This window comes from Pistacia vera, unplaced genomic scaffold, assembly GCF_008641045.1.
Source record: "Pistacia vera cultivar Batoury unplaced genomic scaffold, PisVer_v2 Contig160, whole genome shotgun sequence".
Classification (NCBI taxonomy): domain Eukaryota; kingdom Viridiplantae; phylum Streptophyta; class Magnoliopsida; order Sapindales; family Anacardiaceae; genus Pistacia; species Pistacia vera.
The window spans coordinates 1,320,563-1,392,180 of record NW_022195685.1 but is presented as its reverse complement, the minus strand read 5'-3'; the positions used below and the strand labels follow the sequence as shown (position 1 = coordinate 1,392,180).

General features: G+C 37.3%; 4 protein-coding genes and 2 long non-coding RNA genes across 8 annotated transcripts; 1 reads left to right on the top strand and 5 right to left on the bottom strand.

Annotated features, from left to right (window-relative positions):
* Window positions 1-11,951: 11,951 nt before the first annotated feature.
* Window positions 11,952-14,081, top strand: LOC116125208 (NADH-cytochrome b5 reductase-like protein). The gene is made up of 5 exons (XM_031410946.1): window positions 11,952-12,214; window positions 12,685-12,727; window positions 12,871-12,946; window positions 13,806-13,865; window positions 14,020-14,081. The coding sequence occupies exons 1-5, from the start codon at window positions 12,044-12,046 to the stop codon at window positions 14,072-14,074; spliced, it is 405 nt and encodes a 134-aa protein (XP_031266806.1). The 5' UTR covers window positions 11,952-12,043; the 3' UTR covers window positions 14,075-14,081.
* Window positions 14,082-20,180: 6,099 nt separating this feature from the next.
* LOC116125110 (NAC domain-containing protein 86-like) lies at window positions 20,181-22,191 on the bottom strand. The gene is made up of 6 exons (XM_031410829.1): window positions 22,009-22,191; window positions 21,658-21,923; window positions 20,861-20,995; window positions 20,691-20,768; window positions 20,535-20,585; window positions 20,181-20,420 (listed from the first exon to the last, which is right to left on the bottom strand). Exons 1-6 carry the CDS (start codon window positions 22,151-22,153, stop codon window positions 20,181-20,183), a joined length of 915 nt encoding a protein of 304 aa, XP_031266689.1. The 5' UTR covers window positions 22,154-22,191.
* An 8,090-nt stretch (window positions 22,192-30,281) lies between these two features.
* On the bottom strand, window positions 30,282-38,635 carry LOC116125187 (protein NTM1-like 9). 2 transcript variants are annotated; one of them, XM_031410927.1, is made up of 4 exons: window positions 38,430-38,635; window positions 31,528-31,563; window positions 31,177-31,442; window positions 30,282-30,514 (listed from the first exon to the last, which is right to left on the bottom strand). In XM_031410927.1, exons 1-4 carry the CDS (start codon window positions 38,536-38,538, stop codon window positions 30,371-30,373), a joined length of 555 nt encoding a protein of 184 aa, XP_031266787.1. In that variant the 5' UTR covers window positions 38,539-38,635; the 3' UTR covers window positions 30,282-30,370. The 2 variants fall into 2 exon arrangements, with proteins under 2 accessions (XP_031266787.1, XP_031266786.1); XM_031410926.1 differs by lacking the exon at window positions 31,528-31,563 and having other exon boundaries at window positions 38,394-38,635.
* A 5,172-nt stretch (window positions 38,636-43,807) lies between these two features.
* On the bottom strand, window positions 43,808-45,747 carry LOC116125203 (NAC domain-containing protein 96-like). 2 transcript variants are annotated; one of them, XM_031410942.1, is made up of 7 exons: window positions 45,550-45,747; window positions 45,190-45,470; window positions 44,885-45,019; window positions 44,707-44,784; window positions 44,522-44,599; window positions 44,332-44,409; window positions 43,808-44,241 (listed from the first exon to the last, which is right to left on the bottom strand). In XM_031410942.1, exons 1-7 carry the CDS (start codon window positions 45,692-45,694, stop codon window positions 44,017-44,019), a joined length of 1,020 nt encoding a protein of 339 aa, XP_031266802.1. In that variant the 5' UTR covers window positions 45,695-45,747; the 3' UTR covers window positions 43,808-44,016. The 2 variants fall into 2 exon arrangements, with proteins under 2 accessions (XP_031266802.1, XP_031266803.1); XM_031410943.1 differs by having other exon boundaries at window positions 43,808-44,238.
* Window positions 45,748-49,798: 4,051 nt separating this feature from the next.
* Window positions 49,799-50,750, bottom strand: LOC116125075. The gene is made up of 4 exons (XR_004127286.1): window positions 50,707-50,750; window positions 50,526-50,603; window positions 50,355-50,432; window positions 49,799-49,916 (listed from the first exon to the last, which is right to left on the bottom strand). It is a non-coding gene; the product is annotated as an uncharacterized LOC116125075 (long non-coding RNA).
* A 14,672-nt stretch (window positions 50,751-65,422) lies between these two features.
* On the bottom strand, window positions 65,423-65,815 carry LOC116125126. The gene is made up of 3 exons (XR_004127288.1): window positions 65,758-65,815; window positions 65,621-65,664; window positions 65,423-65,528 (listed from the first exon to the last, which is right to left on the bottom strand). It is a non-coding gene; the product is annotated as an uncharacterized LOC116125126 (long non-coding RNA).
* Window positions 65,816-71,618: the final 5,803 nt, after the last annotated feature.

Here is a 71,618-nt window from a genome sequence, read left to right as displayed (position 1 = left end):
TGACTCATCGTGGAAGTGAATTTATCCATCATCACCGTGTTCATCCTCACATACACAAGTGTGTCTAGCATTTCATGTGACAACCTATTCCTTTTTTTTGTTTGAGCAGCTTCAAAGGCACTCCAATTTCTCTCACATAATGAAGCGTTACAAGGTTGACTCAAAATTGGAATGGCATACTTCTTGAGCACAAGAAGATCATCCCCATTGTAATCTCACCATATTCCTGCAAATGACATAAAAAGTTTTCTTGAATATAAATAGAGAAGCAATGTACAAAAAAAGATATTGAAATTTTTTAAAACACTTACGAGGATGACTTGTTTGTAACATCGTTTTTGCCGTTGCAGTAAATAAGGTAGCTGGCCTACTACAATACAACTTAACCTCTCTCATAAATGGATGTTTTTCTTCTATTAGAAGCAGGTTTTCATGAATGAAATTGATATCATCTTTCATCTCCCTATCCTCTCTAAAATTTTGTAAGAAAAAGTAAGATGGATTGAGAAAAGCAGTTGCAGCATGTATAGGATGAATGATGTTGTTGACCCGACGATTCTCAAACAATTCCCAAATTCTCCCATACTTGCTTGCCTCACTATTACATCTTTCTTTGATTGCAACTTCTGCCCTCATCATTGCTTCATATAAGTAACCAGCAGTAGATCCATCACCATCAACCAAACGAAGCACTTGAACCAATGACTCAATAGTTTTTATAACCTCCCTTCCTCTAGCCAAAAAATCACTCTGAACAATTTCAGTGACCCTTTTATCTGATTCAGTCTTACAATAATCAAAACCCCTCCATTCAGATGAAGCAACAAAAAGTCAAAGTTCATTCTTCAAATCCAACACAGATCGAAGCATTAAAAAATTTGAAGCAAATCTTGTGGCACAAGGTTGTCTCAATTGTCTATCTTTAGTGAACTCTTTCATTGCTGCATGAAGAACTGTGTACCGTGTCATGAACATAACTATTATTCTTGCTTCATCTATGGCAACTTTTACCCAATTAACTTCTTCATATATGTCTTTCAAAAGAAGCTGAATTCCATAAGCAGCACACCTCGTCTTATACATTCGAGGATACAATCTAATGAGCATGTCAACAGCAAATGTGAAATTGCTACTATTATCAATTATGAATTGCACAGCATGTTCTTGTCCAATTGATTCAATCACAGAAACAACAATTTCTTTCAGATAAATTGACAGGCTATTTGCAAGTGTACGAAATCGCGCAAGTAATAAAGCTCGAGTAAACGAGTGTTGAATCATAAGAGAACTACCTACCAAGTACCAAACTAATTTATTTTATTGCTATTTGATGAAACAGAATTTTAATAATGAATTTAATGAAAAAGATAACAAACTAAAAATTAAACAAAGGCATAATTTTATTAATACTATGGTAAACAAATCACTATGACTAAACCTAGGGCACAGATTTCACACCAATTTAATCCTATGCATGGACAATTATTGCTAACCTAATTAAGCTTATTCTAAAGGCCAAACTCCCTAATATTCCACTAACTTTCTCTCAAACAATTAGCTGATTAACCCTTATGCAACAACCCAAAATATCTCTAAGTTGGATTTAGAAGCTAAGAGATCATTAAGTTCTATGGAATTTACCAGAGCCTCACAGATCGCGGTAACCTATCTCTAGCGTTCGCTCAATCTATGGTTTTATTACCTTAGACAAATCAGGTTTCATCTCTCGATCTCAACCCAACCCATGATATCATTCAACTCTCGGATCCTTGAAAATTGAAAGCATTACACACAATAATAAAACTTATAATTAATGCTCAATAAGAATTAACAACAATAAATTCAACACATATTCATAAATTGGGCTACATCTTTAGCCATAGAAAAGAGATTTAGTTCATAATTACAGTAATGAAAACAACCATTGTATTGAATGACATGAGTTCAAGAAAGAAAATTATAAACACTTCCCTAATTTGTGAACGAGAATCACAAGAACTCTGATCTCCAAAGTAGTAGCCGTCCTTTCTCCTCTTTCTAATCTCCCTTAAAACTACTTAAAGACCCTTATTTATAGTACTAGGGTTTGGAGGTTACTTAGTAAAGAATTAAATGCCTTCACCCATTCAGATTCAGACTAGGAGAATGTAATAACTTAAACAGGCCCGTGACCCATTGCTGCGGCGATAAGAACCATCGCTATGGTGATCGTTCTTTCTGTCCAATGAGTCTATGATCTTAAGAATTTGGTAAAGTCATCAACACAAACTTTGTAGCTCTCTGAATAAGCTTTCTAACGCCACAAGAATCGTCAAATTCCGATTACCACAGCTCAAGTTATGATCAAAATATTGAAGTATACTCATCTTGAAGGATTTCCAGATTTTACGTTGTAGTTTCGACGCGTCACAACTTTCTTGTTTCAACTCCGATTCTTGTACCGTTTGTTCCTACTCGTCACAAATTCCATCGACATCATTCTTTTTCCTTCAAATATCGGTTTGAACCTGAGAATACTCAAAATACACCTGTGATCCCGTAAAAGGTATTTATGAAATAATAAATTCAAATTCCAACAATTAAATACATTTTTCCACAAATAATCCAATTAAATCACTAATAAAATGTATACTTTCAAGCTCTTATCATAAATCCCAGTTATATATACCACAAAATTAATGAAAGACCGGTGCCTTATATCAGTCCATATATCAAACATTATAGAGCAACCAAATCCAGATGTATCCCAAGAACGCTTCACCATAGCAACATACTCATCAATACCTTTTCTAGATTCTGGAATTAACTTAGTTAAAGAGTTGAATAAGATGAAAGCTTGTATGCTACACCATATTCAGCCACAGCCTTAACAAATTCTCCAAAAGCACCAGCTTGAACAACATTAAAAGCGATATTGTTCACCACAAAACACTTAGCAAGCATTTTATCAACAAACTTTGTCTTTTTTCTTATTCATTTCTAGTAAAGATGCTCGATTTTGACGTCTTTGGCTACCCTTAGAAAGTGGTGAAAATGGTGAATCTATTTCCTCTTCATGATCATTAGAGTTTAAAGCAGTAGAAGAACCGACTGAACTTTTTAATTTTTTGTTACTTCCACTTCCAGACATAGCTAAGAATGCACGTGCTTGTGTCTCATGATTGACTTTACTACAAATCTCAACATCATGGCCAGTAATTCCCGACAAGTGTGCTTTAATTCTGTAAGCCCCACCACTAAATACTTTTTGACAAAATTTACATTTCCATTTATTCCCTTGGAGCTCCTCAACATGCTCCCAAATTTTATCTTTTTTTCGTAACATATTGGTTTGAGTCTGTATTTACAAGAACATAAAAGAGAGCATCATCAAATACAAAAGGAAAAAAGATTGATAAAAATTAATATTAAGTAGTAGCTTCTTTTCACATTTAATTTCTTCTTTTTAATCATCACTTTTTCTTACATTCATTTAAAAGCAAACTAGGCAATCAAATACAAATACAATCAAATACAAATATGTTATTTCAAACAATGGAAATGAGAATGACTTTATTCTTTTCCTCATTCTTTCCACATTTTGTTTTCTTACATTAAGATATTCGATGACTAGTTTAGACTTTAGAGTTTCAGCCGTGACTCTTAGTTTAACTACCAACTCAAGTCTTCCCAATAGGATCACTAGAGTGAATCAAATTGTTTTTTAGTGTCTATTCATAGGCTTTTGCAACTCAATAGTGATAAAAAGGATTCAATGTATACCAAGTCTTCCAATATGTGGCATTGGTAGTTGCTCAATACAGTTATCCCACATTAGTTAAGTTCTTTTATGATATGACTATTTATTCTATACAAAGGCTCTTTACCTATAGGCTTATTTTCTTCTGCAGAAGTCTAATTAAATATCATAGCCAAATTCTAAATATTTGAAACACCAATTGCTAAATTGTATCACTGTTCATGAGAGTTAATGATTCCAAATTCCATTATTGAAGCTGTTTATGCTGGAGTTCCAATGCTTACTTTTCCAATATTTGTTGATCAAGTTCCAAATAGTAAGCAAATTGTAGGCGATTGGAAGATTGGAGACAGAGTAAAGAAACTAGTCGGGAGTGAAAGTTTGGTGACAAGAGAAGAAATTTCAAAGCTAGTACCAAGGTTTATGGATTTGGATAGTGTTGAGAGGAAGGTGTTAAGCAAAAGGGCTAGAAAACTTCAAGAAATTTGTCAAGGAGCAATTGCAGAAGGTGGATCATCTATTACTAATATTGAAGCTTTTCTTAAGGATATTTCACAAAGTCACTCTGAATAAAGCAATGAAACTAATGTATTTCTATTTTCCACTCAATCAGCTCTGATGATTTGACGCAGATAAACGAAGTCGATTGTAATTTCTGTTCATTGTACTAGCATCTTGTGTGAGCATATATTAAATTGTCTTCTTGTTTGGTATCCAATTAATTTATGCCGAATAGTGCTGAACTATATGCAAACATAATGGCCTTGGAATTAAGTGGAATATTTTATCTTCTTTATTTATCAGTTCTTCTGTATGTTGTTAAGACCTGAATTAGCAGTGCGGCTAGTCCCATCCAATGCGTTAACTTAAATTTTTGGGTAGAAAATTTTGTTCAAACCCAAGTACCCAATTGCTTACAAGTAGTAAACAACCAAATACAGAAACTTAACAATCTTAAGAGCATTACCAACAAACGTAAAGACCACAGTAACAAATACAAATATAACTCTCACAAGCATTTCATCAAACATGTTTCAAACAAATCCATCAATCCACCAGCCCCTCCTACTACTACTACTCACACCAACACAAACACAAGCAATCAACCAATGAGATTCAAAGAGAAGAGAAGAAGTGTCAAATGTGTAACTTGAAGTCCCGAACTTGAAGTTGAAGCCTGGAAGAAGAGAACAAGAGATGAAGACCCAAGAGATGAAGAAAAGCTGAAAACGTTGAAGAACCGAGGAAGAAAAACTAAATAAGAACTGATGAAGAAGAAGAACTGAAGAAGAACCGAAGAAGAGAAGAGATTTTGTTTTAATTTTGAGTCAAACCCCACTAAAACGACGTCGTTTTGGGATGAGCAATTTTTGTTTTTTTTTTGCAATAATTCGCGAATTTTACGGGTATTCATATTATACACGTATAATTCAGCATAATTTATAAAATACGTAAAAACGCGTTTTATATGCGAATTATACGACTGGTCGTACAATTTGTGTATGAAACGCGTTTTTACTAACTAGGCATGGTTGTACTCTAGATTCCGTAATTCTTGATTCCAGTCAACTGTTTGGCAACCAAAACTGAGCCTGAAGTATCAGAAGGATGAACGTAGAGTGGCGACTTTGCATCAACCAGAGGTACAATTGAATCTTCATTTTGAGTAGACATTTTGCTGAGCTGAAATAGTAATCGTCTCGAGCTAAAGAAAGGAGAAAATCAAAGAATTAAAGTGATTACAAGCTGATTTCGAGCTGCTACCAGTTTGATTAGAACAATGAACAAATTTTGATACCATGTTGATTTTAGAGAACGTAGAAGAAAAGTAAAATTGTAGTAAATGAACTGATTAACTTTACTAAATACAAAGAATTGTTTATATACAAACTGCACAATTTAGTTAACTTCTAACTATAGTTAATAACCACACTTAACTAACTAACTGACTAACTATAGCTAACTAACTACTTAATTGACTAACTAATTAAGTTTAAGTTGCTTAACTGCTTAAGCTCAAGTTGAGCTTATACAGTAGCATACAGTAGCAGTAGCTAGACATACAATATACACTTAACAAGAGGCTAATCTTGACGCTGAGAGACTGAAATTTTAAACAAGGCAACGACTTTGTAAGAGCATTTGCAAGTTGATCATCAATGGAGATGTGAGCCATGCGAAGAGAACTTGTCTGGACCTAATCCCGAATAAAATGAAAGTCCATTGCAACATGCTTCATCCTTGAGTGGAACACGATATTAGAACACAACTAAGTAGCTCCAATATTATCACAATAGATGATAAGAGCATGAGATAGACCAACACCAAGATCAATCAAGAGATAACAAGCCCACTTGAGTTCAACCGTAATAGCGGCAACAGAGCAATATTTAGCTTCTATAGAAGAACAAGCAACGATATTTTGTTTTTTTTTGAACTCAAAGAGATAAGATTACGACCAAGATAAACAATGTATGCACTAGTAGAGGAGAAATCATCCGGATTTCCAGCCCATTCTGCATCGGAGAAGGCATGAAGAGAGAATGGAGAATCACAATAAATAATAACACCCTCATCTAAGGCACTAACAAGAAGAGAGTATAAAATATTGATTATATATTTGATTTAAAAGTTTGGTCAATATATACATGAGTGTTGTACTCTTTTACTAAAACAGAGATGCCTAAACACAAGGAAGAGATAAAAGAACTTTTGAATATTAAACTAATTAAAGGAGATAATCAAAGTTTGTTGAAACTATTGCAGTTGAATCACTTGAGTTTAGGGAGAAAGAGATGACACCATCTGATGAAGATTCTCTAACAGGCCCTGACAAGACGGTGCTCCCATTGGAGACACCAATCTTGGAGCGTAATTTTTGAAAGGTGATAAACGGTAAGGGCTTAGTCAAGGCATCAGTAAGTTGGTCTTTGGATGAGATGTGAGACACTATGAAAGACCATTGAGCCACATGGTCACGAACAAAATGGTAGTTGATAGAGATGTGCTTCATTCGTGAGTGAAAGATAGGATTGACGGATAGATAGGTTGCACCAATGTTATCTCAAAAAATCTACGGAGGCAATAGACAAATGTAACTCAGTAAGTAAATTTTTTAGCCAAAGCACCTCAGTAGCACAGGATGCAAGTGTTGGAGTTGTCGACTACTTCAGCAGTGTTGGGTTGGGCTTAGGAATAAGAATCCTTGTAAAACTAGGTTTAATCTCTTAAATCTAGTATATAAACATACTTTTCTCTTGTTATGAGTTAGAGAGCAATTCATTCATTGTAAACGAGAGAGGTGAGGCATATTGCAATAATATTGACTCAGCTGGACGTAGCCCACATTGGGTGAACCAGGGTAAATCGCGCGTATTATTTTCTTTGTTTACTGTTTGTTTTGTTTTACTATTATTATTTTGTTCCTGTTATTGTCTCTATTTCATTCAGCAAGAGCCCGATATTCTACTTCTGTTGAGGAATGGGCAACAATTTTTTGTTTCTTGAAATGCCAGGAAATTGCATTACCACCGAGATAGACAATGTATGCAAAAGTGGATGTGCGATCATCACGATTGCCCGCCCAATCAGCGTTTGTAAAAGTCGTAACACAAAGCTTTTGATGACGTTTAAGAAATAGACCATGATATATGGTAGCTTTCAAGTAGCGTAAAATCTGTTTGACTGTCGACCAGTGAATCTCAGTTGGAGAGTGCATGGATTGTGCCAGTTTGTTGACTGTGTAAGATATGTTAGGCCGAGTGAGGGACAAATATTGGAGGGCACCAAGAACTTGCTGAAACTGGGTTGCATCGGTGGACAAAGAATCGTCATGTAGCTGAAGAGACTGAGTGGAAGACATAGGCGTATTGCATTCTTTTGCTCCATACATTTTTGTCCATTCCAATAAGTCTCTTATATATTTGTGCTGGGTTAAAAGAAGCCCAAAATTGGTTGGCAGAACTTCAATATCAAGAAAATAGTAAAGATCACCAATGTCTTTGACAGAAAAGCGAGATGCCAATGCTTTCAAAAAACATGTGAGAGTCGGGTTGTCATTGCCGGTGACAATCAAATCATCTACATAAACCAAAAAATAGAGAATAATACCTATGATGATAGATGAAAAGCGAAGTGTCACTACGTGAATTAGTAAACCCATAAGAGATTTAAAAACCTTTGAGCTCATTATACCATGCCCTTGGAGCCTGTTTAAGATCGTACATGGCCTTCCGTAATTTGCAAACAAAGTGTGGATGGTGTTTATCAATAAAGTCTGGCAGTTGTTGCATAAAGACTTCTTCAGACAATGTTCCATGAAGAAAAGCATTGTTAACATCCAATTGATGTAAATTCCAGTCATTGGACAAGGTGAGAGACAATATCAACCGAATAATCGTGGATTTAACAACCGGACTAAAAGTGTCATGAAAATCAATACCATGACGTTGGTGATACCCCTTGGCGATGAGATAGGCTTTGTACTTGGAGATGGATCCATTGGGGTCTCGTTGCAGCCAACTATATTTTGAGAAGGAGAATGAGGGACAAGTTCCTGTGTTCCATTGCGAAGCAGTGTCATAAGCTCATCAGACATGGCGTGATGCCATTCAACAAATTTAATGGCCTGGGTAACACAAGTGGGTTCAACAGAGGCGGGAAGAGGATGGTTTGTAGTTTTATGATAGAGACATTTGGGTTTGAAAATGTTATTTTTGGAGCGAGTAGTCATGGAATGAGAGAAAGTTTGTGGAAGGGTGGTAGATTTTTGTGGCATAGGATGGGCTGGAAGTTGTGATGAGGAATCGACAAGAGGAATATCTGCAACAAGAGAACTAGAACCAGGAAGTGAGGGAGAAACAATATTTAGAGGAGAGGAATTATGAGTGGAAGTACCTGACTCAGCAGAAAGAGGCGGCAAAGATATGATGAGAGGCTGCCGCAAAATGTGCAAAGGAGCTGCCATGGTGGTCTCTACTGGTGAGTGTTGCGCAACAGGAGGCAAGGATGTAGTTGGTGGAGAAGAAGAAGGTAAAGACAAGTGCCAATCATAAAGAGATGAAAAATCAGCGAAAGCGGAATGTGAAAAAAGAAATTCAGTTTCAACAAATCTAACATGACAAGAGGTGTAAATTTAATTTTTTTTGTGGTAATATCTAAACAAAAATATGCACTTTGATTAAGAGAGTAACTAAGAAAAATACATGGAGAAGATTTGGGCTCAAGTTTATTGGAATTGTACGGTTTTAACCAAGGAAAGCAAAGACACCCAAACACTTTCAATTTATTGTAATTTGGTTTCCGGTTAAATAATTTTTTATAAGGGGAAGCAAAATCTGTTAAAGGAGTGGGAAGCCGATTAATCAAATAAATCGTAGTTTGAAAAGCATAGGACCAATATTTTGGAGGGAGTTTTGCTTGATGAAGAAGGGTTAGACCAGTGTCGACAATATACTTATGACATCTTTCAGCAGTGCCATTGTGTTGTGGTGTGTGAGGTGGTGTTTTAAGATGTTGTATTCCCATTGTGATTAGAAAATCTTTTAGAGTAGTATATTCTCCACCACCATCCGAGTAGACAGAGATGATATGACGCTTAAAAAAGTTTTCAACCACAACTTTATATTGGCGAAAAATGGAACACATCATATTTGAGACGCAAGGGATATAGCCAAACATATTTAGTGAAATGATCCACAAAAATAACATAATGATAAAAACCAGTAACAGATTGAACAAGAAAGGGTCCCTAGACATCAGTGTAACTTAAATCAAGAGGCCCTCGACTTGCTAAAGTATATTCGCCAAACGGTAGACGTTGGCTTTTATTGCACAAACAAGACTGACACATAAAATTAAGGGGAATAGAAAAAGGTTAATGACACTGAACCAGATATTTTTTTATTTTTAAAGATGGGTGACCAAGGCGCCCATGCCAAATTCTTGGAGAGGTAGAAGCAGTTACACCAACAGAGAAAGCCATGGCTGGGCTATTATTCACATCTTCTGCCGTCAGCCACTCATAAAGATCATGCTGATTCTTTCTGCGGAGGAGAGGAGTCCCTGTACATAAATCCTTAACAACAAAATAAGAAGGAAAAAATTCAATAGAGATTTGATTGGAGCGACAGAATTTGGAAACAGATATTAAATTTTGTTTAATAGAAGGCACACATAAAACATGAGTGAGATTGAAAGGAGGAAAGGAAACAGATCCAGTATGAGTAATTTTTAAACCTAAACCATCACCAATTTGAATGTCACCAGGACCCTCATAAGGTTGATGAAGAGACAAGTTTGACATCTGAGGGGCAACGTGGTGAGATGCACCAGAGTCAACTATCCATGGAGTTTGAGCAGACGGGAATGTGGTGACATGATTGGCAGATGAGTGAGGTTGGCGAAGTTGAGGAAAAAGCTTGAAGCATCGCTTGGCATCATGGCCACGCTTGCTGTAGAACTGATAGACAACCTGTGGGGAAGAAGAGGGTTGGTTTTGTATTATTTATGGGCAACAACAGGAGTAGGAAGGAGGCCAGACGCTGGGGAAGGAAAAGTGGGTTTCGGAGTTCAGTAGGAGGAAAGGGAATGTTTGGCTAAGTGGGCAGTGGGTGGGTGGGGATCCGAATTGTGTTTGTCATTGTGAAGAAGGAAGGTCTCATGATCGATAATCTTATCAAATAATTCTTATAATGGAACAACAGAATCTCGAGTCTTCAAGGCAGTAATGAGTTCCTTGTAAGTAGGACCAAGACCATGAGTTGCATAAACAAGAAGGTCGACATCAATTGGGGGAGCACCAAAAGCAATGAGTTCATCTGCAATTTGTTTGATAGAGACAAGAAAGTCAGTAACAGAAAGAGAATCACGAGTAATCGTAGTGAGTTTATCCTTGAGATGAATCATGTGTGTATAGATCTCTTAGCATAGAGACGAGAGAGACGAGTCCAAGCTTCAGGACTAGTTGTTGCAGAAGAGACCAAAGGCATGACACCTTCACTCAGAGACGCAAAAATCGCATGAAGAATAAGTTGGTCTTGTCGACACCATGGAAGATATTTTGGGTTGGGGATAGACTAATCATTTTCGGTCACCGTTGGAGAGGGATACGGGAAAGTGCCATCAAGATATCCAAGAAGATCCAGACCAAAGAAAAGGGTGTTGAATTGAGCTTTCCTGGAAAAATAATTGCGAGTCGTGAGCTTTAGAGGCAACTGAGTAGCAGCATTTATGGTTATTAAATTCTGAGCAAAATTGGAGGGAACAACGACAATTGTTGACAGATTATTTGGAGTAGTGTTGGAGGCCATTTTGAATGAAGCAAAAGACAGGAAGGAAGAACGAAGGATCTAGCTCGTTAGAGGAAGGAGCTCTGATACCATAACAAGAAGGGAGTATAAAATATTGATTATATATTTGATTTACAAGTTTGGTCAATATATACATGAGTGTTGTGCTCTTTTACTAAAACAACGATGTGTAAACACAAGGAAGAGATAAAAGAGCTTTTGAATATTAAACTAATTAGAGGAGATCTATGGAGATAAAGCAGAATCGAAGTTTGTTGAAACTACTGCAGCTGAATCACTTGAGTCTGGGGAGAAAGAGATGACACCATCTGATGAAGATTCTCTACCAGGTACAAATGGCACAGGAGACGCTTGACAAATAATCTCAATGCTCATATTGAGATTATTTGTTAACCACATAGGAGATGTCTAGACTAGTTTCGTTTCAACGGTCTTTTGTGTTTGTAAAAGATTGTTTTGCTTTGGGTTTTATCTTGCTCAGTCGTTAATTCTTTATTTTTTATAAAATTTCTAATTACCCAAAAAAGATAAGGAATTAGATGAAACATTAATTTTCATCAGAATTTTATTATCAAAAGTAATTGTTTCATCCCTGCTAATCAATCATTTAAATTGATCTCTTATCTTCTTAATACTGTATATGGAACGCGCCTATGGGCTGCATATCAGGTGAGTTGGCCCATAAAATCTAGGCCCAACATTAATTTTAGGCCTACACCCGGCCAAATAAATAAGGCCGAAAAGTACGACCCATTAGAATGGGGCCGCCTCTCTTAGGAAAGTTCCTAATACGCTCCCTAATATTTTCAACACGTGGCGATATGGTGATGGTTGATTTTTGAAGATCTGTCATCCCAAACCCAATAACCAAGGAGATGAACAGTTCTTAAACAAAACCCGAGCACACCTTATAGTTTCTTATTTTCTTCATCAATCGACCCTCAAACTCTTTGATTCTTTTCTTTGTCTTCGTTTCTCCTACTGTAAGTGAAAAATGGCTAGTAGTTTCTTCAGGAAGCTGGCCAAAGCCACTCCAATTGCCTTCAACAATGCATTTGGAGGCCAACCCAAGTCCAGTTTCAGTAAATTTCGACTTCCCTTGGGTGCAATTGCTGCAGCTTCTGGCGGAATCTCTTACTACTACTACTTTTCCTCCCCAAATTTGGTAATTTCTCTTGCGAACTCCATCTGCATATTCTTTAAAATTGGCCATTTATTAAACTGGGTTGATGGATCACTTGCTTGTAAATGTATATTTCTCAGTGTAAGCATATTTTCTTTCGGCTTTAAGCTGGTTTTAGTGATTGTTGTTGTACGCACACTATTCATTTAATTCGTTTTTAGAGTAGTTTAAACTGATATAAGTTTTTATCTGGGAAAAAATGTGTTTGATTGTTATTGTTACTTTTTCATTTGCACATGGTTAAGTTCTTTGATTACGGATCAGTGTGTAACCTTTGGATGCTGTAGTTTATTATTGAGATAGGCATTTTTATATGGTTTGGATTGTGTTATATTTAAGCTATGAAATGAGTATTACGGTTGATGAGTTGAAAATGTACATCATTTCATGGTACATCATTGATGTTTCTTCGGAATTCAGAACTCAACTTTGCTTCTGCTTTTTAATTACAGGTTCACTTAGATCAAATCAATGACGTGACAGGTCCAAAAATTGGTGAGTATCTTTTGCCCAAATTAGATTAGGATCAAGTCATTCAAAGTTTGATGACTATATTACTTTGGTCAAACTTTTACTTTCAATGTATAGCTGTAGCCAATGTCCCCATGAGCTCAGTGGATGTTTCTATCTAATTTCAGCTCTCAATCCTGATAAGTGGATTGAATTTGAGCTGCAAGACACTGCAAGAGTCAGCCACAACAGTCGTTTGTTCAGGTATATCCTCTTGATTCAATTATATGTTTGTAAATAAGTTCAATAAAACTCATTGCAGAGCATGACTGTCTAGACTGATCTGTGGTTTTGATGCATATTTTTTTCTTCTGTGACTTCATGAACACCAGAAGGGTGAGTCTGGTGTTATCCCTGCATATGATGACACAATTAAGTATTACTCTGAGAGGTTCAGAACCTTGTAAAACAAACACCTGGACACAAAATTCATTCCTGAATTAGATTTTTTTCATGCAATACCTAATTGTGCTAAAGAATATATCACTCATGCTTCTTCCGAACTATTTTATCGATGAAAATCCCCTTACACTACCTCAGATCATTAGCTTCTGATATATTTGACAGGCTCATATGTAACTATCATTTTCTCTTCTATGATATGTTACTGGATGCATGTCTAAACTTCTGTAAAACTATGATTTATGTTTGGCTTATTTATGCCATTAAGTCCTCCCAATAACACGTTTTGGTAACTGTGCTTATAGTTAGTTTATATTTCTTCAAGTTTCTTCGCAACATATCTTTATTGGCTAGTGTGTGAATGTCCTTGTAGAAGTGTTTAATTAATTTTAGTTTTCATGGAATTAAAGCTGAAGTTGGTAATTAATGTGGCAAATTTATCGGTGTCCAGAAGATGAATTAGAAATGATACGATTTGAAGGAATTGAGGGTTCCCTCTACAGGTGTTAAAGAAAAACTAATTGCATGTTATTAAAAACAGTAAAATTATTTGAACTTTGTGTAAATCACAGTGGAACTATTAAGTTGATTTGCTAATTCCCAAGTTTGAAACGCTTGTTCAGAGTAGTTAATTTTTTTAACCATCTCCTCAAAATGGCAGATTCTCATTTGATCCATCCGCTAAATTGGGTTTGGATGTTGCTTCGTGCATCCTTACAAGGTATGTTTCACCGATTGTAATTTGAGATGGTTGTAAGTATCCTACGGGTTTTCAAGAAGAATCTGATTTTTATAATTTAGAGTTGATATTGGATAAGAGTCAAATGGAGTCTGCTTTTGAATTCATCTGCTTTTATGTGTTATCATAACTGCAGGGCTCCAGTAGGACAAGACGCTGAAGGAAAAACAAAATATGTCATACGGCCGTAAGTCCTCCAGTCCTAATCTTTGTTTGTTTGAACTGGCATTTCCTGTGTATGTAGCTTGATTACTGATTTTGAGTTTTGCCTTATATCCAGTGTATTTTTTCATGGTGAGGATGGTTTTCTGGTCAAAACCACATAATTTATAAATTTTCATTAGAGACTGTTCAGCTTATTGATTCTAAGTTCTCTCTCACTCTCTCCCATCTCCCTGTCGAAATGCTTGTGGGGAGGAACTAACTTGTTGCTGAACACCAAATGTCATGAATACCTAGGAAAATATATTGTGTGGATTGTGCACTTACAATCAGATGTTCTTGTTCTGAAATGACTGGATGATGTTCCTTGATATGTTGCTAGATGTTCTTAATATTGTTCATAGCAGGTTATTCTGTTTATCTATTTTATTGATAAGNAAACGCCCTGTATCAAATCATAACAGAAAATACTCTTTATTTCAAAAGATTACCAGCCTTTCTAATGACATAATAAATAAAGAATTTAAAAAGAAATTCAATGGTTGACACTATACTTACCGGATAAATTCGGCGCTTCACGCCCTTAAATATAAATATTGGATATGAATTGAACAGAGAAATCACGGTCAAATCTCTTCTACTCCAGAAAAATGATGAATTCATCATCAGTAGGAGGGAATAAAAATCCCTCGAGATTGCTCATTTCTGGATAAATAAACAATATACCCATTTCCATTTCTGAGATTCAATAGAAAAGGAACAGAACACTGTAGAAAAAGCGTATGAATTGGGTTTGTGGGTTCGATGGAAAGAATTTGGTATCCAAAGTGCGAAGGGGATGGCTTGTTTACACATAGGAAAGCATCAAAGCGTCTAGCAAAAAAGATTTGATTGGATATTCTCTCTCCTTTTTTTATTGGTGGAAGCCCAACTAGATGCTTTTCCAATGGTTGCTTTACAGAGCATACATGTTAGGTAATTCCATGTGAATAAACCCTTGGGTTGGATTTAATTGTTGGTGAGGACTTAACAGCCAACTAAATACTTGGTTCTACTCAAAAAGTCTGAGACCCCACTATGGATCATCCACTTTCGTCTGTCTACTTCCTTGGCAAGGGGACTAAAACTTACAACATTTACGTCTTCTACATCCTGGTTATTTTTAATAATTAATATGTTTATGATAGAAACCTATTCCAACAATTCAAACAATTGGGCTGAGCAATAGATGTATCATAGGTTTGGATAAAACTCTACTTAAAAAACCATGCCAAGGGAGGATGTTTAAACCTTTTTTCTCTTCCAAAACATTTCACCACGCTTCCACAACCCTCTTGGATGTTGCACTCCAACAACTCAAACAATTGGGACGGCAATGAGTCTTTGATGGGCTTGGATAAAGCTCTTTTTGAAAAACAATTTTGTTAAAGGAGAGTGTCCAAGCCTTTATAACCAACAAAATTATGCAATAAGGAAGCAAATCAAGCGAAATAGAGGAAAAAAAAAAAAAAAAAACAGATGAGAACTATAGATAAAGATGATTTTCATTCACCTAATGTTCATAGAATGTACAAGACTAACAAAATATATAAAAAAACTGACGCACCATTCCTTAATTAAAGCACAACCTACATAAAGAAGCAAAAGTTTCTTAAAATAAGGATCACCATACATTTTAACCAAAAAACTTCAACTAATACAACTACTCTACTGACTTGAAAGACAGTAAGAGATATAAACAACCTCAATCTTCTAACACTCCTCCTTGAGGTGTTTGTTATTTAATACCCCAAGTTTCATTCTCAGATTTTCGAACTTAGGCTTGGGAAGAGCTTTGGTCAAAATGTTTGCCACCTGATCTTCTGAACTACAGTACATCAAGTTGATTTCACCTGTGTTTTTAGCATCACGAATAGCATGAAACTTGACACTAATATGCTTAGTCCTACCATGATGAAATGGATTTTTGGTGATTGCTATGGTTGCCTTGTTATCCACAAAGAGTGTAACACTTCCTTGTTCATCTTGTCCCAAATCTGAAAGAATTTTTCGTAGCCAAATGGCCTGATTAGCAGCACTTGCAGCAGCTACATACTCAGCTTCTGCTGATGATTGAGCGACTATTTCTTGTTTTTTTGAGTTCCAACAGAACATAGCACTTCCAAATGAAAAACAGTAACCCGAAGTGCTTTTAAAGTCATCTAAGCTCCCTGCCCAGTCACTGTCTGAGTAGCCTATAAGTTGACTGCCACCCTCTTTAGAGAACCACAAACCAAAATCAATAGTCCCCCTTATGTACCGTAACACCCTTTTGGCTGCACACTAGTGGGATTTTCCTGGTGAATGCATAAACCTGGACATTAGAGATGTAGCAAACATTATATCTGGCTTGGTAGAGGATAAATAAAGCAGGCTGCCTATGAGACTTCTATATAATGTAGCATTTGCTTTCTCTTCTGATTCATCAATCTTCTTCAGTTTTTCATTCACTGCTAAAGGTGTTGCAAGAGCCTGGCAACCTTCCATTTGAAATATTTTGAACAGATCTTGAGCATATTTTTTCTGAGAGATGAATATGCCTGAGTGATCTTGATTTATTTCCATACCCAGAAAGTACTTCATTTCACCCAAGTTTGACATCTCAAATTCTTTTTCCATATTCTCCTTGAAATCAGATACCGATTTCATATCTCCTCCTGTCACAAAGATGTCATCAACATACAAGGAGACAATAAAAGATGGATCACCATTTACCTTTTTAACATAAAGAGTGGATTCATTTGGACTGCAGCAGAAATTTTGGTTTAGCAAATAAGTATGTATCCTGCTATACGAGGTTTTTGGTGCCTGTTTCAGGCCATAAAGAGCCTTATGCAACTTGTAAACTTGCTCTTCTTTCCTAGGCACTTTGAAACCTTCAGGTTGCTCTACATATATATCTTCATCAAGTATACCATTAAAAAAAGCAGATTTAACATCAAGATGGTATATTTTCCAGCCAAGTTTAGCAGATAGAGCCACAAGCAATCTGATAGTATCATACCTGGCTACTGGAGCAAAAGTGTCAGTGAAATCAATGCCATACTGTTGTAGATATCCTTTGACAACTAATCTAGCTTTAAGCTTGTTTATAGTGCCATCAGGATTGAATTTTGTTCTATAGATCCACTTGACACCAATCACCTTGTGATTTTCAGGTTTTTTAACTAGGCTCCATGTAGAGTTCTTATTAATCATTTCCATTTCATTCTTCATTGTTGTTTTCCACCCTTCATTGTAGACAGCTTCATCAAATGAAGTTGGCTCTAAAGAGGCCACATTACACCTGCCATAAATATCTTCAAGAGATCTCATTTTTGTTGCAAGAGTACTTTCTTCATCACCGGAATATAAATCATTTTCTGACAAGATATTGGTTCCAGGATTTGAACTTGAACTTGCTTTCACTTCATTATCATTTGCCCAGCTCCAAATTGCTTGTTCATCAAATATGACATTCCTACTAACCATAAATTTATTGGTTGAGGGATTGTACACTCTATAGCCCTTAGATACTTGGCTGTAACCAACAAACACCCCTTTCTCTGATTTCGCATCTAACTTGCTTCTTCTTTCACTTGGAACACACATCCAAATATTCTTAGATGATCAACAGAAGGTTTACAACCATGCCAGATTTCATAAGGAGTGGCATTATTCAAGGCTTTAGTGGGTAGCAAATTTAACAAATACACTGAAGTATTTGCTGCCTCAGCCCAAAAATGTTTAGGTAGTTTTTTTTTCAAACATCAAACACCTAGACATTTCCATCACTGACCTATTTTTCCTATCACTCACTCCATTTTGCTGTGGAGTGTAAGGAATGGTCAGTTGATGTATTATACCTTATGTTTTGCAGAAAGAGGAGAATTCTTTTGAAGTATATTTTGAGCCATTATCTGATCTGAACAACTTCAGTTTGCACCCTGGCTGCTTTTCCACTTCTGCCTTGAATCTCTTGAACACATCAAAAACTTCTGACTTTTGCTTCAAGAAGTAAATCCAGCAATGTCTTGAGAAGTCATCAATAAAGATTAAAAAGTATTTGCTCCCATTTAGAGAAGCAACACTTATTGGTCCACATAAATCTGAGTGAACAAGCTGCAGTTTCTTAGTGGCTTTCCATTTGCTGCTTGAAAAAGGTAACTTGGATTGTTTGCCGAACTGACATACTTCACAGACACCATGATGATCATCAACAGTTGGTAAATTTAGCACTAGCTCCTTATCATGCATATTTTTTAAAGTTGCATAGTTGAAGTGTCCAAGCCTTCTATGCCATAAATTCGAATCAATTTCAGTATGCTGATAAGCCTTAGTACTAGCTACATTCCAGTCTATAGCAAAATTCTTGGCTATAATATTGACAGTCATAAGTTCACTACCACAAGGATCAACAATGGTGCATGATTTGTTTTGAAAATGCAGAGAATACCCTTTTTCTAGCATCTGTCCCACACTTAGCAATATGATTAATTTTAGGTACATAAAGAACATCTTGAATGTATTTGGTACCTGCTGGAGTATCAATTACAGCCGCTCCTCTTCCTTTGACATCTAGCATTTCACCATTTCCAATTTTCACTTTGGACAAATAGGATTCATCCAAGTCTTTGAGAATGTTAGCATCAAAGGTCATATGGTTTGAACATCCACTATCTATTAACCAAGAGGTTTGTTTATTCTGAGTTGCATAACAAGTTGCAACAAAAAGATTTTCTCCAGCATCTTCTTGCTTCTCAATTAAATGAATTTGCTGAGTTTGTTGAGCTTGTTGAGCTTGGATTCCATTTACATTTTTGCGCACTTTATCAATGTGTCCAAGCTGGTTACATGACCTGCATCTGACGTTAGGTTTGTACCAGCAATAATTTGGAGAATGCCCCTTCTTTTTACAATGAGGACAAGGAGCACACTTGCCTTTCTTTTCACCTTGCAACTTGCCCTTTACTTTTCTCTCCTCCTTTCTGTCAACAGTCTGCTTCTTCATTGAGTTGTTGATAGAATTTTTCTCCTGCAGCTTAGCATTAAGAGCACTTTCTGCAAATTCTTCATGCCTTAGAGCTCTCCTTTGGTCTTAAGCCTTTAGGGCATTTATTACTTCAGATAAGGTAAGATCAGAGAAATTTTTAGAGTCTTCAAGAGAGGAAATTTTAGCCTCATACCTCTCGGGAATGCTCACCAAAATTTTCTCCACAATCCTCTGATCAGAAAGAGTTTCACCCATTAACCTTATATGATTTACAACTTTCATAATTCTATTAGCATATTCCTTAATAGTTTCAGCCTCCTTCATTTTAAGAACTTCAAACTCTCTCCTTAGATTAAGGACATTCATCTGCCTTGATCTTTCATTCCCTAAGGAGTCTTCTTTCAATTTTTCCCATGCTTCCTTAGCAGTCTCACACGCAACAATCTTAGTGAATACTGTATCAGTTACACCTTGATAAATGATTGATAAAGCTCTAGGTGCTTTAACAACTTCTTCTTCATGCAATCTTAATTGATTTAATGTTGGATTTGACCCCAAAGAGGAGATTGTTTCTCCTCCTCCACATATTGCCATAGGCCTAATCCTCTCATGTAGGCTTTCATTTTGACAGCCCATAAATGATAAAGCTCACCGTTATAAACTAGTGGTGACATGGATGAAGATGAAGATGAAGAAGCTATGGTGAACAAGTGATCAAAACAGAATGTTAAAACTCTGATAACTTTAGAATGAACACATCCCTTAAGATCAGAAAAGCTTTGATACCATGTTGTCAAGGCTGAGAATAAATTAGACTGATGAAGCAAGACAAAATTATGCAATAAGGAAGCAAATCAAGCGAAACAGAGTAAAGAAAAAAAAAACAGAGAGAAAAACAGACGAGAGCTACAGATAAAGATGATTTTCATTCACTTAATGTTCATACGATGTACATGACTAACAAAATATATAAAAAACTGATGCACCATTCCTTAATTAAAGCACAACATACATAAAGAAGCAAAAGTTTCTTAAAATAAGGATCACCATACATTTTAATCAAAAAACTTCAACTAATACAACTACTCTACTGACTTGAAAGACAGTAAGAGATACAAACAACCTCAATCTTCTAACATCCAAGGATATTGATTCTGGACATTCCTTTGCGAATTCACGACATCTTCAAGCCCACCAGGGAATTCATAGCTCCCCAGGTTACAGTCATTACTAATGCCATTTGAGTATGAGGAATTGGATCCGTGGTACTGATTAATTGGCAACTGTAGTGCAGAGACCGAGCTGTGATTCAGCCAATTATAGCCACTGATTGCATCAAATTCGTCTGGTGGTTGAGGATTTATCTGAAGGAAGAATCATAGACAAAAAAGCAATAATAGTTATTTAAATATGGTTTTCATGCACCATGTCTACATGTATAAATTGATATGAAAACTATGTAAGATATTTTTCCTCACCATTGAGTAAATACTCTCTAATTCGTCACTTGATAGTGGTGGAGATTCTACCTGAAGAAAAGTATCATAGACAAACAAAGTATTAGTTGTGTGAATATGTTTTTCAAAGACTACAGCTGATACCGAAGACTACCCATAAGGCATGCTTTTTCTCACGTCTAAAAATGAATTTTCTGTAATATGCTTTCTAGAATCAGAAATCAAATGCTGACTCATTGTTTGCTGAGATTCAACCTGAACCAATAACCATAAATAAAGAAGTATTAATTCTGGATATGTTTCCGACTTGATATTGAAACATGACCACAAGACATGTTCTATCTCACCTCCGAAGAAGAATTTTCTGTAACACGACTTTCATAATGTGAAGACAGACTGTGACTCGGTTGACCATCATCGGGTGTTGAAACACTAGACTTGTTTTTTTTTGTTTTTTCTATGTAACAGACAACAAAATTCTTCTACAAAAACAAAAAATTAAATAAAGGTAAAATGAAAATAAATAAAACGTAATGTGTAGCTGCCTAGAATCCTGTAGTACCAATTATTTCCCAGACATAGCAAATTTTGATCAGAACTGCCTCTATACTACCTACCAGACTTTAAAGAGAAACAAAAACAACAGACTCTTTCATAAAATAATTCATAAGGAAAATATATTCTCCTTGTCACATTAGTAATGGTTCTGCAAGGCGATTTTGAACTTAGAAGAAAGGTCTCAATTTCTTACATAATTTCCATGGATATCACTAATAATAAAAATTCAAGTACATAACTGAGATACATACGAGTTCCTATACGATCTCATAAAACAGATTACAAAATTAAATTTGTAGATTATAATTAAATCTAATTGAAGTGCCTAATCAAACGAAATCAAGCTTCTAGCATATTTACCAATCACTTCAATCTTCTACCAGTAAGTCAAACACAACCCAGAAGCTAAATTTATGCAGCTTGTCACTAATATCACAGAGCATATTTAAACAAAAGTTAATAGAAGATTTACTATAGATAAATTCAACACCAAATCAGAAAAGAGGACAACCCATCAAGCCAAATGTTTCCAAATTCAACACAAAGAAGAAGGAACGAGCAATAAGAATCGAACAAAGTAATACACCTCATAATAAGGGCTGTCCTCGATATAGAACTCATGCATAACCCAATCAGTCTTGATCTCCTTAGAAGTACTACCACGTCTGCAGAAAACCAATGTCCTTTTCTTACCGATCACCCTTCCTTTATCCTTCACGTCACAGCCTCGACCGGTTATTTTCCAGTTCCCTCCTCCGGTTGCTCGGTGGGCACGTTTACTGTTGGCATACTTATAATGCGGTTCACAGAAAAAGTACCACACCTGGTCATCGGACTTGGTTTCTGAAAGCGCTGCATGACAATTCAATTCCAGTCAGAATCGAAGAAATTAAAGAGAGAATTAAAGTTAAAAGTTGAAAGAATAAAACTCACTTACCTGGCAAGTCATAAGGATCAAACTGGTAGATATCAACCTCGTTAATCTCGGGAACAAAGAGATCAGGGTGAACCCTCTTCTCTGTGAGAAGAGTGATGATTTTGACACGAAATAAGTGGTACATCAATCCCACAAGAGAACCCATTTCTGATTCAGCACAAAATGATGAAGCAGCAGTAGTGTTAACTAACAAAGAGTGTGAGAGAAAGTGAGCAAGAGCTAGCTATTTCTGCAATTGATGGGAAGAATTTTCTCTGGCAGAAGCTCAACTCCACTCGGGCATGCCAACACTCCTTATATATACAAATAAGCGGAACTGCTGAGTGATTGTGAGTGTACTGTGCAAAACCGCGTGAGAATTTCCAAAAGATGGACGTCAAATAGAAACGTCATCATCTTTTTTTTTTTTTTTTTTTAGTGCGGAGGAAAATATTTGAGAGAATAAGAATTTAAAGATGAGCAAACCACATATTCCCACCCAAGGTTGAGTGATATCGCAAGTTGATATCTTGTTTACATTTATTTTAGATTTTCACTTTTGGGGTATGTTTGATTCAAGAAATGTTAGCTTATTAGTAATATTATTATATTAATAAAAAATTAGATTACCTTGAAGATTATCGAGAATTTTTAAGAAAATATATTTGGTTAATTTGAATAAATTGATGGGTATGTTATATTAATATGTTGGTTGAGAAGAATAAATTAATGTGTATGTTATTTAAATTACTAAATTGCTTTTTAAATATTAATATAATATTATTTTTATTATTAATTTTTGAATAATTTCTTTTAACCGCCAACATTTCAGATTTAGCTAAAATACCACAACTTATATAAAATTTTAATTTATAACAAAATCACCCCCACCCACCCCAAGCCACTATCCGCCGCCAGCCACCACCGCCAGCCATTGCCTTTGGCCGCTGGAAGTCACCGTAAGTTGCTGATATGGTCGTTTACGGGCATATTGATGACAATATCTGAGTAGATGTTGCCGGAAATTGCCAGATCTATTTTAGCCATTTTCGACCATATCTACTTCGATATGGCCGTTTCTAGCCATCAATATGGCTAAAAACGGCCATATTGGAACCTCCCGGCGATTCTCGACAACTTCCGACGGCGGTCGACAGTGGTTGGCCAGCTGTCGGCGGCAATGGTTGGGTGGCTGTGGTGGTTTACAATTTGTTTTAAATATAAGGGCATTATTGTCCAAAAACTTAATTAAACAAGGATACAATTATAATGGTGGATTAATGAAAATTGATTTTAAAACAAGGGCATTATTGTCCAAAATTTGTATTAATAAGGGATAAAATTGGAACAAAAATAAGATAACCAAATAATCTTATAATACCTAAAAAAATAAAGGTAATCAAATTACCTTCAAGAGGCGTTTGGATCATATAATGTTTTATTATAGGGGGATATTATATTAACAGAATAAAAGATCACCTTGAAGATTACTGTGAATGTTTAGAAAATGTGTTTGGTTGGTTCGAATAAATTGGTGAATAATATGTTTGGTTGGGGGGATAAATGAGTGGGTATGTTATATGGAGTACTAAATTGCCTTTTTTTTTTTCTTTTTTTTTTTAATATTAATATAATAGTATTTTTCTATTATTATTTTTTGAATAATTTCTTTTAACTCTCTACTTTTCAGATTTAACAAAAACATCCTAGCAACCAAAAACGTTTTAAACTTAACAAAAACGCCCCTATCCACCCCAAGCCACTACCGGCAGCCAGCCACCACCGTCGGCGACCGCCAACAGTGCCACAACTCTAGCCATGATGCCGACAGTGCCATAGATTTGGTCGTTTCACTACCAAAGATGTGGCTGTAAACGACCACAAGTTTGGCCGTGAAATGGCCAGGTCTTTGGTCGTGAAACGCCGGCCATTTCACAACCAGATTTGGCTGTTTCCGTGGTCAGAAAAGGCTTCACTAGCGCACGGTCGATCGTAAGCCATTATGGAGACTTTTGGTAGCCTTCGACGGCTGTCGACGGTGACTGGCGATGGTGGCTTGTTCTAGGTACAATGACATTTCTGTAAATAATGACAATAGCAAGGGCAATGTCATTCCAAAAATTTAAAAAGTACGGACAAAGGATCTGCATGAGTGAATTGAGTATTTTGTAAATCTTAATAAATATAAAGCTAATTTGAACCAAATGTTCAACTGTTTAAGGGCAATATGAGACACAAAATTGGATTACATTAGGTAAGATTTGGGGGGTGTTTGTCTAAGCTTATGAAAATTAGCTTATAAGCAACAAGTGCTTATAAGTTAATTTTAGCTTATAAGCATTTAAAATTTTAAGCAATTACGTGTTTGGTTAAAGTACTTATAAGTGATTGATAAGTAGTTGACGTGTTTGGTAAAATGTGGCTTATAAGTACATTTTATTATAAAATGACTAAAAAGGNAAACAGAAATTTCTCTCTTGTAAAACTTTGCTTTGACTTTTTCGTCTGTTGTAAGTCAGCTCGCGACCGCGACCTGACACCCACTAATATCAATACAAATCAGTGGACGTAGGACTTGCTATCTTAGCATCCGAACCACTTAAAAATTCCCTCTACAGCTATTTTATTTTTCTTTCATTCTATTTTCACGTACATCAAACAGTCACTTGATATTATATACGTAAAAATTCGTTGGTGCAAGATCGAGCATCAACAATATGATTTCAAGATTACTGTGAGTCATCCTACTATTCAAAACAATCCTTGGCTTTACAACAATAATGAATAACTTAGTTTCTTACATCATTAACAACAGTGAGTGGTGATGTGTCTCCCTCACAAGTTTTTCTGGGTGTCTTCTCCGTGTCATACTTTAATTTACTAACAAATTAAGCTAACAAATCTCAACTGATCAAACCGTTCAAATTAAGCTCTAATAAGAACAGCACTCAAACAAGTTAGCATGAAGGTTAGCAACCATTTGGTCAATTGCAATGTTGATTGCATCACACCAGTACTCATTTCTGTTGGACACTATTTGAAAGAAACATTGTTGGAAAATGTTCTTTCTTCATTTATTTTTAAGTTTCTACCCTGGCCTTATTATAGTGTCCAAAACTTTCTCCTTGGCATAAACGGAAGATACTTTTGCGGTAGCAGGTTCGGAGTTACAGAAGTTATCCAAAAAAAAAAGGAGTGTTTGAGCACATTCCTGTGATACTAAATTGTGGGATTTTTGTCTATTCTGAGGTTTCCAGGTTCTTCTGTTCATATATAGGAATTTTTTTGTCAGAAGTTGACTTGCAGAAATTCTAATCCAAAGATCTCATGATTCATGACAAACTCACACCGATCTCGGATGGAGTTGCATAAGGTAGATCTCAAGATGAACTCAGCACACTTTTCAACAGAGTTCTATAAGGTTATGAACCATTTGCATGCCCTGGTACTCTTTTGAGCAAGCAGTCCCATCAATCAAGCTCCAATTTCGCAGAACTCGGTTATACCGTGACATAGATATGAAGAACAAGTTGAGTTTCAAGAGTTTCACACATGTCCAAGAAAATGTAACCTTTTGCTGCAAAAAATCAGAGCGCCTGTAGTATACATTATAACATAAATAAGCAATATTACAATTACGGTCAATAAAGATAATATTCCGCTACAGAACTTAATTTTGATTAATTCTCTATTGAAGTAAAGTTCTCCAATAGGTAAAGGAGGATATTCATTTACCCATTCTTTGATGGTTTCAGTGTTCAGTTCCCTCACACAAGCATTCTCCTGGACAAACTGTTGCGAACAAAGAACTCTCTGTTCGAGATCCACTGGCAAGTGCACTGCAGAGGATGGATTGTGGTCTAGCCATTTACAGCCATCGCGGGCATCAAATTCTGCAAGTAGTAGTGCTTCTACCTGAGGCATGAACCATAGACGAAGAAGCGTTAATTATAGATAAGTTTATTGAGCACTGCAAAAGTAAGTGTATATTTGGAAACCACCTATATCTCTTAAGCAATATTTTTCCACGAGTCTCGGAATACTAATGCATAAGGTAGCTTGATAGTAGATGAGGTTTTAGAGGTAAGAATCATTGACAAACAAGTATTAGTTTTGGTATGTTTCTCAGGCAGAGTTCACATAAATAATAATCCATAAGCAATGCCCTCTCTCATCTCTGAAAAAAAATATTCTATGTAAAACGGTTTACAAAATCAAAAGCCAAATGGTGACTAGGTAGATACTGCAGTTCTACCTGTATTAACAACCACAAAGAACAAAGCTTTAATTCTTTTAGATATGTCCTTATGCAAGTACAAGTCACCTCTAAAAACATACTTTTCGAAAATACCAATTCCATAATCAAACGCTAAATGATGAATGGTAGTAAATGGAATTCTACTTGATATATGAATTCCATGTGTTTTTATGCAAACTGTGTATAACTTGAAAGCAGATACCACCCATAAGAGCTAGGACATTCTATCTCACCTGAGAAAAGTTGTTTCTCGCAATTTGATTTCCTAAATCAAAAGCCAAAGTTACATGGTAGTACTTGAGGTTCTACCTACATTAAGAATTATAAACAAGCAAGCATTAGTTTAAAAATAAATTAAGAATCATAAACAATCAAGCATTAGTTCAAGAATATGTGCCTATTGCAGAACTTGTATCTGTTAATACATAAAATTATTTTTAAGGCATATCTTTCTGACAGTGTATGCTGCTCATTTACAATATACATAGGTTGATATAACATTAGATTCAAAAAAGTTTCTCATGCACCACAAATATTAATTTAGATTGAAATACTGTCAATAAAGAATCCAATAGAGTATGCTCATTCTTACCTCTATCACACTCCCAGAAAATATATTTTCTGCACATGATTTGCGACATTAGAAGTCATATAGCGACTGGTAGTTGCCAACGTTTAACCTGAAGAATCATGAAAAAGTATTAACCTTTAGACATATTTGTTATCATCATCATCATCATCATGGCTTATACTGAAAGTTACGAACTCTTTCTCACCTTCAGACTAGTCCCAAAACAACTCATACGATATTAGTCCTCGTAGTAGTTGAGGTTCTACCTGTAGTAGTTGAGGTTCTACCTAAGGTTCGAACCAAACGAGGTAAAACGAGTGAATTGCGAAACGCCCTGTATCAAATCATAACAGAAATAATCTTTATTTCAAAAGATTACCAGCCTTTCTAATGACATAATAAATAAAGAATTTAAAAAGAAATTCAATGGTTGACACTATACAGTACTTACCGGATAAATTCGGCGCTTCACACCCTTAAATATAAATATTGGATATGAATTGAACAGAGAAATCACGGTCAAATTTCTTCTACTCCAGAAAAATGATGATTTCATCATCAGTAGGAGGGAATAAAAATCCCTCGAGATTGCTCATTTCTGGATCAATAAACAATAGACCCATTTCCATTTCTGAGATTCAGTAGAAAAGGAATAGAACACCGTAGAAACAGCGTATGAATTAGGTTTGTGGGTTTGATGGAAAGAATTTGGTATCCAAAGTGAGAGGGGGATGGCTTGTTTATATACATTACACATATGAAAGCATCAAAGCATCTGGCAAAAAAGATTGACTGGATATTCTCTCTCCTTTTTTTATTGGTGGAAGCCCGACTAGATGCTTTTCCAATGGCTGCTTTACAGAGCATATATGTTAGGTAATTTCGTGTGAATAAACCCTTGGGTTGGATTTAATTGTTGGTTCTACTCAAAAAGTCTGAGACCCCACTATCGATCATCCACTTTCGTCTGTCTACTTCCTTGGCAAGAGGACTAGCACTTACAATAAAAAGTGTTCAAAAGTGGTTAACCGAATCGATTAACCGTTTTTTTAAATCGAATTAAATTTTTAATTTGAGAAAATTTTTAAACCGAAACCGAACCGATTTTAGAGAAAACCGGTTTTTTGATTAACCAAAAAACCGGTTAACCGTTTTAAAAAAAGCGGTTAACCGGTTTTCCCTTTTTTTTTTATAAAAGTTTTTTTTTTTTTTAATTTTGTCCTAAATTAAATTGTAAATATAGACAATACATTAGGAACTAAGAAAAAAAATTTGGGTTGGGATTTTAGATTGAGTGAATTAGGGATTTATTTTAGTTTAGGTTATTATTTATTTATTTAATATATATATATATTTGAAAAACCGGTTTAGAAAACCGGTTTTCTGTTAACCGTTTCTAATTTCTCCCGAACCGAATATTCGGTTTTTTGAATTTTTTGAACCGTAACCGAACCGTTTTTTCGGTTAACCGGTTTTTTGGTTCGGTTAGCGGTTCGGTTCGGTTTTTGCATTTTTTTGAACACCCCTACTTACAACATTTATGTCTTCTACATCCTGGTTATTTTTAATAATTTATATGTTTACGATAGAAACCTACTCCAACAATTCAAATAATTGGGCTGAGCAATAGATCTTTTATGGGATTAGATAAAACTCTACTTAAAAAACCGTGCAAGGGAGGGTGTTTAAGCCTTTTTTCTCTTCCAAAACATTCCACCACGCTTCCACAACCCTCTTGGGTGTTGCACTCCAACAATTCAAACAATTGGGTTGGACAATGAGGCTTTCATGGGCTTGGATATAACTCTTTTTGAAAAACTAGCTTGTTAAAGGAGAGTGTCCAAACTTTTATAACCGACATGCCTACCATTTTCCCTTCTAAGATGAGATCCTAACAGTTTCATTCTAAATCCTAATTAAAAGCTCAAACTTTGGGATTATCATGTTGTCTACTACAAGTATTGGGATTTTGATTTTCTACCACAGAAATGAGGAGGAGTTGCTTATTGTTATTAAATCAATCTAAAGACTGAAGGAAACCTCCATCATGGAAAATTGTAATGAGTTTCTTCCACTCCAAATCAAACCACCGTGCTGCATGCAGTGAGGTTTATTTATGTATATAGATGGGTTTTTGGAACAAGAGTAATGCTACAGTTACCGAAAGAAGCACACCGAATTCATACATCGAATGATGTAACCTAATCTTGACTGTCGATTAATATTAATTCATAATTAATTGACGGTCAGAGTTGTGTCACGTCATTCGATGCATGAATTCGATGCACTACTCTCAGTAAACGTATTATTTTCCCTTGGAACAAAGGCTAGAAAGTTAAAACTCAAAACTATAACGTCCTGTTCTTGACAAAAGCTAATTAAATTTATGTCAGCCATATACCTGATATGAGCAATATCATTCAATGAAGAACCACTACCTTTTGCTAATAATTAAGGAATATGAAGAAAATACACTGGAAATAAACATTGCCAAATTACAGTGATGGTGGATTTTGTTTATGTTTTAATGGGGTGTCCACACTCCCCAGGAAAACCAAACAAACCTTTTCCCTTGCTATTACTGCCTTCTTAATGGTTATATTTGAACTGCAAAATTATTTCCAGACATTGGATCCTTATCTTAGATTTACAAGGGAAAAATTCAAGTTTGTGATTAATCATTAACTAAAAACAAAAAAGGAGAGAGAGAAGGAAATAGGATTTTGTTCTTAACAAATTCCTCAATGGAATTTTAATACCTGGACATATGAACAGCATTCCCATTAAACAATACTTGAAGTTTCCAGAACTAAGCCATACTTAGATATAAATATAATTGACAAGCTGAATTTTTTCAAAGTGTTTGAAACAAGATCCAAAAGGATGTGACCATTATTGTCGACAATTACAAAGCTCATAATAATTAGAACACAGCAAAGCAGTCTACAGTGTTCATAACCATAATAATATAATCCCCCTTCGCTATTTAATTTTCCAATGCTATTGGCGGAAAGTCCTCAAGATAGCTCTTTAACCATTGCTTCAATGTCTGACTGCGTCAGTACATCTACTTCGCAAGGATATTGATTCTGGACATTCCTTTGCGAATTCACGACATCTTCAAGCCCACCAGTGAATTCATAGCTCCCCAGATTACAGTCATTACTAATGCCATTTGAGCATGAGGAATTGGATCCGTGGTACTGATTAAATACTATGTAAGATATTTTTCCTCACCATTGAGTAAATACTCTCCAATTCGTCACTTGATAGTGGTGGAGATTCTACCTGAAGAAAAATATCATAGAAAAACAAAGTATTAGTTGTGTGAATATGTTTATCAAAGACTATAGCTGATACCGAAGACTACCCATAAGGCATGCTTTTTCTCTCCTCTAAAAATGAAATTTCTGTAATATGCTTTCTAGAATCAGAAATCAAATGCTGACTCATTGTTTGCTGAGATTCAAGCTGAACCAATAACCATAAATAAAGAAGTATTAATTCTGGATATGTTTCCGACTTGATATTGAAACATGACCACAAGACATGTTCTATCTCACCTCCGAAGAAGAATTTTCTGTAACACGACTTTCATAATGTGAAGACAGACTGTGACTCGGTTGACCATCATCGGGTGTTGAAACACTAGACTTGTTTTTTTTTGTTTTTTCTATGTAACAGACAACAAAATTCTTCTACAAAAACAAAAAATTAAATAAAGGTAAAATGAAAATAAATAAAACGTAATGTGTAGCTGCCTAGAATCCTGTAGTACCAATTATTTCCCAGACATAGCAAATTTTGATCAGAACTGCCTCTATACTACCTACCAGACTTTAAAGAGAAACAAAAACAACAGACTCTTTCATAAAATAATTCATAAGGAAAATATATTCTCCTTGTCACATTAGTAATGGTTCTGCAAGGCGATTTTGAACTTAGAAGAAAGGTCTCAATTTCTTACATAATTTCCATGGATATCACTAATAATAAAAATTCAAGTACATAACTGAGATACATACGAGTTCCTATACGATCTCATAAAACAGATTACAAAATTAAATTTGTAGATTATAATTAAATCTAATTGAAGTGCCTAATCAAACGAAATCAAGCTTCTAGCATATTTACCAATCACTTCAATCTTCTACCAGTAAGTCAAACACAACCCAGAAGCTAAATTTATGCAGCTTGTCACTAATATCACAGAGCATATTTAAACAAAAGTTAACAGAAGATTTACTATAGATAAATTCAACACCAAATCAGAAAAGAGGACAACCCATCAAGCCAAATGTTTCCAAATTCAACACAAAGAAGAGGGAACAAGCAATAAGAATCGAACAAAGTAATACACCTCATAATAAGGGCTGTCCTCGATATAGAACTCATGCATAACCCAATCAGTCTTGATCTCCTTAGAAGTACTACCACGTCTGCAGAAAACCAATGTCCTTTTCTTACCGATCACCCTTCCTTTATCCTTCACATCACAGCCTCGACCGGTTATTTTCCAGCTCCCTCCTCCGGTTGCTCGGTGGGCACGTTTACTGTTGGCATACTTGTAATGCGGTTCACAGAAAAAGTACCACACCTGGTCATCGGACTTGGTTTCTGAAAGCGCTGCATGACAATTCAATTCCAGTCAGAATCAAAGAAATTAAAGAGAGAATTAAAGTTAAAAGTTGAAAGAATAAAACTCACTTACCTGGCAAGTCATAAGGATCAAACTGGTAGATATCAACTTCGTTAATCTCTGGAACAAAGAGATCAGGGTGAACCCTCTTCTCTATGAGTTGTGAATTAGGTCGTGCCACCCGAATCAAATGGCCGCTTGGATTGGGTCGTGCCACCCGAATCAAATGAGGCGGTGCACCGCCAAAAACGCCTGCAAGTCGCATGAAAGCGCGGAAAAGGGCGATAGCCTGTGTCGCGTGCATTGCAGTGCGTCAAAGAAAGGGAAAGCAGGTGGCTAACAGCAGGCCTAGAGGCTCTGAGGGACCAGCGAACACCGACCGCACCCTGGGTAGAATACCTGTGGCGTGCAGACTCGGTGACACGTCGCGGCCCGAGTTGTCTCGTGCCACGTCGCGCGAGTACTTCCATAAAAGTGCAAGACGAGGAGATTCCCATTTTCGCCAAAATGATGACTTCGATCGTCGTCGCGAGGGAAGTTCCCACCGTTCGCGGGTTGGTTCTCATCATCGCGGAGGTCGGGAAGGTTCCCCGAACCATTCAGCGCCATCGCACGACTCTAGCTAGTGTGTGTCAAGAGCAGCCGAAACTGCGTCTCCTTTTTCTCTGGTTGTGTTAGTTGCCCCTCTCCAATCCAGATTCAGAATGCCTGATATGCTAGCATTTGATGGAAATACCAATCTGCAGGATCATCTATACGAATTCAACGACCTGATGGAACTTCACCAAGTTTCTGACTTGGCAAAATGCCGTTGCTTGGCAGTAACTCTAACTTCACATGCCAAGCGATGGTTCAGGTCGCTCCCGGCGAGATCAATCGGCTCATGGAATCAGATGAGCTCGACATTCCTGAGACACTTCCAAGCGAACAGAAAGTTCTCAATGCCTTTGAGCTACCTCAGCAACATAAGGCGAGAGAGGGATGAATCCCTCTAATCTTACATCGACAGATTCCACAAGGAGCTCCATAAAGTAGCTCACACTCCCAAAGAGTCTGTTCGAACTCTCATCATAGCGAGAGTTCGTCCACAAACAGATCTGTTGAAAGCATTGCAATCAGAGGATGATGTTTCCCTCACCCGCTTCTACAGCCTTACGGAGAAATACCTTCGTATTGAGAATCTCTACCGCCACGACCCCGACACTTCAGGCAGTGCACCTGGTCGGGGGGCAAATAGGAGATCTGATAGCAAATGGGCTAATGACGATCAGCGGAAAGGAAAGAAACCATGGTTTGAGCACAAGAAGTCTTATGCTCTAGTTCCTCGTCGCGATCGCGACATGAGTCAATATACTCCTTTGAATGCATTTGTCTTGGCCATTCTTTACAAGTCAGAAGAGGCCGGTCTGCTTGGAGAACCTGAGCCTATGAAAAATCCCCCTTCAGCCAGAAACAGTAAAAAGTACTGTCGTTATCATCGGGACAATGGGCATCACACTGATGAGTGTCGAGCTCTCAAGCAGGCAATCGAAGACCTTATCAAACAGGGGTATTTCAAAGAGTATGTTGATGACTTTGCTCCCGTAAGGGAGAAAAATCGAGAGGAACCAGGTAAGAAGCGTCGTGATCGCAAAGGTATCTGCAGCGCGGGGATAATCTTTGGGGGACCACACCTCGGAGGGAATTCGCTAGGTGCCCAAGAAAGATATACTTGCGCAGCCCATCACGACCTTATCCATGTGATGAACACGATGCAACGACCATCAAAGGTTCGCAGAGAGAAGGAAATAACCTTCTCCGAAAAAGACGCAATCTGATTTCATCATTCCCATGATGATGCTCTCGTCATCATGCCCCAAATAGGGCGATGCGATGTCCACAGAATATTGGTGGATAACGGAAGCGTTGTGAACATCCTATTCCCACGAGCTTTTGAAAGAATAAAATTGGATGAGGCCGACCTGAAGCCCGCCTTTATCCCCATATATGGTTTTACAGGGGATCACCTGATCCCCAAGGGAACGATCTCGCTTCCAGTCATGTTGGGTGACTTTGACGAGGTGACCAAGATCACTGAATTCTTGATAGTGGACTGCCTTTCCACTTTCAATGGCATCCTAGGGCGACATCTACTAAGAAACTTCAAGGCAGTCACTTCGATCTACCATCTCAAGATGAAGTTCCCTACCTCAATAGGGATAAGGAAGTAAGCGGATCTCAGTGCGCATCTCGCAACTGCTATATAAGGGCATTGCAGATGACGTGCAAGGGGAAAAGCATCCTGTGTGACATTCCCGAATAGGCAATGACTATCAGTCGAATCGAACCACAGCTTGGCCCAGCCGAAGATAATATGGATCCTCGTATCCAGAAATGCCCTTCCAGTGGGCCAGTTGAGGATTTATCTAAAGTGTCAGTTGACCAGACCAAGCCGAGTCGAGCCGAGTGTTGAGTATTGGAAGCAATCTCAACCCCCAGCTCGTTACTGACCTGACCAGCTTCCTCAGAGAAAATATTGATGTGTTCGCATGGACGCATGCCAATATGGTCGGGATCAGCCCAAACATCATCTACCATGCCTTGAACATCGATAGTGAAGCCAGGCCGGTCTGCCAGAAAAGAAGAGTGATGGATCCGGAACGATATGCTGCCTTAAAAGATGAGGTAGATAATCTCCTTCGTAATGGATCTATCCGGGAAACGCTCTACCCGAGCTGGGTTGCCAACCTTGTTCTAGTAAAAAAGCCCAATGGCAAATGGAGGACCTACGTTGACTTCACCGACTTCAACAAAGCCTGCCCAAGAGACAACTTTCCCCTACCAAGGATCAACCAGCTCGTTAATGCCACTTCCAGGCATGAGCTGCTGAGTTTTTTGAACGCATACTTGGGATACAATCAAATTCTGATGTATGCACTGGACGAAGAGCATACCTCATTTGTTATAGATCGGGGACCGTATTGCTATAGGGTTATGCCCTTCGGCCTGAAAAATGCTAGAGCAACTTACCAGCAGCTGGTTAACCGAATATTTTCTAAGTAGATCGGGAAGTCAATGGAAGTCTATGTTGATGACATGCTAGTCAAGTCGCATGTCGCTTCAGATCACATAGCGCATCTCGCTGAGATGTTTGACATCCTTTGGGAGTACAAAATGAAGCTCAACCCCCTCAAATGCTCATTTTGAGTATCCTCAGGAAAATTTCTAGGGTACATGGTTGACCAGAGGGGAATAGAGATCAACCCCGAGAAAATCCAAGCTCTCCTCGGCATGAAAAGCATGACCAATCGAAAACAGGTTCAAAGTCTCAATGGGCGAATAGTGGCATTCAGTCGCTTCATATCGAGGGCAACAGATAGCTGCTTGCCATTCTTCAACATACTCAGGGCCAATAAGAAGTTTGAGTGGACTCCCGAGTACGAACAAACATTTTAGAGCATTAAAGAGTACCTCAAAAAACCACCTCTTCTATCTAAGCCTCTCCCGTAGGAAATTCTTCTCCTGTATCTGTCCGTCTCTCAGTACGTGGTCAGTGCAGCTTTAGTTCAGGAAGAGAACAAGGTTCAATGGCCAGTTTATTAAGTGAGCAAGCATCTGCTAGATGCTGAGATGCGGTATCTAGAAATGGAGTGATTAGCTTATGCCCTGCTGATCGCTTCCAGAAAGTTGCGACCTTACTTCCACGCCCACACAATCCATGTAATGACTAGTTACCAGCTTAAGCAAGTCCTCCAGAAATCGGAGGCATCGGGTAAATTGCTCAAGTGGGTTATGAAACTAAGTCAGTTCGATCTGTAGTATAGACTGAAAGCAACCATCAAAAGGCAGGCTGTTGCCGATTTCATGTCAGAATTCTCATATCATCTGATGAAGGAATCTGAGCAACAGGCCAGCGAAGCCACCCAGGAAACTGTTCAGAACCTATCAACCTGGAGCCTCTATGTCGACGGTCATCGAACAGGAAAAAGGCTAGGCAGGCCTTCTCCTCCTAAGTCCGAAAGGGACTCGCATTCATGGCATTTTCTGTTTCGGGTTCAAAGCGATTAACAATGAGGTCGAGTATAAAACTCTACTCGTTGGATTGCGGTTGGCAAGAGAAATGAGATCAACCGCGATCAGCATCCACAGCGACTCCATGTTGGTTGTCAACCAAATTTTAGGAGAATATTAGGCCAAGGAAGAAAACATGATCGGCTATTTAAGAAAGCTAAGGCCGCACTCGAGCCGTTTAAGCATTTCACGATCATGTAGATCCCTAGGGACAACAATTCTGTCGCGGATGCCTTGGCAAAGATAACCTTATCATTGGAATCGGATGTGACAGAGAGCATTCCTATTTGATTCATAGAGGCCCCCAGTATCAGTTCGCCCAAACAGGCCATGAATGTAATTGAGTCAGTCTCCTGGATGACCCCTATCATTCAGTATTTCCGAGATGGGATCCTGCCCAACGACAAGGTCGAGGCAAGAACCCTGCGAACAAGAGTTGCTCGTTACACACTCATAGGAGATCAGTTGTATAATACAAGGGTTTAGCGTCTCTCTTCTCCAATGTGTAACCGATGAAGAAGTAGACTATATCATGAGGGAGATACATGAAGGAATATGAGGTAATCACACGGCTGCACGATCCCTCGCCAACAAGGTTGTTCGTCAAGGGTATTACTGGCCCCTGATTCAAGAAGACACCTACAACTTTGTAAAAACGTGTGACAAGTGACAAGTGACTGTGATTCGTGAACATACCGCGAGCTTCTTCCCACTAGCTGATAACCATGTCTAACCCCTGGCCATTCTCCATGTGGGGAATCGATCTAATCGGACCCATGTCAGTTGGTAAAGGGGGAGTCAAGTATGCGGTGGTCACAGTAGATTACTTCACCAAGTAGGTCGAAGTAGAGCCATTGGCCGCGATCACCATCAAAAAGCTCAAGGACTTTGTCTTCAAAAACATTGTATGCCGCTATGGGATTCCTCATACCTTTATCTCTGATAACGGGAAACAGTTTGATAACGAGGAGTTCAAGCAGTTTTGCAACGAGCTAGGTATCCATAAGAAATTTGCCTCAGTCGCAAGACCGCAAGCAAATGGTCAAGTAGAAGCTGTCAACAAAACCATCAAGCATACTCTAAAGGCCAAACTTGGTGCAGCCAAGGGAAATTGGGCCGACGACCTTCCTGAAGTTCTATGGGCATACAGGACAACTCCGAGAACCTCCACCTCAGAAACCCTTTTTTCGCTAACATATGGCTGCAAAGCGATGATCCCCGTGGAGGTAGGGACCAGTTCACTTCGGAGAGACTTGTACAACGAGACAGACAATGAAGCGCTTATGCGCGTAAGTCTTGATTCAGTTAAAGAACATCGCAGCAAAGCTTAGCTAAGAATAGTAGTCTATTAACAACTCACGAAAAGGTTCTTCAACTCTAAGGTCAGAATAAGAGACTTCCAGGTCGGGAACCTCGTTTTGAAGGAAGTCATTCTCGGTATTAGAGAACCGAGTACGGGAGTTTTGGGACCGAACTGGGAGGGCCCATACCGCATCGCCAAAGTGATAAGATCGGGGACTTATCATCTCAAAACGCTGAATGGTTCCAAAGTACCGTGAGCTTGGAATGCTGAACATCTCCGACCATATTATCAGTAATTCTGAACTCAATTTTTCCTTGTAAAGATTTTACTTTTCCTAACCCTTATAAATAAGACAAGTTCCTTTGTAACCATTTTTTCATGTGTATAATTCTGTTCGCATAAGACTTGTATCAATTTTATTGTAAACTATTATAATGCGATCTCATCTGTAACATATATAGGGTACAAAAATTGTGCACAGGACACATCTGTCAGAGCAAAAGGTATTTCATTAAATGTATCAGCTATGAAAGTGCAACGAATAACATCTGAAGAGGTCGTTTTATAGAACACTCTTCGTCTTATGTCAGTCGCGAAGCGACGTGACTCTTCGATCTTGTCTCATGTTAGTCACAGGGGACGTGACCCTTCAAACCTCGACGTATATTAGCTGCGAAGCGATGATTCCTTGCCTTCATAAAAAATTTCGCTAAGTGCAATAAGGTTGTGAACCTCGGATAAAGACCAGAGGCATTGTCATGGCACTGAATATGGTATACGGACAGGTCGCTAACCCTTAGAGTAAGTCATTTCAGGTTACTTGCATGGAAATGTTTCCTCGACCTCTTTGCAACTAGGTCAGATTGACCAGTATCTCTTCAAACACATCAAATTAGGCATAATATGTAGTTTTCGAGGTTCGATCCTCGAACCTTAAAAACTAGGGGACTTCTGTTATGCCTGAAAATGTAAGGCTGATATAGAGCCCTGCCAGCTTAAGCGGTCAGAGCTTAGGTAAGTCCCGCAGCCATTCAGACGCAGCCACGTCGCACGCTGATGCAAGTGGCATGCTCCTGTTAGTGCAGTGGGTGTGCGCCAGACTGGTGAAAGGTTGGAGACGATTCACGTGTGCAATCCCTGCACACGTCGAGTAAATCACTCGAGCAAGTGAACAACAGGACGCAAGGAACGATTTGCATGGCAATCTGACCCACTCACAGATTTAGTAATCATTACCTTAACTCATCCCACTATAAATAGAGGATTCCTCTCATGTTTGTGGGATTAGCTAAATTCTCCTTGGAATAGCATATTTACTCTCTCTCTTTCTCTCTTGTAATCTCTTGTAAGTCAGCTCGCTGAACGCGACCTGATCTCATAAATTAATACAATACCAGTGGACGTAGGATTCGCTTTCTTAAGCATCTGAACCACTTTAAATATTGTTCTCCATCTTTTATTCAGTTCAATATTCCCATACACATTTTGTCTTCTGAGTCAGCTCAGCATTTCCCACGTGCATTTAGTTGGTGTCAAAATCACGCATCAACAAAAGTTAAAAGTTGAAAGAATAAAACTCACTTACCTAGCAAGTCATAAGGATCAAACTGGTAGATATCAACCTCGTTAATCTCGGGAACAAAGAGATCAGGGTGAACCCTCTTCTCTGTGAGAAGAGTGATGATTTTTACACGAAATAAGTGGTACATCAATCCCACAAGAGAACCCATTTCTGATTCAGCACAAAATAATGAAGCAGCAGTAGTGTTAACTAACAAAGAGTGTGAGAGAAAGTGAGCAAGAGCTAGCTATTTCTGCAATTGATAGGAAGAATTTTCTCAAGCAGAAGCTCAACTCTACTCGGGCATGCCAACACTCCTTATATATACAAATAAGCGGAACTGCTGAGTGATTGTGAGTGTACTATACAAAACCGCGTGAGAATTTCCAAAAGATGGACGTCAAATAGAAACGTCATCATAATTTTTTTTTTTTTTTTTAGTGCAGAAGAAAATATTTGAGAGAATAAGAATTTAAAGATGAGCAAACCACATATTCCCACCCGAGGTTGAGTGAAATCGCAAGTTGATATCTTGTTTGCATTTATTTTAGATTTTCACTTTTAGGGTATGTTTGATTCAAGAAATATTAGCTTATTAGTAATATTATATTAATGAAAAATTAGATTACCTTGAATATTACTGGGAATCTTTAGGAAAATATGTTTGGTTAATTGGAATAAATTCATGGGTATGTTATATTAATATATTTAGTTGAGAGGAATAAATTGATGTGTATGTTATTTAAACTACCAAATTGCTTTTTAAATATTAATATAATATTATTTTTATTACTAATTTTTGAATAATTTCTTTTAACCGCCAACATTTCAGATTTAGTTAAAACACCACAACTTATATAAAATTTTAATTTATAACAAAATCACCCCCACCCACCTTAAGCCATTGTTCGCCGCCAGCCATTGCCTTTGGCCGTCGGAAGTCACCTTAAGTTGCTGATATGGCCGTTTACGGCCATATTGATGACAATATCCGAGTAGATCTTGCCGGAAATGGCCAAATCTATTTTTAGACATTTCCAACTAGATCTACTCCGATATGGCCGTTTCTAGCCATCAATATGGCAAAAAATGGGAATATCGGAGCCTCCCGGCAATTCTCGACAACTTCCAATGGCGGCTGACAGTGGTTGGCCAGCTGTTGATGGTGGTGGCTGGGTGGCAGTGGTGGTCTGCAATTTGTTTTAAATATAAGAGCATTATTGTCCAAAAACTTAATTAAACAAGGATAAAATTATAGTGGTGGATTAATGAAAATTGATTTTAAAACAAGGACATTATTGTCTAAAATTTTTATTAATAAGGGATAAAATTGGAACAAAAATAAGATAATCAAATAATCTTATAATACCTAAAAAAATGGAGGTAATCAGATTATCTTCAAGGGACGTTTGGATCATATAATGTTTTATTATATGGGGATATTATATTAACATAATAAAATATCACCTTGAAGATTACTAAAAATGTTTAGAAAATGTGTTTGGTTGGTTTGAATAATTTGGTGAATAATATGTTTGGTTGGGAGGATAAATGGGTGAGTATGTTATATAGATTATTAAGTTGCCTTTATTTTTTTATTTTTTTATTTTTTTTAAAATATTAATATAATAGTATTTTTCTATTATTATTTTTTGAATAATTTCTTTTAACTCCCTACTTTTCAGATTTAGCAAAAACACCATAGTAACCAAAAATGTTTTAAACTTAACAAAAACACCCCTACCCACCCCAAGCCACTATCGGCAACCAGCCACCACCGTCGGTGACCGCCAACAGTGCCACAAATCTGGCTGTGACGCCGATAGTGCCATAGATCTAGCCATTTCACTATCAAAGATGTGGCTGTAAAACGACCACAAATTTGGCCGTGAAATGGTCAGGTCTTTGGTCGTGAAAAGGCCTCACTAGCGCACGGTCAGTCGTAAGCCATTATGGCGACTTTTGGCAGCCTCTGACGGCTGTCGACGGTGATTGGCGATGGTGGCTTGTTCTGGGTACAATGACATTTCTATAAATAATGACAATAACAAGGGCAATGTCGTTCGAAAAATTTAAAAAGTGAGGACAAAAGGATTTGCATGAGTGAATTGGGTGTTTTGTAAATCTTAACAAATATAAGGCTAATTTGGACCAAATGCTCAACTGTTTAAGGGCAATATGGGACACAAAATTGGATTACCTTGGGGTAAGTTTTAATAACCCCCCTTCCCCCCCAGGTAATAATATTCCCGGCAACTTACCCCAAAATGCCACCGTTTGTCATAAACAATTCTGAGAATAATTTTTTACAAACCAACCAAACATCGTCATCTGCTCAATTTAAAAAATATTACTCCAGTTATCTAATATTACCCCCATCCAAACGGGCTCTCAATATTATCAACAGTAACTATTATTGGTATTGGAAGATTATCGGAATCTTATATTACTTGACAACCAAACGTGGTAATCAAGTAATATAAGATGACATTACCTTAGTAATCTCATATAACCTTCAACCAAACGCCTCCTTAATGTAACGTTGTTTCCTTTATTTTAACATATTTTCAACGTTTTACTGTAGTGCAACGCACATTAGCTCGCTAAAATACGCCGACGTTTTCCTTGGTAGAAGATGAGTTCATTTTAGCAAAAAATGGCTCACGTTAGTAGTGTCCAAGCTGCCAGTTTTTGGCTTTTGTCGACTGATTTCGAAGTCCAAAATTATTTCCAAAACCACCGTTGGACTTCTCACAACCTCCTCTACAACTCACTCAACGTTTTAGATCACTTCCAATACTCAATAACGATATTAGTTTATAGGTAAAAATCTAGAATAAATACAAATAGAGATACCAATTAAGGATTTTGCTAAACCCCGGGTGAAAATATGTCATTTACTCTTTGAAGACTATTTGACGAATGTATATAAAGGAACAGAACCGTTAAAGATTAATCAAGTGTTAAGGATAAGAACTAAATGGGAGAAAGTGACACGAAGGCTATCCTTCTTTTGCAAGCCGTATAAGAAAGGACCCCGCCATCTCTCTATTTCCACTCTAGAATCTTCCTCAGCTGCCTCTAGAATCTTCTTCTCATTTTGTCATCTTTCCTTCATTCTTTGCCTCATCTTTCGTTCTTTGCCTCATCTTCCATTCTCCTGCCACATGCTCCTTGTGAATTCTTTCATTTTATTATTTCCATTCTTCATATATGAATATCAGAATATGATTTCAATATTCCTTCATTGGAATAAAACTGTTCTTGGTAAGGTGTATTGTTGGATCAATAACTAAATACAATTATTAATTCCAAAGCTTTAATAAGACCCTCCAAAGTTGTTAGCAACATCACCAACATAAATTATCTTTAGGTGATTGAGTGGTTCGGTAAAGATTCTTAAATGTATTATTAAAGAGATTTTGAGTTTAAGTTTCTTTTGGAATGTTAATAGGGATAACTACTACAATTATTATCTGATTGATAATTTCAAGGTATCCGAAGAATAATTAAAGTATGCATAAACTGACATGAACACTTCCGGCATTAAAAAAAAAAAAAAAAAAAAAAAAATCACTGACATAAGCATATTTAATATGATTTTTGGGCCAATTAAGGCCCAACTTCTTGTAAATCTGGCAGCCCAAACTGCTGTATTGACCGTAACCCGGGCTGTTGTCACTTGATTTCTTCCACCCGGGCACATTTCCAGTAACACAATCACATGCATAATAAACCATAATAACCATCATAAACCTTTAATATATTTTCTTAATCACTAATTCAAAAGCCAATACCAAATCACTATTTCAATACTATCCTCCTGTTCAGGCTCCAAAGGATTGTTAATGCAAAGCAAAAAAATATTTCAATGGCTTTTGTGGTTGAATCTGATTTTCAAAGATATTGAAATCAAATTTGTGTTTGTTGTAGAGCAACCAAAGATTGCAAGGGAGGTGCTTATTGAACAATTTCTTAAAAGGTGAAACATTTCCTAAGTCGGCATTCTATTTATCAAATACACAGTTGAGAGATTTTGGTTTATATTGCCGTTTGCAGGGTCTTCTGTTAATATATAGGAAATGTTTTTGGAAGATGATAAGGAGAATCTAACGCAACGATCTCATGAGTAATGACGAACTCACATCATTCTCGGGTGGAGTTGCATAAGGTAGATTTCACGATGAACTTAGTTAGCACATTCTTGAATATGCTAGTGATTTAACTATTAATCTCAAAATCAGAGAGGTTGTAGCATTAACGATAACATGATTATGAACATTGTTACAATTAATGTCCATGAATCTCCATTGACCTAATGCTCCTCAACAGTCATTGGAGAATATTCATTTGCTTTCTAGCAAGGTATTCTCCTGTAGACTAAACGCTGTAAATTTGTGACATCTTCATGCTCATGATTGAGAGGATATCTATCTGGATCCATTGGCGACTGATTGCCATGCAAAGAAAGAGTTGCAGATTATAGCCAATTACAGCCATTGATTGGATCAAATTTTGATAATGGCAGAGGTTCCACCTGAGGAATCACGCGTGAAGAAGCATTAAGCATAAGTTCGAAATATGTTTCTAAAGCACTACATAGATAAGTTTAAACAATTTCACAGTAAATGCTTCTCCTCACCATATCTCTAGTAGTTAGGCTCTGCTTGAAGTTATAACATAGTAGTTGAGGTTCTACCTGTAGCCGAGCCTAGAAAAAATCATGCAAATGAAATGTGAAAAGCCCTGTATACACCCAGAAACAAAAAAAAAAAGAAAAATCGCGAAAAGTAACAGCTGACTAAAAGAGTAAAGTGACTCCCACTATCTGTCATTCCCACTTCCTTCTGTCTACTTCCATGGCAAGTAATCTAAAATTTCAAACCATTTTTTAATGTATCCGGCTCCCCTTCTCAGAGAAGTATTTTCTGCTTTTTGTAGTTTTGCTCTGTTTTTACTGGTCTTCTCCTTTGTATATTTGTTTTCCAAGTTGATACTGATCTTAAAACTGATGTATTTAATGTTTCAAACTGGAACTGAGAGCTCAAGTTATGAGATTATCATGTTTTTACATTAAGAAGATCATAAAATTTTCTTGGCAAGGTGTATATGTTGACTAATAAGTATGAGATTATCATTCGGGTTTAAGGTTCCATCCCAATCTTAATAAAATTCTCACTCGGAGCTCTTACCAGATTGCAGAGTAAAACCTGGAACAAAATAATAACAATCTTGACAGAAGCTATACGAGAAGATAAAAAACAATTGAAATTCTAAGTGCAACATTCATTGGAGAAAATAGATGGAAATTCTATGACAAATTCCATAATGGATTTTTTGTACATGGACAGATGAATAGCGTTCCCGTTCAACAAGCTCCCAAGTATCCAGAACTTGGCCATAATATTACATAGAAATACAAACTGACGCGTTAAAAAGGTCACAAAAGATGCAACCATTATTCTCAACAAGTACATATCTCGAAATACAGTAAAACATTCTTACAATGATAATAAACCACAGTAATACTATTCCCCTACGGAATTTCAATGTGGTTTACAGTCCACATGCTACTGAAGTGTAGCTGATGGTTTCAATGTCTTCGCGAGCAGGAGGAATCTGTCCAATTACTTCTTCACAAGGTTTATTAATTCTCGAGGTCCCATAGTGAAATCACATCTCCAAGCTCACCATCGAACTGAAAATCCTGCACATTACAATCATCACTAAAACCAGGTGAGTATGGGGAGGAATTGAACCCCTGGTAGTGATCTGGATTAATTGGCAACTGCGGTGCAGGGATAGGGCTGTCATTCAACCAATCACAGCTATTCGTTGCATCAGATTCAGCTAGTAGTTGAGGATCTACCTGCTGTAAGAATCATAGATAGACAAACATTAGTGGTGTGAAAATGTTTTTCATGTCCCATATCCATATGTATAAGAATAAAGATGTCCTTACCATTAGGCAAGTAATTTCTGGAATATGATACATCTGGTCGGGAACAAAATCGCCACAGAATAGTAGTTGAGGTTCTACCTGCAATAAGAATCAAAGACGAACAATCAAAATTTATGTGAATATATATGTTTTTTCTTGAACAGGTCCATCTATATAAATTGAGACTGAAAACTCCAATATTTTTCCTCACCGCTGAGGTAGTACTTTCTGGAAACAAACTTCCTGGATCAGTAACCAAATTGGTAGATTGTAGTAGTTGAGGTTCCACCTGAAACAAGAATCATGGAGAAACAAGAACCAGTATTAGTTGTGTGAATATATATTTCACATACCAATTGAGAACTCTAACCATAAGCCAGGCAAGCTTTTTCTTACTTCTGAAAAAGAATTTTCTGTAATATTCTTTCCAGAATCAGAAATCAAATTGTGACTGGATGATGTCTGAGATTCAACCTGGACCCAGAACCATAGATAAATAAGTATTGATATGCTTCTCCCGAGGTATGAATAACTTTGATATTGAAAAATGGCCATAAGACATGCTCTATCTTACCTCTGTGTAAGGGTTTTCTGTATTATGGCTTATAGAAACAGAAGACAAACTGTCACTTGGTTGACCATCATCAGAAGTTGATACGGTAGACTTGTTATTTGATTTTTTTTCTATGAAGCAGACAACAAAATCCTTCTACAAAAAACAAAAAACAAAAAAAAAAAAAGTGATCAAACGTTAAAACATATATAAAATGAGATGTGTAAAATTAATGCAGCCTTTCATTAATTTCAATTATACAGAACATATAGCTCAAACAATGAACAGGCAAGTTAAAAAAACAAAAATAGAACAAAGAAGCACACCTTATAACGAGGGTTGTTCTCATCCTTAACATAGAACTCGTGCATAACCCAGTCAGTCTTGTCTTCCTTAGAAGTAGCACCAACACCAAGTCTATAAAAAACCAAATTCTTTTTACTGCCGATGACTTGGCCACTTTTATTCTTGACATCACAACCTCTCCCAGTTATTTTCCAGTATCCCCCATCGGTTCGTCGGCTGGCACGTTTACTCTTCGCATACTTATAGTAAGGTTCACAGAAAAAGTACCATCCTTGTTCATCGGAGTCACTTTCTGAAAGCCCTGCATCATATTTCAATTCCCATCAGTGATCAGAAACCATTGAAATTAAAATTGAAAGCTTGAAGAAAATCCCACTTACCAGGCAAGGCAGAAGGATCGAACTTGTAGATGTCAACCTCATTAATGTCGGGGTCAGAGAAATCGGGGTGAATCCTCTTCTCCTCCAGAAGACTGATGATTTTCACATGAAAAAGGTAGTACATGAGTCCCACAAGACATCCCATCTGTAATTGATTCGGCACAAATAGTAACGAGGAGTGGAAGTGTTTGAGAACAAGAAGAAGGTATGTGTGATTTGATCGGAACGGTTTGCTTGGAAGCAAGAGGCTGAAGCTGAAAGCGTGAAGGAAAGCTCTTATCAATATTTTTTATATTCGCAAAAGCGGTAGTGTTGAGGGAGAGTGAGTGTTGCGTATAAACGCGTTGAGAATCTTCAAACGACGTGCAGTAGAATACTGTATCGTTAGTTCTTGGTTGTAGAAGATGATGACGTGTTTATTATTACGTCGTGTCCATTTTAATTAGAAAATAAAATAAATGTCCATTTGAACAAGTTAAGCATGAAAAGAATTTGAAGATTAATTGATAAATTCTTATTTTAATACACGGGACCGTTAAGTAATGGTTGACGTCGTATCACAGTGTACGGAAATCCTTCCTTTGCAAGTCGTCTAGTCTTTTTAGGCCCCACCATCTCCTTCTTCTAACTTCTAAGCTCCTCCTTCTAATAGTTTTTCACGCAATGATGATTTGATTTAAGTTTTGATTGATTTTAATTTAAGTTAGATCTAATTAAAATTATAAAAATTTATATTGTAATCTTTAGAAGAAAAAAAAATTAAAAGAAGGTTTTACTCAAAATTTACTTAACATATTTACTCAAACTTTTGTTTCTTATAAATTTATTCATGTATGAAAGTATTGTGTTATTGCATTCTTTTCTTTCAAGCTTTTAATATTGTATTATTATTATTATTTTTTTTTTTTACTTAAGGTTTAGTGATTTTTTAAAATTTTTACTAATTGTTTGACAAATAATGGCAGAGCCGCAAAGACCTCTCTCGACAAAAATCTTGGGTTCGCCGCTTAACCCAAACCCAATGTTTCAAGGTAACTCTTCAAATCTAATGTTTTAAGATAAGTCACAGTCACAAATGTGATAAGTGGTCAAGTTTGAACCCAAACCCAATGTTTCAAGATAAGTTATAAATGTAATAGGTGGCCAGATTCAAACACAGACCTAATATTTCAAGGTAAATCACAAATGTGATAGGTAACTCTAAGTAAGCTTTGAACCCAAAAAGTTAATAAAGAAAAAAAACCTTCTTGACCGTCAGACCAACCCGATTATTCTTTGCATCTTCCTTCTCCTTTCACATGGCCATCTTCAAAAGATGTTATATTATTTTTATTTTTCTTATATATCATTTCAATTTTAAGTTGTATAATAGAATTCTTACAGTAAATATATGTTGAGGCTTCAAATGATTCTTTTAGACACGTAATAAAGTTGTAGGATTTAAATTTTAGTTGATATTCATCTTTACACTTCTTTAATTTAAACAGGCATTCATATCCATTAAGCATGCTCCAACTATCTGGAACTCATCTCATGTACCTATTTAGGGGTGTTAATGAGCTAAGCCGAGCCGAGCCGAGTTTTGGGCTTAACGAGCTTGGCTCGTGAGAGAGGATTATTAATCGAGCCTCGCCTCAGATTTTATGGCTCGACTTGGCTAGGGAAAGAGTTGGGAATATTTCGAGCCGGCTCGTGAGCCAACTCTCAAAAATTCAATTTTTTTAAGTAAAAATCAATTTTTTTTTTTTTTTTTTTCTAGCCACTGCCACTCTTCTAGGCTCTAGCCACTTCATGCACTTCCTTTTCAGCCCAAAACCCCTTGTGAATCTAATTGGAAATGCCAAGCAATTATTTTTAATGGATGTTTCCTTCTGTTGTAAAACAATGCTCTTTCGCAATTGCGATACAACAAGACTGCAAGTGATCATCCCAGAATAGAAGTTTCAAGCCAAGACGATCATCAGGGAGATGGACCATAGAAAATAAACCAAGAATCGTGGCCAAGCGTCGGCGAGACTTCAATGGGTCTAACAGCAGAATGACAGCATTCCTTATATGAATTTGTTTTCATGCGTGGAATTTTGGGCAGAGAATGAAACATTTTGAAGGATTCTTTAATTTCAATCAGAATACATTAAAATGCAGATGCTCAAAAGCAGTATTGAATGGACTGATTCAACACAAGCACATTAGATTCAATACCAATTCTTCCAGTACAATATAATAGATATAACTGTTACCAATACCCTTATAAAATGAAACTCAAGTTTCTGGACACAACAAAGGAATCATAAAAACATGAAAATCATTTGCACCGGTTTCGATTTCTTAATGCCTTCGGAGAGCCAAAGCTGACAACACCACCATTACCACAAAGAGCACAACAGTAATGAAAGATTCCACCACAGCCCCACTGACTTTCTGGCAGAAATCACCAAATTGCTGACAAATAGCTAGCTAGTTGGTGTTTGGATTTCCATTGTGTGCCAAATAAACGATGACAGCTCTGTGACGCAAATCCAATGAAGAACACGTGGTTCACGACGAAGAGTTGACAACGACAGCTCTGCGATGCAAATGCGATGAAGAAGATGTGGTTCACGACGAAGAGTTGATTGCGACTAGGAGGTGTGCTGGTGCTGCCGACAAACTGTGTTGGGGATCGATGAAATTTAGGGATTACGACAAAGAGTTACGGCAAATGAGAAAGTGTCGTGGTTTTAGGGATTAAAAAATCAAGGGGGGGGGGGATTTTGTCATTTTTTAAAACTTTTGCTGTTAAATTTTCATGTTAATCCCCTATACTTCAAAAAACTCCAAAAAACGCCCCGTTTTTTCAACCGAGCCTAACGAGCTGAGCCAAGCATGGCTCAAACTCGGCTCGTTCTGTCTCATGAACCGAGTCGAGTCGGCTCGTGATCTGACGAGCCGAGCCGTTAACGAGCCAGACTCGACTCGGCTCGTTAAGCACCCCTAAATAACCCATTCTACAATTAATTTATTAAATATAGAAATTCAATATTTTTAAACAAGAAGGCCAAGAAACATAGGAGCCATTATTCTCAAACGATTACACAACATTGAGTAAACCATTCTTCAAATGTCTACAATAATATAATAATATTCTCCCGCAGTATTTAATTGGGATAAAGAGGACTGTACACAGATTGCTCATCCATGAAAGCCTTGATGTTTTCAGTGTCCCTATCAGTAGGAAGAGTCTTGTCCAGTTGCTTCTCCAGGATGTTTATCCTGGAAACTCCTTTGTGCAATCCGGCCATCTTCAAGCCCTCCATGAAACTGAGAGCTCCACAAAGTACAGTTATTACCAAAGGCGCCGTTTGAGTCCAAGGAGGAATAGGATCCTTGTTGTGGATTAATTGGCCACTGTGGTGCGGACACTGAGCTGTGATCCAGCAAATAACGCACAAATAGTGCAGCGAATTGCGCAAATAATTCTGCAACTTGTTGAGGATGTACCTGAAATACGAAAGAGGAGACAAAGCAAGCATTATTTGTGTAAATAAGTTTTAGTTTTTATATATGCACCATTAATATGTGTAGCATGATACTAAATCTACAATAACGCATGCTTATCCTCACCATTAAACAAGCATTTGGCACAAAATGATTTCTTGGATCAGAAAAGAAATTGTGATTTGATAGTAGCTGATCATGTGCTGCCTGGAATAAGAATATAGATGAACAAGTATTTTAGTTGTGTAAATATATTAAGTTAATACTAAAAACTATCACAAGGGAGCATGTTCATCGTCATAGCATGGAAGAAGTATTTGGCACAAAATGATATCTTGAATAATCAGAAACCAAATTCTGATTTGATAGTAGTTGAGATTCTTCCTGCTGTAAATCTGTTATTCATGCATTACATCCATATATAAGTTGATTTAAAAGCTAGTATGAGTCATATGCATGCTCACCATTGAAGAAGTACATGGTGCAGAATGATTCGTTGGATCAAAGACCATATTGTGATTATATAGTAATTGATGAGGTCCCACCTGTTGAAGTAAAAATTATAAACAAACAAGCATTAGTTGCTTGAATATATTTTATATGCACAATTATAAGTTAATACTGAAAACAACCAACATATTCATCCTCACCATTAAAGAATCCAAATTTTGATGTGGTAGTAGCTGAGGCTGAAGAAAAAATCATATAAGTACAAACAAGCATTAGATTTATATGTGACAATATTTTCATGTACCATATATATGTATATGCTCATACTAAACAAAAATTTTAAAGCACATGTTTATCCTTACCATTGAAGAAGTATTTGGCACAAAATGAGTTCTTGGATCAAATTCCATGTTGTGATTTGATAGTAGTTGAGGTTGTACCTAAAGTAAAGAATCATAGACAAACAAGTTTTACTTGTGTGAATACGTTCATCACAATTGAGACTGAAAAAAACCATAAGCCATGTGCATCCTCACCATTGAGAAGTAATTGGCAGAAAATGATTTCTTGGCAATTTCATATCATGATTTGATAATAGTTGAGGTTGTACCAAAGTAAAGAATCATAACAAACAAGTATTACTTTTGTGAATACGTTTTCATGCATAAGTTGATACCAGAAGCAATCCATAAGGCATATGCATCCTCACCATTGAAGAAGTAATTGGTGCAAAATGATTTCTTGGATCAGTTCCATATTGGATTTAATAGTAATTGAGGTTGTACCTAAAGTAAAGAATCATAAACAAACAAGTATTATTTGTGTGAATACGTTTTCATGCATAAGTTGATACCAGAAGCGACCATAAGCATCCTCACCATTGAAGAAGTAATTGGTGCAAAATGATTTCTTGGATCAAGTTCCATATTGTGATTTGATGGTAGTTGAGGTTGTACCTAAAGTAAAGAATCATAAACAAACAAGTCTTACTTGTGTGAATACGTTTTCATCCATAAGTTGATACCAGAAGCAACCATAAGCATCCTCACCATTGAAGAAGTAATTGGTGCAAAATGATTTCTTGGATCAAGTTCCATATTGTGATTTGATAGTAGTTGAGGTTGTATCTGAAGTAAAGAATCATAAACAAACAAGTATTACTTGTGTGAATACGTTTTCATGCATAAGTTGATACCAGAAGCAACGTCCATAAGGTATATGCATCCTCACCATTGAAGAAGTAATTGGTGCAAAATGATTTCTGGATCAAGTTCCTATTGTGTTTGTAGTAGTTGGGTTGTACCTAAAGTAAAGAATCATAAACTAACAAGTATTACTTGTGTGAAATGTTTTCATGCATAAGTTGCTACCAGAAGCAACCATAAGCCATCCTCACCATTGAAGAGGTAATTGATGCAAAATGATTTCTTTGATCAAGTTCCATATTGTAATCTGATAGTAGTTGAGGTTGTACCTAAAGAAAAAATCATAGACCAAAAGTATTATTGTGTGAATACAGTTTTTGATGACAGAACGCATAAGTTGATACTAAAAGCAGCATAAGCCATGCGCATCCTTACCATTGAAGATGTAATTGGTGCAAAAGGATTTCTTTGTACCTGAAGCAAAAATCATAGATAAACAAGTATTAGATCTTGTATACTTTCCTCCTGCATTATGTATTACTTGATGTTGAAAAGTTTCTGAGACACATGCTCTATCTCACCCCTGTAGAAGTTTTTTCTGCATAGGTTTCAGCATCAGAAGCCAAACGGTGACTCGGGTGACCCTCATCGGGAGTTGAAGTATTAGGCTTGCCCGTTGGATTTTTTTCTACGTAGCGGAAAACAAAATCCTTCTGCAAAACAAATGATAAAAGTGAAATGTGTTGGATCGTCTAGAATGCTTTAGTACACTCACCAAAGGAGAAAACAGAACAAAAAACCTAATTCATCATATAACTTGTATCCAGACTCACGTCTGTGAGTAATTTTCAATATAGTGGTTTCCACGAGAACATAGCTCAATTTTTTTACCAAATTTCCACGGATATTGATCACTACTGTTATAAAAATTAAAGTAGACACAAATATAGTTTTTATCAAGCTCATCCATCATCATTTCAATCTTCAACCAGTAATACAAAAAACAGAGTCTATGAAAACCAGTAGATGAAGATTTATGTTCAATAGATAAATTCAACACTAAAGCAAAAATTAAGACAACTCATAATAAGTAATGAAGTTGAGTAAAATCCAAAATGAGAAATGAAAAAGAAAGCAATACACCTTATAACGAGGGTCGTCATCATCAACATAGTACTCGTGCATAACCCATTCAGTCTTGATCTTCTGCTTAGGAGAACCACCACGTTTATAGTAAACATAATCTTTTTTGCCACCGATCCGGTTGCCAGTACTTTTATCCCTGACTTCACGATCGTTACCTGTTTTTTCCCAGTTTCCATTTATTGGTGGGCTTGTTTACCCTTTACGTTCTATATGGTTCAGAGAAAAAGGGCCACGCTTGTTCATCGGAGTTATTTTTGAAAGTCCTGCATCACAATTAAATTCACATAAAAAACTGATTTATCTGACTAACTGATTATAGATAGCTTGAATCCACTTACCGGCAACTCAGAGGAGTCGAGCTTGAAGTATCAAGTTCATTAATCTCGTCGGGTACAGAAAATTCAGGATCAATCCTCTTCTTCTTGAGGAGAACGGATGATCTCTATTTCCAGCTTACGGCCCATGAATGCTACAAGAGAGGCATAGATTTCTGATTCAGCAGAAGCAGTGAGAGGAGAAATTTAGGGGGGAGTTTATAAAAAGACATTTGAAGTTACATTAATTAAAAGGCTATCAGTTTTAAAATGTTAACTAATAGGTATATTATTGATTAAGGGTAATTAGTGCTTAATTAAGATTAATGTAATCTTTTCAAAATTATACATATTTCCACAAACCCGAATTGTTGCAAATAAACCCAAAAACGTTCTTCTTTCTTCCTCCGCCATTAACGCATCTCTACCTCTGCATCTTCTTCTCTCTTCTCTTGGCTCTCTATCTTCTCTTCTTCTTCTTCTTCCTCTCCTGTATCTTCTTCTTCCTCATTCCTCTATATCCTTGTTCCTTCCCGCCATTAACACTTTCTTCTCCTCCACCATTGACATCTTCTCGGCAAAGATCCCCCTCCTCCTCTTCCTGACATTTCGTCTAAGTATGTGTATCTCCTTTTACATTTATATTTAGATTTACAAAGATTTAATAATGGATGGGGTTTGGGTTATGATTTTGATTTAGTTGTTTAGGTTGTTGGGTTGTGTTTGATGTAATACAACTTGAAAGGAGTGAAATTTGTTGAAAATTTGTTCTGGGTATTTATTTTCTTGGGTATGATGGATCGATTGTAGTGGATGGAGACTGAAAATGTGCTCTGGGTACGATGGATCGCTTAAGCGATCTGGTGTATCGCTTAAGCGATCCGGTAGGTCTGGTAATGCAGCAGATAGATCGCTTAAGCGATCAGGTATGTGGCTATGATCGTTAAGCGATCTGGTTAAAGTCTGCTGTATGGGAGCCGATCGCTTAAGCGATCAGTAATGGCATAAGATCGCTTAAGCGATCATGGTTGTTATACTGGATCGCTTAAGCGATCCAGTATAATAACATGATCCCTTAAGCGATACATCGACCAAATATGCGAATGTGCAGTCATTCTTTTAAAATATTTGAACCCTTAGTACAGCATTTAAGAATATTGTTTTTCTTGCATTACAGGTAGTTGGTATTATTATACATGTGACAAATTGTTTGGGTGTTGAATATTTTGGTGAGTGGGTAGAGGAAGAAAGTAGGTGGAAGTGGATTGGGAAGAGCAAAGAAGTTATACCAATTGCTGTGAGCACAGAGGTTAGTTTTGATGAGTTGATTGATGAAATAATTAGAAGAGGTATTTGAGTTGCTCGCGTAGTGATATAGTTGTGAAGTATATTTTAAGCAGAGCTCCTGAAAATTAAAGGTACCTCCTGCTATATTAAAGTCGGATGAAAGTGTGAAGTTATATATGATTGATATGGCCGATAGTGGTTCGAGGCCGATTTTAAGGGTTTCTTATGTAGAAAAACCGTTGGACGTTGGTTCCAAGGAGGGAATAACGAGGATGTGGGCGGAGATTTGCCTGGTTTTAATTTGAACTACGAGGCCATTGATTTGTTAGCTGAAAAATCAAGAGTAGACGGTGAATTGGGTGGTGAGGGGACACATAGAAGAGGTTGGTGATGGGGGGCAGAATGAAAATGTTGAGGAGGAGGACCCCGTAGATGTTTCCACAGATGTAGAGATTCCTTTAAATACAGATTATGCAGAAGGCGTACATTGTGAGGAAGAGAACACTATGGTCGTTTATGTAGGTTCAAAGGGGCAATTGGAGCTAGTAGTGAATCGCTCATGTCTTTACGGATGGATCGGAGTTGCACATAGGGTATTTATTTGACAACAAAGAGGAAGTGGTGAGGAAGCTAAAACTTGTTGCTGTGAAAGGTAATTTTGAGTTCATCACCAAAAAGTCAAATTCATTGGCTATGAGGTTGCATGTCGTGACCGAAATTGCAAGTGGCGGATTTATTGTAGAAGGTTGGCGGAGTCAGAAAGTTTATTCTTAGCACATATACCCGTGAGCACACATGTGGTTTGGGACATATTTCAGGTGAGCATCGACAAGCGTCCGCTGATGTTATTGGCAATTTGTCAAAAGTCGGTTCGTCGAAGGGAAAGGTCCATCTCCTAAGACATTCGAGACTTGTGCGCACAGAGTTGGGATGTGCTGTTAGTTACTGGAAATGTTGGAAAGGGAGACAACATGCACAAGATTTTGTGAGGGGCACGCCGGAGCACGGGTACGCAGTATTAGAAGCGTACCGTTATATGCTTGAGTTGACAAACCAAGGTAGCAAGAGGCTTTGAAGTGGGACAGGAATATGATGTTTAATATTTTTTGTTGCTTATGGTTCTGCTATAAGGGGTTTTGTAAACATGAAAAAAGTGTTGGCTGTTGATGGTTGCTTTCTGACGGGAAAGTATGGAGGTACATTGTTGGTGGCCACTGCACAGGACAACGAGAATCACACATATCTGTTGCATGGTGTGTGGTTGACTCTGAGAATGACGAGTCGTGGACTTGGTTTTTTCAGCAGTTACGTACGATAGTGCCTGACAGTGACGAGTTGTGCAAATATCCGATAGGCACAACTCTATAAAGAAGGGGTTGCCACTATTTACCGTGAAGCACATCACGGATTCTGTATGAGGCACCTTGGTGAGAATAAAACAAAAGTTTAAGTGTGCTGGCCTCCTTCAGACATACTACATGGCAGCAAAAGCTTATCGGGTTGATGAGTTCGAGGAGCACTTCCAGCAAATCCGAATGAAGGATGTTAGAGTTGCTAAGTATCTTGAGCATGATGTTGGTTTCGAGAGATGGAGTAGAGCTTACTTTCCTGGAAGAAGGTTTGATGTCATGACCACGAACATAGCTGAGTCCATAAATTCGAGTTGTTAATAGAAAGAGAGTTTCCAATAGTTGCACTTTTTGATGCAATCCAAAGGACACTGTCGCGGTGGTTCCATGAGCGTCGTACAGAATCAGATAATTTTACTACAACCCTTGTTCCGTCAGCTGAAAAATTATTACGAGAACGTATGGAACTGTCAAATGCACTGTTTGCCTATCCTCTTAATGCTCAAGAGTTCACTGTGCGCGGCTATGGTCCGGATGCTCTAGTTAACCTTGTTAGAAAAACTGCAGCTGTAAAGTGTTTGACATTCAACGTTTACCTTGTCCTCATGCACTAGCAGCACTAAAACACCAACGGAAGCCAGATTTTGGTTCAAGAATTTACACGGAACTTTGCTCCCCTCTCTATATGACAGATCACTACATGCTAGCATATTCAGAAAATATATCCGGTGCCTCCAGAAGAGCAGTGGGTAGTGCCGCCAGAGGTGGCTGACATTATCCTCCAGCCGCCATTCAAGAAGACACCAAAGGGGAGAAAAAGGTTAAGCGTATTCCATCGCCTTTGAGGTTCCCGGAAGATGAATAAGTGCTCAATTTGCAAGCAACCTGGCCACAAGAGAAGCAGTTGCCAGAAGTAATTAGGTTCGAAGAAGGATGAAATTGAGGGAGTTGCGAAGGGCAACCATTGATGAGTTATTGTTTTCATTATTGATGTTTTATTTTTATTGCTACCTTTAATAATTATCCTTTATATTGTGCATTCTTATTACATGGTCTAAATATGTAAGTTAGTTATTTAGTTTGGAATTAGGTTGTCAAATTGAGGAAAAATTATGGAATAATACGTGTTGGTAATTTTAGTTTGTCAAAATTGGGAGAAAAGGTGATAAAGTATACATTGCCCACGATCGCTTAAGCGATACATAGATCCCTTAAGCGATCGTGCACCTAGACTGATTGATTCTGCCCAGGTGCAAGATCGCTTAAGCGATCCCTGTTATCGCTTAAGCGACCATGGAAAAAGAAAGATTCGCTTAAGCGATGTCACGGATCGCTTAAGCGATCATGGACCTGGACAGATTTGTTTCTGCCAACCACATGATCGCTTAAGCGATCCGTATTATCGCTTAATCGACCATGGGAAAAAGACAAGATTCGCTTAAGCGATATCACAGATTGCTTAAGCGATCATGCACCTGGGCAGATTTGCTTCTGCCAATCACATGATCGCTTAAGCGATCCACTGTATTGCTTAAGCGATTCTTGTGCAAATGGTTTTAAAATTTAACAGATACACCCCCACCTACCCACGGTGCCAGATTCTGGCCACCGGAGCCAGAATCTTACCGGGAAAGGCCGTTACGATGCACAGTGGTCGGATCTGCCCGATAGGGCCTCTATATGGCCTTTTCCGGCCAGATCGACCACGGAGTGGCCGGAAAAGGCCAGATGATCGCCAGAACAGGCCGTAGACAAACGGAGAGGTCCAGATCTTGCGTCTTCGACAGCCAAATATATGGCCGTCGTTGTCGGTCAACGATGGCCAACATTTGGCCGTCGTTGACCGTCAACGTCGGACATTTCATTGAAAGTCCGTGCGGTAAGATGTGGCCTTTTCCGGCCACATCCACGGTGGATCTGGCCGGAAAGGTCACAAGTGGTCATTACCGGACATTTTCGGTCGTTTGTTGCTGTCGGCGGTAGCCAGAATCTGGGAAGTTGGGTGGGTGGGTGTGTTTTGTTAATTTTTAAACTTTTCGGTATGCTCTGAAATTAATTCACTTAATGGGTCGAAAATTAATTAAAATATACTAATTTCGTAAATAATTAAGCAAAAAAATTAAAAATATACTGAACGAATCGTAAACCCCATATTTTAGTAATAACGGAACAGGTGCTCTGAACGAATCGTAAGCCCTATAGGGTTCATACTGACGTGTAAAAGAACTGTTGTTTATATAAATGAATAACGGAACAGGTGCTCTGAACGAATCGTAAACCCTATAGGGTTCATACTGACGTGTAAAAGAACTGTATGTTTAATATAAATGTAATAACGGAACAGGTGCTCTGAACGAATCGTAAACCCTATAGGGTTCATACTGACGTGTAAAAGAACTGTATGTTTAATATAAATGTAATAACGGAACAGGTGCTCTGAACGAATCGTATGAACCCTATAGGGTTCATACTGACGTGTAAAAGAACTGTATGTTTAATATAAATGTAATAACGGAACAGGTGCTCTGAACGAATCGTAAACCCTATAGGGTTCATACTGACGTGTAAAAAACGTATGTTTAATATAAATGTAATAACGGAACAGGTGCTCTGAACGAATCGTATGAACCCTATAGGGTTCATACTGACGTGTAAAAGAACTGTATGTTTAATATAAATGTATACGAACAGGTGCTCTGAACGAATCGTATGAACCCTACAGGGTTCATACTGACGTGTAAAAGAACTGTATGTTAATATAAATGTAATAACGGAACAGGTGCTCTGAACGAATCGTATGAACCCTATAGGGTTCATACTGACGTGTAAAAGATTGTATGTTTATATAAAATGTAATAACGGAACAGGTACTCTGAACGATTCGTCAACCCTATAGATTCATACTGACGTGCAAAAGAACTGTATGTTTAATATAGTTCTTTTACACGTCAGTATGAATTGTATCGCTTAAGCGATTCTTCCTAAAAGACACATAGTCGCTTAAGCGATTTATGATCGTTAAGCGATTTTTCCTAAAAGAAACATGGTCGCTTAAGCGATTTATGATCGCTTAAGCGATTCCTCCTAAAAGACAAATGGTCGCTTAAGCGACCAATATATATCGCTTAAGCGATTTTTCCTAAAAGACACATGGTCGCTTAGCGATTTAGGATCGGCTAAGCGATCTTTTCGAGGCCAAATGACTTCTGCCCAGACTATGATCGCTTAAGCGACCCACCTTTATCGCTTAAGCGATTCTTCCTAAACACTTGTGATCGCTTAAGCGATCATAGATCGCTTAAGCGATAGTTGCCGAGGCAGAATTGACTTCTGCCCAGATTATGATCGCTGAGCGACCCACCTGTATCGCTTAAAGGATTCTTCCTAAAACACATGGGTCGCTTAAGCGATCATAGATCGCTTAACGGATCGTTTCCGAGGCAGAATTGACTTCTGCCAGACTAGATCGCTTAACGACCACCGTATCGCTTAAGCGATTCTTCCTAAAACACATGTGGTCGCTTAAGCGATCATAGATCGCTTAGCGATCGTTTCCGAGGCAGAATTGACTTCTGCCCAGACTATGATCGCTTAAGCGACCCACCTGTATCGCTTAAGCGATCCTTCCTAAAAGGCATGTGGTCGCTTAAGCGATCATAAATCGCTTAAGCGATCGTTTCCGAGGAGAATTGACTTTGCCCAGCAATGATCGCTTAAGCGACCCAACTGTATCGCTTAAGTGATTCTTCCTAAAAGACATGTGGTCGCTTAAGCGATCTGCGATCGCTTAAGCGATCTTTTCCGAGGCAGAATGACATCTGCCCAGACTATGATCGCTTAAGCGATCGAAAGGTCGCTTAAGCGATTCTTTCTAAAATGACATCTTCCCACACCTTGGTCGCTTAAGCGATTTAAGATCGCTTAAGCGATCGTTTCTGGAAAGTCTTGGTCGTTTAAGAGAAATATGTGGACAAACAAAATATCTTATATGGACACACCATACATAGTAATTGAAACTGCTGATGAATTATCTTATATGGACAAACAAAATATATCCCAAATATCAGATCCAATTCTTTACAATGATCACACAACATAGTAAATTATTTACAATTTCCTGACACTGCCTTTAATTTAGTTTTTGATGCCAAGAGTTTAGAGTCCACAGTGAATGGTATTAGGGCAGTCCATGCTGAAAAGATGCCCACGACATCATTCTTCCCGATGCTTTCTGGCTCTGAACTAGCATCAACAAATTCAAGATGGTGCCTCCGTTGACTTTCTGTGGAGATTGACCATTCCATCTTTCATAAACTACAAGTCAAAAAACTCAGTGTCAGCAGCTGAAGTTATATGGTTTAATTTAGAATAATACAATCAACTCAAAAAACCCAAGTATGAACATCAACATCACATAAACTACAAAATTCAGCGTCCAACATTCATACCCTTTGATTGGGTTCTGGTCACTCAAAACGGATCCATCTGCCCAGGAAGCAGTCGACAGCCCAGCGCTCCCGACAGTCTCTCATTGTTTCGTCATTCAGCTGTCCATCGGGCTGTTGGTCATGTCAAACTGAATAAATTTCAGGGCATATGCCCCACATTCAGCGCTACAATAGGAAGAGACATTAGCATTATAATAAACTTATAGAACAATTGTATTATGTAAGTTAGTTTAAAAAAATTTACCTTGACTCATTTATTGGCAGGTAGGCGCTGAATTGGCCACTTTCCGGTTAGTACTTGATCACCGAAGTGCCCAAACATCCCGCTGTCACGCAACAGCCGCGGGAACAACCGGACAGTGGGTCTAACTCGACTTCCAACTGCTTGTCTCGACAAATGGTTGGTTGCAGTCAAGGATCTTCAGAAACCCCTCCTCTAGATGCACAACGACTGCTATCCAGTGCATCTGTTTGACGAGGATGATGCAGTACACTCTTTTAACAAAGGCCCAACCGTGGCCATATTGGGCCGATCCCCCCTTACGTACTGCATAATCCTGTCATCAAACCGGAAATCATCAGGGATGCAGTCCGACTGTTGTGCAGCCAATCGTTTTCGCTTCGGTCCTTTTCCTACACCACTAGCAACGACATTTTTAATTAAAGTGCGATATGCCGAAACAAGCGTTTGCCCAATGCACATCGGTGATAGCACAGTCGGGATACAATGATCACCATCACTAGTCTGTCGTAGCCTCATCAGTGCCAATATCTCATCGATGTGCTGCATCAAATAAAAAAACAAGATAAGTATAAGAAACAGGCAAAAATAAGGAAATTATGTGAAAATAACTCACCAAGTCCTCAAGCCACGTCCCCATCGTCAACAACTTCTGAAACATTCCCGGGGATAATCCGTCTTACACTTTATATGGCCATCAATTCCCGATCCATTGTAATAGGCATAAAAGAGTTTTTTCCTTTCCTTATTGGCCTATACAAATCGACTTTGAGTCCAATTTCCCTTCCCCACTTCCTCCCCCTTCCCATTTTTACATCCCCGTTCCTTCGCCTCCCACCTATCCCTCCTCCATTATCACAGCCCCACTTCCACCACCAACCTCCTAACCTCCTCCTTTCTGGTTGTTCCTCCATTTGTTCTTCATTTTCTTCTTCTTTACCTGTGTCACACCATGTAGGCGATTTCACAAACTTGCTCTTTCGGCTTCTCTTTTCAAGCCAGTTTGCACTTCAACCGCCTTTAATTCTCCACCAACTTCCTCCTCCATTGTACCACTTCGCCCTCCATTGTACCTATTTCTCTCCAGCTTATCCACTTTCTTCCTCCACCCTTTTCATTGTTTCTTCCACTTCTCCAGCTTTGCATAACGGCTGTTGTAAAATCTCAAACAGGCCGTTTATGAGGTTAACAACCTCATTCTCCCTACGTCGATGTCTCGGCAAAGCGTACTTGTTGTACCGGTTTGCTGAGGCATACGAACCTCTTCCTCCCTCTTCTCCTCCTCATCCTCGGCCCCCCGAGCTTCATATCCTCCGCATCAATGACATTGTCAAGCAATGGCCCTGCAACTGCCACACATGCGTGACCCCTTTTAGTCCCGCATCAGGCGGTCTATCGTGCATCCCTTTCATCCTCCATACTCTGAAAGATGTGACATAGTCCTCTTCCGCTTCATCCCCAATAGGTCAAAAAGGGATGGACGACTCCCTGCAATAAGAAATAAAAATCAATCAGATTGAAGCAAATAAAAGAGCAACGCATATTAAAAGCTTAATCCTTCAATCTTACCCCAGCTGCTGAATCTCAATCTCTAATTGCCATAATCCCATGGTTACAGCTCTCGACATGCCACCGCAACATCCTAGGAAATTGCGTTGCACATTCACATTTTTGCCTCCTCCCCCCGCCTTAGTGAAGACAGGGATGGCCTCGTACATCCAAGCCTACATTGTAAAAAAAACAGTCCATGTCATTATTCAAACACACATATTATAAAAATATAACATAGAGCTATTAATTTACCTGCATTGCCCATGGGAAGCCAAACAAATTATACGTGCTTGGTTTAGCTCCCGCCCCATGACATGCTTTAACGCCATGTCTGGTTTTTTCAGGCTCTTGATGGTTCGCTCAAATGATATCTGTCCCCAGGATAAGAATTAAAGAACTCCAAGTCGCTTACAAACAGCAACCAATCTTTCTACACGCTTTTGTTGAGTCACAGCCAATAAGATAGAAGTAAAAACAATATCAAGCACACTTTTATCTTCTCTGCATCACTAAACCGAACTGATATAGCCCTTCTCTAAAACTTTTCCTGTAATAGACTTTGCCCCTTTCAAAACCTTTTACAAAAGTTTATGGCTCTGCACTCGTCCTTACTGCGTCTGCCTCCGCCTTAGTGGCACTTTCCCGCATCCTAAGCCCGTCACCAACGCACTCCCATCATACCAAACCGTAGTGGCTTTCCCTCCACCAGAACCACATTTCATTTTTTTGTTGCATTTACTGAGTGCATACACATGTAATGCACTCCCTGCCCCCAAAATGACTTTTTCCACTTTTTTCCGATTCTTAAAAACTGACCGAAACAAGTGTCACCAAAATCTCTTTCACCGTGCCTCATTCTAGCTAAAATGGCCCTTATTTGTCAAAAACCTCCCAGCTCGACCTCACCGTCACCCTTGCAAGGAAGTAGGGTACCTTCCATTATAGGCTTCAACTCGTACTCTCTACAGTTACGGTCCGCAACAATGCACAATCGATATAAATAAAATGTCATCAACAAAATAAACCAAAACACTGTAGTCGCTTAAGCGATCTCGGATCGCTTAAGAGATCTTTACTGTCTCATGCAAGATCGCTTAAGCGATTTTAAATCGCTTAAGCGACCAGAAGTTAACTGAGAATCTTTAATCTGTGATTCTGCCCAGACCTAAGATCGCTTAAGCGACCAAAAGTAAACACTCATGATCTTTAAGCGATCTTTGGTCTGGCAGAACATCTGCCCAGATCTAGATCGCTTAAGCGATCATTTTTACGCTTAAGCGATCATGCTGCGATCACGAGTAAACCGAATAATCGCTAAGTGATACAAATGATCGCTTAAGCGAAATTACAAGCAACATTCCCAAACTACGTACCTATTTCGCGGCCTTCTCCTCGTCGCCGGATCCTCCGGCGACTCTCCTGGCCTGAATTCTCGCCGGAATCCACCTCTGGCCTGAATTCTCTCCGAATCCTCCTTCTGGCCTGAATTCTCGCCTGACTCCTCGTCTTCAGACCCCTTTGTTGGTTCTTCCCTCTGTTCTTGTGCCGCCGGCGTCTCCTCTACATGTGGACCACCTTCAATGGTCAGATGATCCACCGGTGAGCCATTGAACTGCTTGGCCACCGGAATCTAGGATTCGAAGTGGCGTGGGCTTCCCTCCTCATTGTCAGTGTCACTCATGGTTTGGATTGAATTTGGTGTCAACGTTTGCAGTTTCGATCGGAAATCTGGACTGTATCGCCGGAAATGGCCAGTTTTCGTTTACGGTAAGGAAATCGATTTTAGGGTTAACAAACGATCGAAAATCGCGACTATATCGCTGAAAATCGCGACTGTATTCGGTTTAGGGTTCAAGAAATTGATTTAGGGTGCAAATCAATTGGTGTTCGATCGAAAAAATCGCGTCTCCCTTTCGTTCAAGAAATCGCGTTTTCAATGATGAATTTCGATTAAGCGACGTGAATAGTTAGTGGGGCTTGTTTTGCGGAATTTCAAATTTTGAAAACTTTCATTATTTCTGATTCGGCCACATATGTTTTAATCTTTCATTTTAACCCATTACGGGTTAGTAATCCTAACTATGCCACGTCATCTTCTCTAAATTATAAAAAATTTGATGAACAGTTTCAAGGCCATTTTCTTAAATACATACTTGGGGGGACCGGGCAGCTAAATTTTGAGAGAGTGAAGTCAAGTAGTGATGGGGAAGACTTACGCTTTGACTACACGCTAAGCTTCCTGTGTACACAAAAGCGGTACTGTTGAGTGAGGTTATAAAATTTAAAACCACGTTGACTGAATATTACTTCTATAAATATTTATAATTATAATTTCAGTTAAAAAGTTGGGAAATAATATAACCTAGATGTTACGTTCACGCGTTATGCGGGTTTATTTATTATATTATTTTTATTTTATTATAAAATTTTTATATTTTAAAAAATTATAAATGATTATTATTTCATAAAAAAATATGCCAAATATTGATTATAATAGAACATTTTGTTATTGTTTTTTTTTTTTTTTTTAATCAGGTTTTTATGTTTAAAGATTGTTGAGAATCGTTATATGATTGCCATTTAAGATGTCGTTAATTGGTCCCCGTATTTGCTGCTTATTGGTGTTGATAAAATAGGGATGATTCACATGCATTCAATTAATGTATACAGTACAGATCTTTCAGATTCCTCTTTTAATTTGATAAAATGCTAGTGATGGAATATTGAAATGGTCAGCTTGTATTCAACAGGAATTGAATTAATTGAATTCAATACATAGAAGTTGAAAGTCCGCAACTTATGAAAGTGGTTTTGACACAAATAAATTAATTAATTGAAGAACGAAATAATACTGGAACAGTTTAGTGATAAGAATAGATTCCCTTTTCAAAGCAAAAGAAGAGTTGCAACACTTTTCTTACAACAATTTGGTACATAATAATATAATTGAAATGACAATTTTTCCCTTCTTAAAATTAGTAGTTCCTGCATGGAATATAACCATTGCTTTGAGGTCCAACAATTAATCTTTCACCATTTTAAAAGGCTGCCCAACACCATGAAATGAGCAAAAATAAAATAAAATAAAACTTATCATCCTTCATCATCCAACACAAACTCTACTTGCCACAAAACACAAACTATTACTGGCTACAGAGTCCACAACAAAAACATGTATAACCTATCTAAGAATGTAAGTTTGCAACTTTTTGATAAAAAAATATGCTTAATTGATAAACACTTTGCAATATAACACTGTTTATAAGATATAGAAAAACAAAAATAAATGGACAATATTTTTTTGTTTTAAATCGTTCATACTGTGTCTACGCCAAAAATGAAGTGTTTATTAAATTATTCCGAATGTCACCCCTATCAATGCTCACTGTGACCATCACTGTCAAAGGTTGACTGCATAATAAAGGAATCAAAACTGAATCAGTTTACGTTCAAAAATAAATAAGTAATAATATGAAATTTCATAAACAAACAATGTTTTAAAGTAAGCACCTGTGAGTGGGGCAATGGCTGGCTACACTTGGAATGACCACTTCCGGTTGCTCAATAGGTGGTGTATAGGTTGTTGTTGTAGGTGGAACAATTCTTAGTCAAGCATAGAGAGAAAGATGGGAACTGTAGTTCCAAGCTCCATGAATATATCAAAAATTGATAATGAAACATGCATCATTGATTCTCCAAAGAGCTTGATGCTGGAGCTTAGTTCGTCCTCAAGTCAAGAGGTTAGTCAAATTAGCCAAATATGAATATGAATATGAATATCCAAGAATTTGTCAAACATCCGCATATGTTTTAATCCAAACTTAAGTTCTACGCAAAAGTTTACTAAAAACTTAAAATTTCTATTTGAAAAACTCTTTCTGCAAGAAGTTTGAGTTTATACTCAAAGAAAATAATGGGTTACTAAATTTAGTCTGGTTGCATAAAAGCACCAAAAAAAAAAAAAATTCAACTGCATTTAGACATTAAGAAAACTTAAAGAGTAAGTGCTTTTAAGATTACACTAAGTTGGCACATAAATCATCAAATTTTTACTCTATAAAAGAAAAGATTACCTTTCGAATATGGTCTCTGCTTTCCATCATGTTAGCTGCTGGGTTTGAGAACTAATCAATTTCATTTATGATTAAAAAAAAAAAAAAAAACAATTAAAAGGATGTTACTCATTTATCCCATCACACACACATGCACATGCACACACATAAACACATACTGTATATGCATTAAATGTGACAAAGTAAGAGAAAGTTGTGCAATTCTTGGAAGCTAATACATTGTGCAGTAGCTAAAACATATCATATCCAATTTGATGGAGATCTATGGACAAAACCATACCATTATGCTGTGTACCATAATCAATCTATAACTTCACATGGAAAATATATGTAATGTATGAAAGAAATAATACCAGACATTGACGGAGTTAGAATGCCATCACCAATAACCATGCTGGTTCCCAAAAGCACTACCAGTAGCAATAGAAGTTACTCACTCCTCAATTGATCTTACGTTTCATCTAGTTTTCTAGCACAACTCTTGTGTTATACAAAGGGCTGCAATCTCACAATACAAACATCATAAGTTCACGCCTTAGTCTAACATATCATAAGAAAATAATGAGAAGGAAACAAAAAAGAAATGAAACCTGTTAGAATCATTCACAATGGCTTCAAAAACAACCTCATCAACCTACAGGAAATCCCAATTCAATTAAATCACAAAAACAATCAAACACCGCCATCAAATTTCCAATAAACATTTGAATTCTTCACACAAACATACCCGCCTAGCAAGGCCAAGGCTAACACGATCAAGAATCTTGAAATCAGACATCTTGAACCTCATAACATGCCTTGACTCTTCTTCCTCCACAGAAACAACCTTAGATTCAACTCGAGAAACAACCTTCCTCGAAGATGAACACTGAACTCCAAAACTTCTCCTCTGAAACATCACACATGACTTTGACTTCCCACAAACTGCCTACTAATCAGCCTTGTTGACAAATTCCCACTTAAACTCCATCTCTCAACACCCTCCAAACCCGGACTAGAACCAATCCCACATATCGCCATATAGCCAATCTGCAAAAAGACAATTTTGGATCATTCTGAGAACAAAAACAACTGTAGACGTTTAGTTCTCATGTCATTTTAAGGAACATATAAAAAAATCAATATTTAAATCTAAGTCATTGAATTATACAAAGAAATGAATCATTCAACACATATAGAATAAGTTTAAGTTCAATTGTTGAGAAACTTATTCACTACTTAATTAAAAAACTTTTAAAATTTAAATCCAACCCATTAAGTTATACAATGAAATGGAATCTTTAAGAAATGGATTAAAAGGTGTAAAATAGTAATGTAGAATTATGCGTTAACTGTAGAATAAACAGTATTTATATTAGCTTCTGGTATCATCATTCAGTGGGAACAATAAACTGTGAATCTTTTATTGATTTTATTGATAATAGAACTGTTTATATATATAGTTCTATTTTTTTCCTTGAGGAATACCAAGTTCCTTTTCTTTGGCAATAATCAGGGATTCACGTTTCCGTAAATCGAATATTACATGTATGGTTGAGCCTATTATTTCTAACAAAGCATTCATTATATCTCTGTTCATCACTCTGGCAGTGTTGAGTTTGTCCAGCGTGACTTTAAGGTTTTGTAGAATACCTTCCAGTTCAGGCGAACCATCTGACGTTGCTGCTTGACCTACTAAAAATAAAAAACTGGACATGTAAAAGTAGATATGTAGAAGGAATATAAGAGTAATCAGTTGATGTTATTTACCGCACGCTTCTGTTTGTTTGGATTTTGGATTGACAATAGTTGGTCTTTTGTCTTCCATTTGTTAATGGTATCTGTGTGAAATGAAAGAAATATTTGAAGGTGTATGGATTGTTGAATTCTCTACTCTTATATAGCTTTAGATGTCATTAAGTAATATTATATGATAATTAATGATTACAACAACTGTTCGTGTTATGTTCAATGTAATTGGATTATTGCTAATTAATATGACTTTTGATATTTTTTAGTAAGTATTTGCATGTTATTGGTTATGGTTATTTTGATTTAAATGTTTTATTGTTATTGGATGAGTTTAAAATTTTCAGATTTATATTAAATGTTAAATGATAATACGTTTTATAAAAAACATTTAATTGAATGTGAAGGGGTAAAGATATATTAATATTAATAATAATTAATTGAATGTGAAGGGGTACAAAAATATTAATATTAATTAATAATAATAATTAATATGCATGAATGAACGTTGAATATTAATGGATTAATAAAGTGTATTATTGAATTTCATGAATGTGAAAAGATATGTTGTATCTTTATCAAATTAAAAGAGGAATGTGAAAGATCTCATATTAAAAGAGGAATGTGAAAGATTTGTATTGAATACATTAATTGAATGCATGTGAATAATTTCTATTATAGCAATCTCTTAATATTCATGGAAATCAATAACACACAAGCGAATCATTAATAATTTATCAAATTAAAAGAGGAATGTGAAAGATCTCAAATTAAAAGAGGAATGTGAAAGATTTGTATTGAATACATTAATTGAATGCATGTGAATAATCCATATTATAGCAAACCCAATAAACAGCAAACACGTAGACTAATTAACGACATCCTACATGACAATCATATATCAATCCTACCTGGCGTCAGAAGAAGCAGTATGCTTCAGCATTATATAAATATATAGATAGATATATATTATTCAAATAATAAATATGGTCTTGGAAGTTAAAGATAACAAGAAAATAACAAAAGAAGATGGATCTGTTTGGTTCATTATTATGATAGTTTTTAGAATAATATTTTGAAAAAAGTTAAATTGGGTGGGTATTACGATGTAGAATTTAAAAATTAACAAAAATACCCCCTATGTTTTTTTATTTACTAAACACCCTTATAATAAAATATTCAAAGTTAACAAAAACACTCCCAACCCACTCATTAAATACGGACAGCCAGCCATCACCGCCGGAGGGTGGCCAAGGTCGCCGTATCGGCTGGATCTTGCTAGTCATGAGCCGATATGCTTTTTCCGACCAGATCCACGGTGGATCTAGTTGGAAAAGGCTAGATCTACGACTAGATTTGGCCATTGATGGCCAGATCTGGCCGCATTTGGTCGTCAACGACGACCATATCTTGGCCGTCATTGACGACTGTCTACGGCCAAAGATCCGGCCATTGACGGCCAGATCTTTGGCCGTAGATCTAGCCTCTGGCCAGAAAAGGCTAGATCGGCGCACTACTGGCCAGATTCAGCCGGTAGTACGTCATTACACTAGATTCCAGTGGTGGTGGCCGGAATCTAGTAAATGTGGGTTATTGAGGTGTTTTTGTCAAGTTTTTAAATTTTTTTTGGGGTTATTTAGTTAAATTAATAAATTTAGGGGGTTTAAAATAAATTCAATAATTTAGAATAATATTTTGAGAATTAGGTGAACCAAAAAAAAATTTTTTGTTTAACTTTATTGGGAACGGAGCTGATATCTGTAAAAAAATTAGAATAATCTATAATACGCGTGTTAAAGTGAATTAGAAGAGCATTAATTGATAAATAGAGCGCATCGTTAAATAATGGTTGATGAAATGTGAAGGAGAAAAAAAAAGAGTAAACGACCTTTTCCCACCCAAGGTTTGGCCTAATGACACTTTCCCACCTAAAAAGTTTTAAAATACAATTTTACCATCCACAATATAGATTTGTTAGTAATTTTTGTTATGAAAAAGGGTAAGTTGGTCAAAAGTCCCATTTAAGTAAGGGCAGAATAGTCTCTTCTCTTTTCTTCTCTCCTTTGCCACCTCTATTCTCCTCTCTCCTTCGCCATTGCCGATAGAGAAAAGAGACTGAAACTGAATCTTTACCTCAAAGTCAAACTCTGTTTTCTCGCAATCTATATCAAATTGGAACTCATCATCTCCCATATCTGCCTGGGGTGAAAACACTTCTCTCTCAATCACCTTGCTTCAATACAAATAATCTCCAGTTCACTGGGTTCCTCTTCCCCAGCACGAAATTCCCTACTCATCATCTCACCAAGTTCAACAAGACAAAGACGAAATTTAGTAGCTTCCTTCAGGAAAATTGTGCAGAGAACCAACACCTGCAGACAAGCCTCTCGGATCATAGGGAGCTCCCTTCGCAGCATTTCAAAGTCACGAACAGGATCAAGTTTTCTGATGTAATCAAAGTTCATCATCTGAAAATGGAATCGAAGCCTGAGGCCAATGGATCCACTCAAAATAGGGATCCTCCAAAGTTTCTGGCAAGCTCAAGCCATGGTCAATTGGAATGAGCTCCACCTGACCAAAGTTCCCAACACCATCAAGCTTTCTCACTAAAAGGTTTCCCGTATGTCTATCGGTGTTTAAAATTCTAACATCTAATATCCCTATGCAATGCACCACAGTAACTGATAAGCTTGATGTCCCATGATCACTTGCATCAAAATTATGCTTTATGAACTGCTGGAAAGAGGCAATCTTACTAACCAGAATCTTTTAGTGAGCCTTGTTCCCATTTACCCGCTCATTGACATTGAAGATTGAGTGTGTGATCTTCACCAGGGTAGTGGGAGGCACATTTGCAAAGTGATCATAATTAAACAGGTGGGGGGCAGGAGATGGTGGGAGAGGTGCGGGTGGTGGTCGGCAACGACAGGTGGCTATCAGGCCTTCTCAATTCAAACATCAACTCAATAACAAATCACACTCCAAAAATCAATCAAAACACAACAATCCATAAAAAACAATCCATCCATCAATCAACCCCACAAAACTCTAGTCAATCTTGCGAAATCGGCGGCAATGGAAAGGTTTGCAACTGGGAGTGAAGTCGGCGGCAAGTGTAGGTGGTGAGGCTGCTGGTGGGAGCGAGCTGGCAGGTAGAGGGACAAGGGTGGCAGATTTTGGTGCTAAGGAGTAGGGAAGAAAAGAGAGGAAGAAGAAAGGATATTTTTGACTTTACGACCAATATGTATTGTATTTAACACAAATTACTAATGGAATATAACATTGGGTGGCAAAATTGTATTTTGAAACTTTTTGCGTGGGAAAGGTCATTAGGCCAAACTTTGGGTGGGAAAAAGTCGTTTACTCGAAAATATATATATATATATATATATATATATATAACTATTTTCAAGTGTGAATGTTGAAAATTAACACTATAATCCAAAGTAAGAAGACCTCACCATGACTCTTGAACCAATTTTTCTGTTTTTTCCAATTCTAATGTTCTTACATTATACATTCACTTTCTTTCTAGAATTTTCTTTGGGCTTGATAAGTCACAAATATAGTAGGTGATCACTTTATAAGACTCAAACACAAGATCTCTGGGTAATCCAGTTAGATGGTTAAAATCTTACCATTTGACCACAAGACTAGTTCCATTGGTCTAAGAATTAATGTTGTTCTGTTGTATAATTTGTGTTTTAAATATAATGATGAGATGTTAACATTGGTGTTATTTGGTGTTGGGAGCAACATTAGTAACATATTTGTATTCTCCTTTTATACAACAGAATTAAAATGGCAATAAGAATTTCATTGATAACTCTTTTAAATAAGGATTCTTTCCCATTAAACAAGCTCCAACTGTCTGGGTCTTTGCCATTCTATAACATACAGATAGGAAACAAGTTGAGTTTTCAAGTGTTTTAAACAACAAGGCCCTAAAAGAAAAGAGTCATTATTCTCAAACCATTACAAAACACCATTTAAAGTAAAACATTGAGTAAAACATTCTTACAATGTCAATAATGTTGGAATTGGTGACCACTTCAACAATAGAGTCATAGCTCGAGGTCGTAGCTTGAGGTCACATTTATCGAGGTTGCACCTTGAGGTTGCAGCTCAGGGTCATAACTAGTCTGCGCGATGCAGGCGGGGGTCCAAAGGGGCAACGCCTCGGGCTTGTAAGCGGTTTGGCTTTATACCATGTATAGCCGCTGTAAGATTCTTTAAGGATTAGAACTCCTAATAAGGTTGGGCTTAGGAATAAGGATCCCAGTTGTATTAGGTTTCTCTTCATAACCTAGTATATAAAGACATTATTCTCTTGTATGAGTGTCATAGCAAATGATAGTAAAATACATTCATTGTAACGAGAGAGGTGAGAAAATATTTAAATAATATTGACTCTGCTGGACGTAGCCTGAATTTGGGTGAATTAGGATAAATCGCACGTGTTCTCTTTCTCTTTACTAGTTCGATATGTTGATGTATGATGCAAATTCTTCTATATTGTCCTTATCTACTTAGGTGTTTAGTAAGGGTATTTTTGTATTCTCAAGGACTTAGGGTTTTAGTATATAAACTCCCTAATGTCATTGGTGAGATATTACTCTATTCCTCTTTATTCGTTTTCTTCCTGAAATCTATTGGGAAAGAGAGAGAGAGTAGATTTGTAATTAGACTTTGATTATAGTGGATTATCCCCATCTTCTGCCCATGTTTTTTCCCAATTTGAGTTTCCACGTAAATCCTTATGTCACTTGTTTTATTTTTCTCACTTTTTTCATTTGACTTTCATAGTTTTTGGGTATATTTCATAACAAATTGTTATCAAAGCTTGGTAATGGCGTCTAC

What these genes read in the sequence shown, in the direction of transcription:
- LOC116125208 (XM_031410946.1), top strand. Translation starts at nt 12,044, where the DNA reads ATGGCTAGTAGTTTCTTCAGGAAGCTGGCCAAAGCCACTCCAATTGCC. An exon ending in CGTGACAGGTCCAAAAATTG is followed by an intron (nt 12,728 to 12,870) that starts GTGAGTATCTTT and finishes ATCTAATTTCAG; the next exon opens with CTCTCAATCCTGATAAGTGG. An exon ending in GCTTCGTGCATCCTTACAAG is followed by an intron (nt 13,866 to 14,019) that starts GTATGTTTCACC and finishes TCATAACTGCAG; the next exon opens with GGCTCCAGTAGGACAAGACG.
- LOC116125110 (XM_031410829.1), bottom strand. Translation starts at nt 22,153, where the DNA reads ATGGGTTCTCTTGTGGGATTGATGTACCACTTATTTCGTGTCAAAATC. An exon ending in CAGAAAATTCTTCTTCGGAG is followed by an intron (nt 20,769 to 20,860) that starts GTGAGATAGAAC and finishes TTATTGGTTCAG; the next exon opens with GTTGAATCTCAGCAAACAAT. An exon ending in TAGAGAGTATTTACTCAATG is followed by an intron (nt 20,421 to 20,534) that starts GTGAGGAAAAAT and finishes TTCTTCCTTCAG; the next exon opens with ATAAATCCTCAACCACCAGA.
- LOC116125187 (XM_031410926.1), bottom strand. Translation starts at nt 38,538, where the DNA reads ATGGGTTCTCTTGTGGGATTGATGTACCACTTATTTCGTGTAAAAATC. An exon ending in TGATCCTTATGACTTGCTAG is followed by an intron (nt 31,443 to 38,393) that starts GTAAGTGAGTTT and finishes ATTGTCATGCAG; the next exon opens with CGCTTTCAGAAACCAAGTCC. An exon ending in AGGACAGCCCTTATTATGAG is followed by an intron (nt 30,515 to 31,176) that starts GTGTATTACTTT and finishes TTGTTTTTGTAG; the next exon opens with AAGAATTTTGTTGTCTGTTA.
- LOC116125203 (XM_031410942.1), bottom strand. Translation starts at nt 45,694, where the DNA reads ATGGGATGTCTTGTGGGACTCATGTACTACCTTTTTCATGTGAAAATC. An exon ending in CAGAAAACCCTTACACAGAG is followed by an intron (nt 44,785 to 44,884) that starts GTAAGATAGAGC and finishes TTCTGGGTCCAG; the next exon opens with GTTGAATCTCAGACATCATC. An exon ending in CAGAAATTACTTGCCTAATG is followed by an intron (nt 44,242 to 44,331) that starts GTAAGGACATCT and finishes TGATTCTTACAG; the next exon opens with CAGGTAGATCCTCAACTACT.